This window comes from Dryobates pubescens, chromosome 1, assembly GCF_014839835.1.
Source record: "Dryobates pubescens isolate bDryPub1 chromosome 1, bDryPub1.pri, whole genome shotgun sequence".
Lineage (NCBI taxonomy): Eukaryota > Metazoa > Chordata > Aves > Piciformes > Picidae > Dryobates > Dryobates pubescens.
In genome coordinates this window covers 27,772,830-27,844,460 of record NC_071612.1, presented here as the reverse complement: position 1 = coordinate 27,844,460, position 71,631 = coordinate 27,772,830, and the positions used below count along the sequence as shown (strand labels likewise).

Below are 71,631 nucleotides of genomic sequence, written 5' to 3'. Positions count from 1 at the left end.
CTCTTCCAGAGATGCTAACAGGGAACCTGGCAGGTTACTAAGGGAAGGTGCTGATAACTGGGATTTCCACCTTACCACTCTGCCTAGAGTGCAGAAGTAGATGGGACAAAGCTGAAAATCTTCTAGCTGTTTCAAGTGGCTTGAGGTTTTTGTTTGGAATATTTTGTTTTGTAAATCAGTAACAGAGTGTCCTGAGGACAGGGACTGAAACTCTGGCAGTGGTGAGAATATTATTCATCTTCCTCAGCTGGTTGTTGAGCCCACTGGCATGCATGGAAAGTGATAGCCATGCCTAGCAGGAATGGATGAGAACTCACCTAGAGGCTCTGTCTGTTGGGTCTGTCTTGTTATGTTGCAGGTAAAAGGAGTTTGCAATTGACCTCAATAAAATGAAGAGCTGTCTTGAAGTGAGATTACTCATGAGTGGGATAAAGTAAGTTTAGGTTTCAAAGCTACATCAGAGTACATCAGAGACATAGTAAATACATCTTTCATTATTAGAGGCTGAGACTGATCCATGTGCACCAAGACAGCGTGAAGGTTTTATACCACTGTCTGCACTTTAAAGATTCCACTGCTGGGAAATATTACCCTGGGATCACTTTAAAAGATAGATAGGTTATAACCTTCATACCTTCACTTCAGAGAGGGAGTCAGCTCCCCCCACTCCCAAGAAGTCTTGTTCTCTGTAAAGCAGAAGGCAGTGAGGAGCTGGCACACCTCCCTGTCACTAGGTGAGTGAAAGGTGACTTGTTTTCTGCCTGTGCACACCCCCAACACGTTTGCATATCTACTTCAGTCACTGTGCATTGCATTGCATTTGTTTTTATTAACTTGACTTAATCTGTTGCACATAGAAAGATGGCTTAGGATTAGGAAGGAGAAAAGACCTTCTGAAGCACTGGACACTATTAACCATGATACAAATATCCATCATGCACAGCTGTTCTGTGAATGTTGGTGATCTTCTGACTGACCTGAGAAATTCTCCCAGCTCCCTGCACTGCTACTTTGAGTCTCTGTAGCTCACCTCTATTCCTTTGTAGCTGGCAAAGCTAAATGTGCTCTGCTCCTTTCATCTTTCCTTTAGCATGATCTTGAAGCTCTCTTCCAACCTGGTCTATTCTATTCTATTCTATTCTATTCTATTCTATTCTATTCTATTCTATTCTATTCTATTCTATTCTATTCTATTCTATTCTATTCTTCTTGTAATCTTTTATGGTCCTCTCTGTGCTCTCTTGGATTTGTCAACATTAGTGATTATGGAAATAGGGGAGACCTCACTAAGAGATAGCTCTGAAGTAGGAACTGGTTTGACAGAGTAGCAGGAGCTGACCTGCTCAGCCTGGGACACAGTGCCCAGTGAGGCAAGCGGCAGAAATCATCCTGTGACAGGTGGACATTTGTATGGTGAGAGAAGATTGAAGGAGACAGTGACACATCAGGGAGCAGGGGGCGGATAAGCTCAAGAGACACTCTAGGAGAGCTTTGCTTTCCTCCTGTAAGAAATTCCAGTGCTTCTCTGAGGCCTCTTGCTTCAGCAGCTGGTCCTGCTCTGCTTTACACTGAGCTAACAGTGTGCTAATAAAATAAAATATGATTTGTTTGTGAAAGCAGCTCGGAGTAGCTTCAGGAGTTCAGGGGAGGTTAAATGTGGACACATCTGAGATTTCAGGTTTGAAAAACTAGCTTTTCTAGCCAGAAATACTGCAGATTTAATGTGCTTGATAAATCACTGTCATGGCTGCAACAGGAACTGACAGGAGCAGATGTAGTAATAGCAGCCCAAAGGAAACACAGCATGGTGAAGATGAATGGTATCAAATAATGCCTTTAATGGAAAATGGCTTGGACAGGAATGCCCTCAGCTGCTATGGTTCTTTAGCACAACATCTCTTAAAATGTTGCATGGCTTCAGCAGTAACTTTGAAATTGATGTGGGGGGTGAAGGAATCTACTGTGAGAATTCAAAATGTGGGTATCTGAGAGAACATGGATGGCACAGGGTGCTCAGTGTACCTTGGCACATACATGGTTGAGTTCTCAGCCCTGTGCACATTGGGGATGTTTCTGCTACATCCTTCAAGAGTCAGAGACAATCATGGGAAGTACAATGACAAAGGATATTCAGGAATTTCCCTGCAGTAGTTTCTGAGTCAAGCAATGTGACTGCATTGGTACACAGAGAAGGGTTAGCTCCCAAAGGAAGGCACAGAACTTGGGGGAGGTATCAGAACCACTTCGAACAACTAGAATTTGGGATGTGAACCTTAGATTCTAGAATTAACATCTTACAAACTCTCCCAGACATTGCCATGATGTCTGCAGTGCAGCATGAGGAGCCAGCTTGAACCTGCAGGGTGTGAGTACCGGCCAGCTCTCCTCAGCTGGCACTGGCCACTTGAAAGCACTGAAACAGTCACTGCCAGAGGAGTGTTCCCGTACAGGTTCACCTTGAGGAGCATGGCTTGCAGGGTTTGGGTTCTTTCCTAATAGTCTCATTGCATTTGCTTGCCCTGGGGTGCTGCTGGAAGCATCAGGGATGCTTATGCGGGACTATTTGCTTATCTTTAGGAGCTTTTCTTTAGGAGAAATGTTTGCTGTTTGGAGAGTATCTCACTGCTCTTTCAGCCCCTGGGCCACACTGACCTTATGCCAAATACAAATATTAGCAATAAATTGAATGGCAACAGTGCAGGATTCCAGTAGCATTCATTATATTGGTCTACATTTACTAAAATACTTTGAAGGTTAAATACAATGCAGCTTGGGCAAAGCAGGGCTCTGAGTGAGTCTGGTGGGCTGGCTGTTCAGCAACTAAGCACCCACCCAGATTTTACCACTGTCCCCCTGCCCCTCATTTGCCCAGTAACAGATCCTTTCACAGCCTTAACACCAGTTCTAAACTTACGACAGTGCTGAACAAAAAGAATACACATTCTATTGAAAATGTCAAATGCTCTGGAGAAGCAGTGCCAGTGCTATGGAGCAGCTTGCAAAACCGATCAGATCGTTTTGCTAGGAAACAGCTTTCTGAGTATGTCAGAGACCACTGGAAACCACATGAGCAATATATCCTGCATGGGCTGCATTACTGCAGCAAGCTGTGCAGCAAGGAGGGAAACAACTTCACCAAATGAAAATGGAAACCAAACAAAATAATTGACCCGAGGGGATGCCTTGTGTCATTAAATATGCAGCAGACTTTGTGGGCATCAAACTTCCTCCCTGAAGCAGCAGAGCTGCCTGCATCAGTGCTGGGTACAGATAGAATCAATCTGTTTGCCTTGTCACAATGGATGCATTGCATTACTGACTTTCAATATTCATCACCAAAAACAAACCAGGCTTGGCCACAGTCCATAGCTGGCCGTGTTGACACTCGGGTATTGCCACAGTCCGTAGCTGGCTGTGTTGACACTCAGGTATTGCCACAGTCACCAAGCTGCTGCATGCAGGCACACAGAAGTGACTATTTTTGAACAGTCATCTGCCATATTTTTCTGTGATTGAAATTTATAACAGAGTTTGAACCCCACACTCTGCAAGACATTATTATACCTTTGGTGTGCAGCTAGAATCACTGGCACTGGTCAGAGGGGCCACGGGCTTACAACAGCAGCCTTCTTTTGTGGGAAACGTTCTGGGTTTGTTATGATTTGTGTTTGTGATGGGGTTTTTGTGTGTGTGGTTTTTTGTGTTTTATTTTTTTTCTTGTTCAAGAGATAGTTGTAGAACAGACAGTTAAAAGATCCTGAGCCATCAGTACAGCATAGCTCGTATCATTCATTGTATTATCAGACTTTCCTTTTCTGGGAGAAATAGCAATATGCAGGAACAGTTATTCCCTGTGAAATTCACTGATTGCCTTCACTGATGTTCCTCTCCTCGTTTCAAGACTAGGGTTTGTGTTTGTGAGCAGAAGTGCTGATGGAATTCCTTCTCACACAGTTAGAAGGGAAGTCAGACCTAACTTGAAACACATCAGAGCATACTGGTTCTTGTAGTTTAAATGCCAACTGCATGTTGGCAGTCACTGTAAATACTGTTCCGATCTAGAGAAACAGAAAATGAGTCACCCAGCACTGCACACAGCTGCAGCTTTGCCCCAGGTCTCATCACAGAAGTGTTCTCACTAGTGTCTGCTTGTGTCTGTCTGATGTACTTGTGATCAGGGTAAGTTTCTCAAAAGGAAGTGCAAATAAAGGCAGAGCTGGAAAGATGTGGATTACCAGAAAATGAAGTGAGAAAAGTTGGTGATACAGAGTGGCAAATGGTATTTCTGATGATGCATTCTGCTTGGGAGAGAGGCTCTTTCTGGTGTTCTTGCAGGAGCAGTACTAACCCTGATCCCTGCTGTGATTCAAGGTGGAGCAAACTGGCTCCAGAGCTGCCCCTCCCCGACTTGCAAAGTCCTAATGATCTGCAGTGTCTTGGACCCATCCTGGGTCTGAAGCTGGGTTTGTCCCAGGCTGACATCTCTGTACCAAGTAAGGACTGTACCCAGGGGAAGCAGGGAGACAGGAGCACTAATTTCTGCCCAGATGTAGGACATTGCTCTGGGGGCAGCAACAAGCGCTGTGATTGCTTCATGGCATTGGAAGTCACAGACGTTTGCAAAGGCAGGACACAGCCTTTATGAAAGGAGGCTTCTCCCTGGCTCCTGCCAGCCCTCCAGCTGGCAAGGTGGCAAGTTCTCATCTCTCTAAAAGATGCTTTATGCCCAGGTCCTTCTGACCTTGGACTTAACCACTTTAGGAGCTGGAGCTATGTCTCAGAGACCAAATATTTCTTCATGGGAGCAGATCACAAAAGGAAGCAGGAAACAAGCACTCGGCAGAGATTTTGGGGGGCTTGGTCTGTTTGTTTGTTAGGTTTTTGATGTCTGTACAGATGCCAGAGTTATATCCCAAGCAGCCCACAGTATATGGTGGCCAGGATAGGCTGTGAACTGCAGCGTTCCAGCAATGCTGGAAGCTTCGTTCAGTCAGATGAGAATTCAGCGCTTGTCCCTGCTCCGGCCACACGCTGGCTCAGCCGTTAGTGCAGAGTGTTTTGAGAAGTGATGAACTGCTAATAGCACAGCTCCTCTGTACTTCTCTTTCCTCCTTTTTCAGGAGGCAAATTACTCTCTGGTCTTGTCCAGTCTGCTCATTGTTGTCTCAGAGCAAGTGTAGAGGATGCTGATGAAGGTTTCCACCTGCAGGCACTGGTGTGAGGGTCTCTGCTGGCCTGTAGCCCCTCAGCTGTGCCCCTGATGCCACTTGCACAGAGCCTGGTGAGCCACTCACTTCAAAGGCAGTTTCCTCACTCTCCCTTTTGCCTATGGCAGAAAGCTCAGCTTTCCAGATTAGCTGTCCCCTGAAGGCATTGGGTAGGATAAGAAGGAACCTTAAGGCAATACTGTGACTTTTGCAACTCTTGCTGATTTTGAGCTGAAGGGGAACAAAGTCTGTTCCTTCAGGGTCAGCTGCCAAAGGCATTCTGCCCGCAGAGGACACAGCTTATGGCTCACCTTTCTTGCCTTTTGTGGATAACGCTACAGCCAAGAAATCTTTGACATATTAAAGGAAATTTCACACAACCCCCTGTAGCCCCACAGTTTTAAACGTTTTATATCAGGAAACAAACATTAATTTAGCCATTGCCTGTTGAGACACAAGGTTATTTTCAAACTTGTTCCAGGAAAGAGGAAGCACCATCCTGAGATTCCACCATGCAGGCTGAGCAAAGGGGAAGATGAGGTAGTCCCAGTAGCACCATAAACCCTGCAGATGTAAAACTGCCATTACAAAAGAGGAAGCCTGATCAAGTAGCTAATCTTCAAGAAAAATATTAACAGTTACTAGCTTCCTAGAGAAGAATTTCAAGGTTAGATCCCACAGCACTTTCAAAGACAGCCCCAGCTGAAGGGAATTACAAGCCTGGAACACCACCACATCTAGGACTGAATAGAATGCACATGGAAATTAAAATAGCTGAGATAGAAATAAAGGTTATTCCTATTGCATTTCTCTCAAAGACAGAGTTGAACAAACTATAATATTTAAGAAAATGTGTATTGAAATAGAAATCTGTGACTGCATGAAGCACAGAAATTGTTCATGTTCTGCTTGCAGACGTCGTCATAGTTCAGCATTTTCAGCTGAGCCCAAGGTCATGGAGGAATTCCTAGGAGGTTATTCCCAAGGCTAAGAGCATGGAATAAAGCCATGCCTAGAGCACAATATTAGCTATTGCAAGCTCCCTGGATACACTGCCTATGGATCCCTGAGGCTGTCCCATGTGTTGGTAGAAGTGAGGAGGCTCTGCAGCACCATGGGCTCAGTGCTTATCAGCTACTTGCCCCTGCTTTCCTGCTTGGGCATCACAACACGGTGCAGTTCAGATGTAGCCTGCTAACTACAGCTCTCTATAACTCATTCTTTCCAGACTTAATCCCGAATGAGTGAAGTGGGTAAATGCATTCCCAAATTTTCACTGAAGCAGGAAGTGTAATCTCATGGCATCCTGACTCTCTGCTCAAGAGGCTCCTGTATAGAAGTGGATGCTGTGCATACTTGTTTAGGCTCAGACACACCAAGACAACTGCAATTTGCTTGCATCACACTCATCAGGATTTGATCTTTGCTTTTATTGCTGGGGTGTAGCTGCAACAATAATAGGACTGGTTTCTGCAGACACAGAGCTGATGTTCCAATCATGTTGGATTCACAAAGCTTTACAGCCCAGGGAGAAAGTTCTAATATCAATTACAGCCTGATGAAGTCACAGCACAGCAAGCATCTCATCAGGGAACTCTAACAGATTAAATGACTTCAAAGAATCCTGGTTAGCTGGTTTGTTTAGGTGAGAACACCACTAGGCTGCACTCTAATTACTAGGAGCATTTGGTTAGGCAAGAATGGCTTCAAATACTAAGTGTAAATACCTGCCAGATGTCCTGGGTTTGGCTAGGACAGAGTTCATTTCCTCACAAGAGTAGGAGGGGCCACACCTAGGTTAGCCCTCCTGAGTCAGCCAGTGGGGATCCTGTGCCATGTTCCATAAGGGCTATAGAAGGGGAGGGCCACTGTGGGCATTCACAGCAGGTTTTGGTGCGTAGGACCACTGGGCAAGTGGTTTGGGGTTTGTACTCCTCCCCCACCAGTGCCACTGGTATTGCTGTTGTCTGCTTCATTCTTGTATTGTTCTGTCCAGCTCTCAGCCCCTGGGGGTTTGCATTTCTCCAGTGTCTGGACCCATCTGCAGTGAGAGGGGGATCCCAACAACTCCGTGTAAGGAAGCCAAAGGGAGTCCAGCCAGGGATGAGGGGCACGAACATCCCCTTGTGACTGCAAAAGAATGTCAGGGTCATGAGTGAGAAGAGGTTTGTCTGGTTGGTATTCCATGAGAGACACAGACAGGAACTAGGAGCTCTCTACTCTTGCCAGCAGCACCTGAATTGCATAGTAGCTGTGCATTATAGCATTGCATGGCACAGCTGCTCGTGTGCTGCATCACCAAACTGGAGCCAATTGACTCTCACAATCTAAAGATAGTCATTGCTCAGCCTGGAAACACCAGCAAGGCTTAAAGAGAAGTCCAAAACATCTGAACACCTTCAGTGCAGAGAGACTGCTCAGCTACAGCAAGTCCCCCTTGATTCAAGGAATCTCTTGTCCACCTGTATAAAGGTTCCCCTGGATTTAAACAGAGATCCCTGGCTGAGCATCCCTCAGACAAGAGCCAGCAGAACTGTTTCTGATCATATTCTGGTGTTGTTACTTCATCTATATTTCAGTTGCTTTCCATCTGGAATTGTTGCTATGAATATCTGAAGAGTCCCTTCTCACCCCCCACTGTCCCCACTGACAGCTGAATTTTGCACAGCACTGAACACCGTTCAGTCTCCAAAGGACACACCCCAAAACTCATGCCATGTGTTTTGGTGATTCCAGGACACATCATAATCCTGCCTTAGGTCCTGCTGTCCAAAGGAAAATCAAACCCATAACTGGATAAAGACTCTGACAGTGTCAAAATGCTGACAGCTGGGGCAGTTTGTGCTCTGGTGATGTGAGGTGCTGCGTTCCCTGTACAGTGGCAAATGGAACATGATCTCATTTGCTGCAGTCTCTCTGAACTGTCTCACCTTTCCAGTCAGTCAGACAACGCAGAAAGGGAAATAACTTCTTGGTGATTGGACATGGAGGTTTAATCATCTGTTAGCTGCTGTAAATCAGCAAAGAATGGCCAAAGACATAGCTCAAAAAACTGTGACCAATGTGTCTAAAAGCAGTCAGGTTTCTCTGATTGCCGGATTAAATAAGAAGAGAAATTAACGTCCAGTGGGCATCCAAAGATGTTAAATGCCTAAGGGAGACATTCCAAGGAGCCTGCCCTTAAAAGAACACCTATAACCTCCTGGCCAGTCAGGCCCTGGAGATCATAACATGCAGAAGAATTGGGTTAAAAGAAGGCTATCATAAATTGATTTCTCTGCCTAGTGCTTTTCAGTGTAGATACGAGTCCTATCAGTAGGATTCTGGCACTAGGTATCATCTCTGGGGTCACCACCCAAGGCTGGCCATCTCCTTCCTACCATCAGTGGAGCACCAGAATTAAGGAAACAAACTTCCACAGAGCTTACACTGACTAAAAGGTTGGGCCAGGCTTGCTGCACACACTGCTGCTAACTCCAGCAACCCCTCTCTAAATTCAGCGGTAAGGAGTCAGGCGGTCCAGGTATGGGGTGGTCGTGTCCTGGATCTTGCCTGTTCTGTCCGTGCTGCCGTGCTCAGCCCGTGCTGAGGAGAGCAGGGCCAGGCGGGGGGCAGGCTTTCTCTGTGGGTGAGCTATTGTCAATGGTAATGGGGGCAGTTCTTCTCTCACTTACCCAACACCCACTCCCTTACCACTCTCTACAAGTGTTTGTATTGTTTGCAGCGAGTTTTGTCCTAAGTGTTTACAAAGTCAGATCGTTGCCTCTTTTCAGCCTGCGATGCTTCGCTTCTCACGGCTGAAGCAATTGAAATAGTTTTCCTAAAGGAACGGTAATTCTTTAAGGCTTTCCTAAAGGAGCTGTCATTCTTTAAAGCTTTCTATTCAGGAGAGAAAATGAATTTGAAGTCAAGATGCAGTCTAATGAATACTGACAATACAATTAAAACTTTTCCTATGACGGGTGGATCCCAAGGAAGTTGATGACAAACAAATAAAGGTAGTTATGGATCACAGCTCCTTTTTCTTTGCAGAATGAAAAGAATGCAAATGAAGAGGCAGAGGTAGTCCTGAGCATCATCTTCAGAGAAACTTCATTCTTCAAGTGCGTTCATATCTTTCCCCGCATTGCTTTAATGGTCCTCCATGGATCAGTGGCAGTAGTAGAACCGAGTTCTCCTCTGAAGGCACTGAAAGAAGTACTAATAAATGATTGCGATAATACCAGTGATGGATAAACCTCCAAGAAATACGGAAGCATGGTTAAGATAAGGCTCAGTGCTCTCCTGTGCCAAGGATCCCAAGGTCCCTTACAACTCATGCACACAGGCATTGCTGTGAGTGCCAAAGAAGCACAAAGATCTTTGGGGCACAGCAGCAGTTTAGCAAGACAATAAAACAGACAGACTGGTGGAAATATTAATGTGATTGGAAAATACACATCTGCAAAGCTGCTGTTTGCTTCTAGAAGTCCAAAGCAATTAACTCCATCATGCCCTTTCCACAAACACTGATCTGCAGTCTAGATGATCTGTTAGTTTTAATGTCTAGACAATGGGAAGGGTGAGATGTGTGGCACAAGGTAGGGGAGAGTCATTGCATTTGTGCTGTGGTTTTGGCTGTGCTCACCTTGAACAGAGCTGATGGGGCATTTAGTGAGCTGAGCAAACACAGTATCCATGACAACTGTGTGCAGATGGAGGGCAGGACTATCTAGAACCATAGAATGGTTTGTGTTGAAGAGACCTTCAAAGATCATCTAGCTCAGCTCCCCTGCAGTGAGCAGCCACAGCTTTAAGAGTATATGTGCACTGTGAGTTTTTTGTTTTGGCCAGTTGATTTGTCCACATTCCAGTTACCATCTCCTTGAGCTCACATCTGCCTGGAAATAAGGGATTCCAGTATTCATAGCTGGAAACATTCTGTTCTCTGTGTGGTGCTGCCTGTTCTCTTTTGCTTTTGCAGCCCTGGATTACTGTGTTGAATAACTGAAGTAAGAGACAAAGAAGCCATAACTTGTAAATGTAGTTTGGAGACTTCTAAGCTTGGCTCAATCTCTTAATCAAAAATACAGTGTGCTCTTGCTCTTACCATGCCATCTCTGGTAAGGACTTCGAAGGTACTGAGAATTAGTGGAAATGTGTGCCTGCTGGAAGTACCAGTGAAGAGCTCAGCCCAGCAGTCTCCTGAACTGAGCAAATTGGTAGCAAATCAATTATTCCTAAGTAGGAAGACAACTATTTTGCATAAGAAAAGACTAATACAAAAAGTAGATGTTGTTTTATAAGCCAGGATTAGTCATCATTATGGATCTTGTAAAGCTGTAATCCTAATTACATGGGAGGCTACATGTCAGACCCCCAAGCCAAGTGACTCCTGTATCCTTTATGCCTGCAATATTTGCTGTAAGGCCATGATTAAGTGTGCAGGATTGGCTTTTTTTGGTGAATGATAATCTGATTTGCTTTTAAATGAATGTTTTCTGAGGTTAAATGGGATGAGCGTAATACATGGTTTAGATAACATACAGCAATGAGCTGCTAAAGGAATGAGCCATAACAGCATCCAAGCAACGTTCTCTGGTTAACTCCTGATCAGTCCTCGTACCTTGGATGTTGTCCTGCGGTGGGCTAGGGGGAAGGTGATCTTTTAGGCAGTCTCTCGCAGTCCACAGGAGCCACAACAATGATTTGGGAGGGACATTAACATTCCAGTGCCACTCATTCTGCTCCGTGGAGCTGGGTCAGGAATCAAAGGCTTAGCACAGGTGTGGCTAGTGTTGGTGTAGAGATACTCCAAACAAAAAGTTTAACCTCTAAAACCGAAGTCAATAAAAGCTTAACATGTAAGAGTAAAGTAAGGAAGAGTAGAAATGGAGAAGAAAAAGCAAGGAGCAAAGAGACTTGGCTGAAGCTGTTGGGATGCTTCCTTAGTCCTGGTCTCACCTCTTTTATAGCCTTGGCTCCACACATGCCTTGTAGGGTTTTCTGGGAGGTTCATGGGGCAGGGGTGTCACTGCTGCTCCTCTGTCCCATAACATGGTCTGGACCATGTTAGCCCCCATGGGCCTTGTTTACAACCTTAGGAAGCTTGGCAGAAACAGATCCCTGCCCCTCCTCTGCAGAGCATGTCCTCTTCTGGCTGCTATCTGGACGCTTGGGACAAGACTGTCAAGGGTTTTATCAGCCTCCCACAGATAGGATCAAGAAAAGCTGGCTGTGTGCTGAGACACGGGAAGTGATTCAAGGGAAAAGACACTGAGAGACTCATTCTAATGATTGACTGTAGTTGAAACAATAAAGCGTCACAGAGTCTGCAGTGCTCTGGGCCATATTTCATGTGGGAATGCTATGGATTGGGCACAAATTATGGATATGAGCTGAAGAGGTTTATCTTGAAGATTAACTTGCCTTCAGAACCCCCAAACCTGGTCAGGAATCGGTCATACTGGAGGTGTGAACAGCACTCTTCATTTCCAGGTGCTCAAGAAGCATTATCTAGCAGGAGCTAGCAAATTACTCTCCAATTCCCAGAGTTACTGTGCACTGGTAAGTGATTAGTGTTTGCTGATTTGTGCCTTATGTACACATCTAAATGCCTTCCTTAACGACTCAGCTCACAGCACAGTGTTGCTTCCTGGTGCTTGGCAGGATCCTGGCTGAGGACATCGCTACCTCTGCACAGCTCTATAGTGGGTGTGGGGTTTGGTTCCACACAGAAAGGCTGCGGCCACTGACATGCTACTGCCTGATGGAAAATGCTGTCTGTGCAAGGGGGGAAGCAGGTACATTACTGGGATTTGAGGTAATTGCAAATAATTTCCTATCAAAGCTGAAAATAAGACTTCATTGCTTTTCCTGAGGTGTTTTCTAGGCTTTCACTGTTTTTCACCTGAGCTGGTTTGTGTGTGAGGCGTGACCCAGCAGCTTGTATCAGCTTTCATGACCTATGTGATAAAACCTAGCCTGCAATATTTGCCTTTAAGCCAGCTGAGAGGTGGTGGTGGCAGTTCAGAAAGGCAACTGAAATGTCTGCTTTAGGGAGCTGAATTAAGTCAGAAATGTGGTTCTCTTCTCTGTGAGAGGCCACTGGATACTCTTTGGTTTAGGGCTGTTTGGGAACAGAGAAACTTTCCCTCGGGGCGGAACAACACTGAAGATCGGTTTGTGACTCTCCAATCACCTGCAGCACCCTCTCTGCACAGAGCAGGGACTGCGTGAACTCTTCCCAGCCATTTCCTAGAACCAGTTTCATGCAAAACCTTTATTTTGGGTTCTGCCTTCTAAAAATCCTGCAGGTGGGCTCTTCATGCAGGCTGCAAAGATAAGCACGGAGTGCCAGCTGCTCCATACAGCAAACAGCTCCTTCTGCTTTATGTTCCTTAGGAGTCGGTTTCTCCCTTGGTGAGTACCAGATCGTGTTTGAGTGCAGATGGTTTGAATAAAGCACCACCAGCAATTACCTATCTGAATGCAAATTATATTTATGGGGAGAAGGAGGCCCAATTCCATTGTTCCATCACACCACCAGCATTGGTTTGGGAGGTGTGCGCACCAGGAAGGCTAGCAAGAATGAACTTGTCAGTAAACTGCAGCTAGCATATGACAACTGGAAGCCTGGTGTCTATCAAGAGGACAGTTTGCAGCTGTAATTTATCTATAAACCCACTGAGATAATAATATTATAAACCAACATATTGAGCAGGTCTCTGGCCTCGTGCTGCTGCTTGCTTCACCCCACATGCAGCTTGTGCTGAAGGCTGCTCTGTTCATCTCTATTCCCTTGCTCAGTGTTTTGCCCTTGTTAGTGCACAGCACACTGGAGCACCCTTCAGGGCTGATCTATATTAGTGTCACAAAGAAAGGATATTCCCTCCCTCGAGGGGATGATAAATGTCTGCTAAGGTCTGTAATGCCTGTCAGTGCTAGTGTTTTCCTGAAATGAACCAGACAGAAGAGCTTGAAGGAAGAGTAGCCCAGAAAGCACCACCAATGGGAACCAAACTTTCTTAATGCACTTCTTCAGGTGTGCCTCCCTGTGAGAGTACCTTGAAAGTATTAAGCCACTTCAGCAAGGAGAGCGATGATACTCATGTGCTAAGCAGAGTGGAGAGCCTCTTGAAGGAGCAGGGCATTCAGAGGGGGTTGAATTTTCCCTGTGGTTAGGCGAGAAAGAAGCTGAAAGACCATGAAATGAGAGTGGCAAGAGACGGCAGGCTTGAGATGGGCTCCCAGGCAAGGTGGTTTATTGTGCACTGGTTATATTGTGCCCTTCACACGTGCTGCAGTGCTGCTGAGGAGCTCCTCATGAGCAAGATGTTACTGCATTTCTTCATGCAACTTAATTCCTTAATAAACAGAGACCCCAGGGGTGTTCAGATATCCCTGCATGCAGAGCAAAGGAGGTTATTGGGGATTGCTTTGCAGAAGGTATTTCTGGTGAGGGAGTTGCAAGAAAAATAAACCAGAATATGAGTATCTCCAGAGTTCCTGGGCCGTACCAGCTGCTTGGCCTGGTGCTGAATGTATACTGAAGAGCCTGAGCAGTGGCATCTGTGGTGGTTATTTAATGGATGTGAACACCAGGGTGTAAGTAACCACCACTTGTCTGGCAGAGGACTCTGATCCCTTCTGCAGCCTGAGAAACCACAGAGATCACAGATTCCTCCTAGCAAGGTGTGTCAGAGATGCAAGAGGAGAGCCTGGAGCAAACAGGGCATCTGAGCAGCAATTAGCTGATGAGGATTTTAAGTGCCAGAGTAGCAGGGATGTCAGCCTGCCCTCCCCCTCTCTGAGAAGGAAGTGGGGAATGACTTGGTTAAACACAGCTGAGGATAGCAGGGACAAAAAATGAAGGGCTGAAGGCTGTTCTGCACCAGGTGCAATTACTGCTTGCTCCAAGTATTTTTACCTGGGAAGACCTTTTGTAGAGTTGGCTACAGCCTTCCTCTGAAACTAACAACTTCCACCAGCTTTGGCCAGCGGAAATGTTTTCAGCTAAGAAGCAGTTTATATTTGCATTCACCCAGTGCCAGTGCAAACAAACTGGTACCAGCCCTCTGAGACGATGCTTATCCTCCTGAACTCTGCCAATACCTGGGTCTACCTCCTCCTGCTTTGGTGCCTTCTAGGCCTGCTTATTTGTGCAAGAGGACAAAAGTTGCAGTGGATCCGTGGATCTTAAGGTGACCTCCTTCACTGCTCTTAATGAGCTCAGCCTGAGCCAATTATTTCTATTCACTCTTGAATTTCATGTAACCATTTAACTTCTTAAGTCAACACACAGAAGACCTTATTGTCAAAATAAGGTAGCTTCAAATCCAAGATCCATCAGTTCATCACGGCTCTCGGAGCATGTTTTGATTTCTAGGTGCAGGAAAAAAAAAAATCAAGATAAAACGATGCCCTTAAAGATGCTGACTTGGTCTAGTGGAAGGTGCCCCTGCCCGTGGCAAATGGCTTGGAACTAGATCATAGAGTCATCAAATCACTAGAGTTAGAAGTGGTCTCTAAAGGTCATATAGTTTAACCCCCCGCCTACCCCCTAAACCCTCTTCATCTTGCCAAAGCAGCTCCTGCTCCCCCACCAGCATTCCTGCAGCCATCCCAGAGCCACGGGCAAGACCCTCACCAGCCAAGATACCACTCAGAGGAGCTCAGCCCCAGCCAGCACCCGTGGATGGTATTGCAGGAGTCATCAATCCTGGCCCTAACAGCCGGGGGGCCACCAGGCCCCCCGGCCTTTGTTGTCACCACCACCATCACCCAGTGTGCACCATGGGCACTCACCGGTGATGAGAGGAGGATCCTCAGCCCAGATGGGCTCAGCTTAGGGCTTCTGCCCTTCCTGGGGGGGATTAAAAAGGGGAGTGGGTGGGGAGGGCAAAGTGGTGACAGATGGGGTGGGAGGAGACTCCAACTGAGCCCAGATGCTCTGGGATTGGAGGGGGGGGGGAGGGGAAAGGGGGAAAAATGGGGTGGGTGGGGTGGAAAAGGGGCAGAGTGTGAAACCAGTGTTACTGAGAAGGAATGGAGATGAGAATAACATTCCAATATGAATTACTGACTTTTAGTGATTGCTAGATGCTTAATATGGCTACTTTCAGGATGTTCTACTGCTCTTGGATATTAGATAAGTTATTGACAAACCCTAAACATGATTTTGATAGGCCAGTATTAAGTTCAATTACAAAAAAACCCCAAACAAACCAAACCCCCAATAAACCCAAACCCACAGCTTCTGCTAAGGTCCCTGCCAACCCCCATCACACTGAGATTCTGGGATCAAGCCCTGCCAATCTGGAATGGTTTGCCACACTTCCATTATCAGCTCCTGCACTTTTTAGAACAAAATGGAGAAGCAGGTTGTGAACATTTATGCTCTGAAGTCTGGAGCATCTTGTGGTGAGGCATCAACTTTGCTGACAGCATCGATGCTCAGCTGGAGATCCTGCTACAGGCTTCTTGAAAACTAAAGAAAGCCTCAAAAGCACCTGCCTGGTGCCTTCGGTAAGCTTCTCTGATGAGGGCCTCAGGGGAGCTGAGGCACAGAAATAGTTTACTCCATCCAAGTAGAATAAGTAGACTTCAAATCAGTTTATATTTACAGCTAATTACTAGAGGAATCCACCAGGAAGGGAGCAGAGGATGGTTCCATCAGCTCTTGACTGGCATGTTGGATAGATATGCGATTTCTCACTTCATAAGGTAAAAAGCAAAGTGAAAATGTAAGAAAAAAACCAACACCTGAAATAAACCAAACCTCCAGGTTCCTGAAGTTACCCTGAGGCCATCCCTGAGCATTTATTAGGTAGCAAAATCGAGGGTCAGGGCTGAGGTCGCCAGAGGAGCGCCAGAGGCACTCCATAAACCATGAATGAAGCAAACCAGGTGCCAAGGATCATCTCTTCCCACCTCATTAGGTTAAGGTGTTTCCACCCTGGGCTGGAGGAGAGCCCTGACAAAAAGGCAGTGGGGGTGTTGCTTATATATGAGAGCTCTGAGCTAGGCTCAAGTCTGCTGGTTGACCTAGGAGGGGCTGGAGAAGAGGTCTTGTTCCTGAAAGGACAAGGGGAACTGAAAAGTAAGATGGATTAATTTTCATTCATTAATTGTTTTGAGTGAGAGCAGAAGGGCAGGGAAAGTTCTTTGTGCTTTCAGGTGTTTTCTCTGGCTTCAGACCAAACAGGCACCAGTACAGGTTGGGGCTGCCCTGCTGGAAAGCAGCTCCATGTAGCAAGACCTTGGGAGTCCTGGTGGGCAGCCAGTTCTCCATAGGACAGCAATCTGCCCTTGTGGCCAAGAAGGCCAATGGGATCCTGGGGGTGCATCAAGAAAAGTGTGTACAGCAAGCCTAGGGAGATTCTTCTCCCTCTCTACTCTGCCCTGCTGAGACCACACCTGGAGTACTGTGTCTAGTTTTGGGCTCTCCAATTCAAGAGAGACAGGCACCTGCTAAAGAGAGTCCAACAGAGAGCGCTGACTCTCTCCAGCATCCAGAACTACTGCATTAGGGAGGGTGTAGTCACGTGGGTGCTGCTCTCCTCTCCCAGCTAATAAGTCCTAAGTGCTTGGGGAGGCTTAGATTGGACATTGGGGGATATCTGTTGACAGAAAGGGGTGTAGAGCCCTGGGACAGGATACCTGGAGAAGAGGATGACACCCCACCCCTGGAGGCAGCTGAAAGGTGTGTAGCTGTGGGGGTTAGTGTCATGGTGTACTGGTGGACTTGGCCATGCTAAGTTAAGGGCAGGACCTGAGTTTCTTAAAGGTCTTTCCCAAGTGAAGTGACTCCATGACAACCTCCATGCAGGTTAATGAGAAAGCTTTCAAACAGAAGCCCATTGCAATGAAGTTTATTTACAGTCCTGACCACACCACCTATTCACAGCTCTTTAGGACTTCCCAAGGAGAGGTTTATGTTTCTATAAATTACAAAGTCACTGCATAAAACCACATCCAGTTCTCTATCAGCATACTACAGAAGTTATCACAAGACCAGAGGAACCAAGGAAGGACTCCTGAACACAAGGAACATTGGTGGGCAGGCAGCATCGGTCGCAGCTGATGTTCACAGCGAGCAGCTCTACAGGAGTGCCTCTTGAATTCATTTAATTAAGAAGCTGAAAGGAAAGAAAACACAATTAAATGCTGGGGAATGCACATAAAACATAGCAACACAGCTCTCTGACAAGAATAAACAGACTTCAACACACTCCTTTGACATCTCTGTCATAATCTCTTGAGGGTTTATGTTCCAGTTAGTAATTACTATGGAAGCACCAAAGTTATCAGAACTGGAGGGACTGAAACTCCAACCTGCCTATTAAGAAAATCAAAAAGCAAAATCAACTAGAAACATCTGCTCTCTCTCATCAGGTTCTGCATCTGCTCTTACTGCTTGCAGCAGGAAGGACCTCTCCCAGCATGGCTCAGAGCAATTGCAAACACTCTGCTTTTGCTGCTGAAGTAGCCTCAGAGTGGGGCAGGGATGGAGGACTTGGCAAGGCTCTGGAGGGCTGCGGACTTCAGCTCTTAGCATTCCAATAAATGAAGAAGTTTCAGATGCTGCTGCTGTTTCTCTGCTGCTGGAGGAAACCTCTGTCGACTTCACAAGCAGATCTGTGTTGTGTGCCAGAGCTTTCTAATCACCCAGGAACAGCTCCCTGATAAACTGGGGGCTGGGAACACAGCAGGGCTTGTGTGTGGCTGCTGAGTTAACCACACAGGCACAAAAGCAGGCAGCTGCTGAATGGAGGGGCTGCTTCCCTGCCTCCAGCCTTGCATGGGACATCTCTGTGCAGTATACTCTGGCATGCACATGTGGTAGTAGTTTCATCAGTTCTCCACCTTGGTATAATTAATTAATCATTATAAAACATAAATACAAGTGTCAGAGGCTTAAAAGGCTGTGTCTGTATAAAGATGTTCCCTGCTGGCAGAAGCTGACAGGCTCGTTAGGCAAGACACACAAAGCAAGGCAAGCAGATGGCAACGGGCTGGCTGATGTGGGGTGGAAAGTGATCAGCGAGAGGGAAGAGCCAGCAACAACTGCATGGAAAGGTGGAGTGCAGGAGTGAGAGAATGCTGAGCACATGAGCCTGAAAGGAGAACCCAGCTCTAGAGAAGATGTGCAAGACCATATGTAGGAAAGGAGCTGAGAGAAGAGAGAGGAATGCTCATGATGAAAACGATTGGGGAGAAGAGTGGGAATGGCTGAAGATCACACCAAGCAGGCAGGCTCAGGAGGGGTAAAAGACTGCACAATAAAACCACAAGGAGATACAAACAGGGCAGCAGCCTCTTGGATAAATCCTCTACCACCAGAGCTACTGTCTCCTACTTTGTCCACCAGTGAATGCACCTTTAGCTGTGAAGAGAGTATGGCCAAGGGGAACAGCCCACGTGGTATGGGAGGCTTCGAACAAGCTGAAGAGGCCAGGGACACAAAGAAGGAACAAGCCTACCATGGGAAACCACTAAAAGCCAAGACACCATAAAGCAGAGCAGAAGAGGTGGAGCGGTAGGGCTGCAAAGGGCAAGAAGAACCCTGGGGCCCTTATGCAAAGCAGGGGAAGGCATAACCGGAGTAACTGCCCAGACTAGCTGGCACGGGCAGGAGTAAGGGATGGCATGGGTTACAGGAAGGCCACCAAAGCAAAAGAGGCCTCTGTGGTGGTGGCAATCCCTGCAGGAAGGTCCTGCTCAGAGGAGAGCCAAGTGTTTGCCACAGCAAAAGCACCCTTCTAAGAGATCTGCTGTGCAGCCAGACACCTGGAATTCAAACCTCCTGTGCTTTAAAGGGCTAAAAACCAGGACTACAGGTGGACACTTCACACAGAGGGGAATGTGGAGGTCTGTGGGCTCGATGGTTTAGATAACCAGAGGAGACTCAGCTCTCCCACCTTCCACTTGGCTGGGCGGCTTTCCTGCTGCAGAAGAGGGTGTTTGGCCACGTTCAGAGAGGCAGTGTTGGAAAGGCTAAATGTCAGGTGCTTTGTTCTGACTCCTGTGGGTTGTTCTTTTCTATCTTTGAGAAGCATTCTGATTCATGCTGCTTTCAAGTAACCCATTTGTTGTAGACTTGACTGTGAACCTTGGGTGTTTACAAGTGGTAGGTTTGCCAGTTCATAAAGTTGAGGTGAAGCCATTTAATGATGCATGAAATCGAGGTGGCACAGCTGAGCAGTTGCTAGCAGTGCTCATGTTTATTAAGAGTGGGAATATTTCTGCAAATCCTGCTTGTTCTTACTGAGAATTCACCAGGGTATTTCCAAGACATAACTACTCCATTTAACTCACTGGCATCAGTTTGCTGATTGCTTTTCATGCTTTAACTGAAAACTCTTCACGTCGCTCTTTCCAACCATATTCAAATGCAAAGGCCACAGAAGTTAATCTGACAATGAAAAACTCAATTGCAGGTATCAAAAAGTCCTTAAAAGCTACTCACTGCAGGCCAGTTAAGGAAAACTTGTATGGAAACTGCATTCAGAGGTACTCAGGTCATTTAAATTCAGATTAAAAAACCAGCAAACAGTACAAGGCAGCCTTGAAAGGACAGCTGGAAGAGACAACAGTGAAACTGCTAGGAGCTTGCTCCAAAGCAAACCAGAAAGCAGAGCAGGGCAGTCAGCAAGCTGCAGCCAAAGCCAAAAGTAAACCTGAGAGACTTCTTGCAACGTCAGTACACAGTGGATACCATTTTTGCCTCCCTGTGCTCTCAAAGGAACCAGTGCCACAAGTGCTTGCCTCCCAGTGTTCCCGTTAACACAGCACTGTGCTAGGGCACTGCTGCCTTCTGCTTGCTTCCCACCACCCTGCCTCACTCTTTACAATTCTGTCCACTTTTGTTGGACTGAAAATGCTTGAAGTAAGGTTTCCAGAGAGCCCTCCAAGTTCTTTCTTGACTAGCAAAGCTCCCTTAGAGTTCATGCTGTGGGCTTATACTTCATAGTCTATCTGTCATCCCCTGTGTATGAGCTGACAGATAAAATCCTGTGTTGATAGAATGCAATTCTATTGGTGTCACTGAATGTACCTAATGTATCACTTATTCACTTTAAAAATTGGGGTGAGAAGGCTTCCAGGGAAGATTCTCCCAGATACCAACAATCTTGTCTTAGCCAGGAAGCATTATAAAGGGGAAGAGCTTCAACAGTGTAGAATAAAATTGCTTTATCATCTGTCACCAATTAATGGCAGCAATTAAGATGAAAGCAAAATGAGAAATGTCATCTAGTTCCTGTAAAAAAGGTGGATTAACACAGGCATGACAAACCCTGCCCTGGCACAGCTGGCTCCAGCAGAAACCTGTTCCATGCTGACTTATCCACCTCCACTGTGCTTGCTCCCTGGCTGCCCTTCGTGCTGACCTTCATTCTGCACCACCTCTCCTGCTCCAGTGCTTCACTGCATTTTACCAGCATCTTAATTAAAACATCTTTTCCCCCTCAACCCTAAGCTTCAAGAAGAAAGTTCTGTAGGAGGAAGAATCAAACACTGAATTACAAAATGTCTGGGGTGGATGTAAAAAATGCAACCCAAATGTTAGTGTCCTTTCATGTGCCCTCTGAAGAGCACCCTGAGAGCCCTGCACTCCTCTGGCCACTGTTCTCTTTGGAACAGAAATTAACAATGACAAAGGCAGGACCAGAGTCAGAGAAGTAACAGCACTCCCTGAACCTTTATTTATGCACATTAGAAAAGGAAAGAAGTCTTTCTCCAGTTTTTGCCTCCTGCTTTATATTTATCCTCCTCTGTGCTGATTTATCTTCACCACGTAGAGGCCAGTGCACAGCAGGCTTTGTTTCACTTCTTATCCACGCATGCAGCTGCACAGAGGGCTGACTTGGCTCTTCAGCGCCAGAGAATAAAAAAAGTCTTTTTGTTTGGTTATTTTTTTAAAGTAGGCCTGTGAAGCAGATGCCTGAGGTTGTGTATGGAGCATTAAAACCAGGTCAGTTACCTCTAGCTGTTCAGGCACAGCGACAGAAACAGTTGTGCTGAGAGACCGTTACCATGCCTTGGTGGTGGTGTAACAGGCAAAGCTTTACCAGCCTGAGGACAATTCGGCATATAGAGACTCACAGTTTCAAGGTGCAATCTACAACCAGTGAAAGTAGGAGGACAGACTTCTGTCCCATCCTAAGCTCTGTCTCCACTGGGATTGATTGATGGGGCATGGTACTTGTTGGAAGCTCCTAAGGTGTTCAGAGATGTTCATCTAAGTTAAAATGCAAGATGGGAAACTAAAGGGGGAAGAGAAATGAACAGTTTTTATACTTGGTCCTCCTTACTGTTTTGCACAATCACTTCATTACAATTCAGAACTCTGCACAGAAACCAAAGAGGCTTCTCTCAACACACACTGTGAAGATGACATGGTGGCAGAGAATCAATACTATGTTTATTTAAAATAACACAACAAAAAACAGGGTCAGAGTTACCCAGGAAACAAAAACCCCAAACCCCTGAAAGATTCAGTACTTTGCAGGACCAGGTAGGTAAAGGACGCAGCTAGGAAACCAGCAAATTCCATTTGGTCGCAGCAGAGTCAGAGGATCAGTTCTGGTGCTGGTTCCCAGTAACTCTGCACTGAGTGAGAGAACCCTGGTGCAAGCACTCAGAAAAGCTGTGCAGGGTTTGCAGACTGCACAGGGATACGGGCACGCTGCTGACAGGCAACAAGGACACCCCTGAGATGAGAGAACTGAAAACACACCCAGCACACCTCTCAGGCTGTCCTCAGCTGCTGGTGTACTGGGGCTGACCTTCTTTGGCACTGCTTCTCCAGGGAGCTCACAAGCTGCAGAACAAGCTCATTAGGCCTTCTGGTAAATGGAAATCTCAAGCACCCTCCGAGTGCAGAAATATTTCCTGAGATCCAGCCTGAGCCTCCCCTGGTGCAGCTTGAAACCATCCCCTCTGGTCCTGTGCCTTGCCACCAAGGAGAAGAGGCTGCTCCCTCCTTGCTCCAACCTCCCTTCAGGGAGCTGTATAATTCAGAAAGACTCCAACCCTGTTTTCCCCTCTGGTGTGGCTGACAACAGCAGAGGCTACTTGGAGTGACAAATCGGAGCACTGATGGTAAGCCTGGTGCTTCAATGTACATCTTAGTTATAAAGTTATACAAGTAGGCATCTACTAAAGGTTGATAAAACTCAAGACCTTTCCTCCTGCATTGCTCAGAGGGCAGTGCCCCAGGTCTGTGCTCACACCCACACAGCTGGTCTGCACTCACTGCCCCATGAGCAACGGCAGCTTTCCAACCCTTTCTGGTCTGCTTGAACTAATAACCACTACTCCTGCTTCTTCCAGCTCCCACAGGCTTCACTGCTAGACATTAAAGACTTCGTTACCTGAAAGCTTAACTTTCTTAAACTGCTACAGAGTCCTGCACTCCATAAAATGAGACTTCTGAGAGCTTACCTGTATGGGTACCCGTGGTATTTGGAGCGGAATATGGACAGCAGGAAGCTGAAGAAGAAGACCACCAGACCCAGCCCCACCAGGCATATGACTGGAAGGAAAAGAACTTTGGTCATCAGCACATATAGGACTTACAACTGGAGCCTCTGCAAAGAGCATTATTTCTGTCAGCCATTCATGGAGAACTGTGCCACGGCCAGGCACAGAACTGCTCCTGCTCTGTCTGCTGTGCCTGACAGGACTCCACACACAGATGGGAACAATAGTTGTGGCTATTCAGAAACAACAGCTCCTCAGGGTGAATATGTTTTCAAGACAAGAGAGGAGAAACTGGCATCTCAAATAAATGTGGATGCAAACACCTCACTGCTGATACCGGATTCCACGTGAATCAGAGCTAACAGGCAGTGTGATCTGAGGTATGTGTGTGCTTCTGCAAACCCAACCATGTCTTGAGCAAGATCTCCTGCTCTGCCCAGCCACCCAGCTGAGGCTGCAGGCACAGCACAGGCAGGGCAGCAACTAAGTTACCTGCCTTTAGTGGCTACACCATTTCACTGCTGCAACTTTCAGCACTGGTAGCCAAACCACTTCTCACTCCTAATTTGATAGCAATATCAGTCTTCAGGTTTTGTAGATAGGCAGCAATGGATGCAGACTGGCACCTCCCTCCTGCTGGGCTTCCACCTTCCTCTGGACATGTAACACCAAGGAAAAGAATTTTCACACTTCAAGCTCTTGTTCTTCATGACTTTCAGTATCATTCAAGAGCCAAAAAGCATCTCAGCCTCTTCATCCTGGTTGGGTGGTCTATAACAGACTCCAACCAGGGTGTCTGCCTTGAGTGCCTGTGGGTGAGGATTAGAGGGAAGGCCAACAACCTGATCATCCTTGATCTCTAGTTCCATGGTGTCTAGAGCCTCCCTGATGTACAGGGCCACCCCTTCTCCCTGGCCTGTCTCTCCTGAAGAGCCTGTGGCCATCAATTACAGTGCTCCAGCCATGGGAGTCACCCCACCACATCTCTGTGATGGCAACTACATCACAACTCTCCTGCTGGAACAAGGCTTCCAGCTCCTCTTGTTTGTTACCCATGCTTCATGCATTAGTGTCCAGGCACTTCAGCTGGGCTGCTGGTTTCACCCCTCACTCCAGCTTATCACCCCCAGACTCCTGTCTGGGGGGACTAGTTTCAGCCCCTCCCCACTTCTAATCTAGTTTAAAGCCCTGTCAATGAGACCTGCTGACTCCCTTCCTAGAGCCCTTTTCCCTCTGGGGGATAGGCTGTTCTCCTGTGCTAGGATCTTTCTCCCGCTCTGGGATGGCTGTTCTCCATCAGTTGCCAGCTGACCTGGTGCCATAGAAAGTTCCCCAAGATCAAAACCCCAACATTATGTTGGTGGCACCAGCCTCTGAGCCACAGTGTCTTCTGCATCTCCTTAATTGCAGTACATAACTTACTTCTCCTTTTCCCAACATCCCCTTTGGAGGTCGCAGCTTCATTCAGGAGCACCATTCCCATGGTGATAGCAGCATCTGGGTTGCCATTGTCAAGGTAAACAGCAAAGATGTGGATACCTCAGAAGCCCCAAAGGGACAGCCATGAGCACAAAACAGCAGTATCTGTGTATCAAACTGCAAATCCCAACCTCTACCAAAGCAGTGCACTCACCCATGCCAAGAATGTGTACTGAGAGCTTCCTTTGGGCAGCCCAGGAGTAACAGGAAAGAAGGTTCAAAAAGCTGTAAAGGAGAAGCTGTTAAATAGGACACACAAGATTTGGAGAGTCACAGAATGTTCTCCACTACCTGACAATGTTCTGTCTACTGGGAGTAAAGGATTGTGGAAAAGGCAACCTGTGAGCCCCAGCAAGCACTCAGTGCTGCTGCCCACAGTCCACTGGCTGGCTGATGCAAACCGAAACAGCTGCACTGCTTTGTGGTCCTCTGCTTCCACAGAAGACATCTCCTCAGTGTCACAGTGCTTCAGAACTCAGCAGAGAAGCAGTTTTCAGTCACTGCCAGTGTTTTATGGCCTCATTAGAAGTGGTGCAAACATGAACAAGTATATAATGACCAAACAATTTGACTAATTTAGCACAATCTGAAACCATTCCCTTAACTGCTTGTTTGAAACTGTACACACAAGAAGGAATGGTTACTACTGTGCAGAACAGCTGCTCTGCAGAGCTGGCAGGTCCCAGTGCCAGGCTGCAGCAGGAGTCTGTCATGGGGGCTGTAGCTCAGAAGTTCAGGAAACAGAAACTGATCCTTGCTTGAGGTTGGATTTCTAGGGATTACTCACCCCAGGGCTGGGCAGCAGGATGCTTACAGCTGCTAAGAAGAATCAGATGTTTTTATTTATGCACACAGATCATTCACAGGAGGTACTGAAACCTGCTGCATTCATAAACAATACCTGCATCCTCTCACATTATGCTTGCACTAATCTTATCAAAGCTCAGATTAGCAATTTTTCATGTTAGAAAAAAAACTACAGCAAAAATGCTCCAAGACCTCTGCAATTTCAGTTCTGCAATTTCACTGAAGCCTGAGCAAAAGGGTTTAGAAATGTCAGCGCTAACATCATCACATTCCAGCAGAGATTAGCAGCCTGACACAGGTCTGAGACTTCCAAATTTCACATACACAGGAAAGTCAAATGAAGACTAATGGGATTCAAGAAAGCAAACTTTGATGGGGGAAGGAGGCAGATGTCAACAGGCAAGGTCAAGGAAATGCAAGCTCTAACCCAGCTCTTGGCTACCAGAAGCCTTAAATTGGACACTCTCACAAAGCCTCTAAGCCAAGCACGGTTTCATATATGCACCAACTGTAAGGTCACTTCTGTGAACAAATGGCTATAGACAAAATGCTTACAAAAATATCGTGAGAAAACCAACCCTGGAATCCAAGAGCCTAGGACAAAGGCAAAAATTGCTTTCTAGCTTGCCCACTAAGATTAAGATTCATGAGCAGAGACTGGCAACCTCCTGCGGTACTGCTATGCTTCAAGCAGGAAAAAGAGCTGGAAAGAACATCATGAGAACTGTTTAGTTCTCTGCTTTCAGGAGTTACAAATGCTGGAATATTCATGAAGCAAGCAAGCTGCAACAAGAAGGGCTGAGAAAGAAAGTGACTGAATCCAGCTGTGTCTTACCCTGTTAAGACAAGAGCCTACTGTAGCACCACCCAGTAACTTGGTTTTACCAGTCCTCACTTAGAATTGTATTGGTGGTTTCATTCTTAGCTTAACTGAGTCAGGGGAAAAAACTGTCCCAAGATGTGAGGGCAACCAGCATTTAGTTCCTTGGTTATCTCATGTAGTGTTGCACACAATCTGGTGCTTTGCTCATCGCCCTTAGCTGGTGGGTTCTGAGGAACAACCCCCAAGCTACCACACACTAAGACCCTTCTTGGCAAGCAATCATTCTGTTGGTTCCTATTTTGGTTCCTATTTTCTTAGCAGGCTGTGAGCTCAGTTGCTCAGGTAGAACAGTCTCACAACAATAAGGGATGATTTTAGATCTGTCACCAGCTGCACTGTGCTGGGTGCTTTTCCTCTTTCCTGGAGTCTCACATCATTACCCTAAAGCCTGCCTCACATTGTCACTCTATCCTTCAGTTGCTGCTTTCTAACTCTAGTCATCAATGCTGAGCTTTCAGCCTCATCCATCACCTTTTAGCTCTAGTGACATCAGCTTCAGAGCCTCATTCACAGGTTACCACCCAACACAGCCCTCCCTTCAGCTCTGTATTCAGCATTTCTGAGTTGTGATCTCCATGCCTCCAAATCCTCTCTTCTGCTGCTCAGTGGCTGCACGAGCCAACAGGCAGCCAGGCATCTACATCCCTTTTACATTCACTCTGTGGTCCAGTTGCCTTACACCAGAGAGGCACTTACTGTACCTCCCTGCGGGACAGGAAAGGTCTTTCAGAGCAGGTGGCATTTTAATGCTCCACAAAAATGTTTTTTCCTTTGTAATCAATCAAGTTCCTTTGCCTTCCCAATCACCATCTCATGCCTACCTAGGCAGGTGTCACCTTAAACTCTGCCTTGGGAATTCAGATGAACAAACTGAAAAGACATTTCCATTTTTATCTGTTTTATCAGTGTCTAAGTCACCTAAGTTTAAAAGTGATAATGAGAGAGAGACAATCAGGTTAGTAGTGACTAATCCTACAATAATGCCTTAGAATTATTGCCTTTACAACAAACAATTTGCTTAATAACGGAAGCTCTTCTGATAATGGAAGTATCTGCTGCAACCTCTGAGCCCACTGTGGAGGGCAAAGATTCACTGTTGCTGCAAAGGCACAAAAACATGGCACGTGACATACAAAGAGGTTTTACTTCTCCGTGGAGAAGGATCTGATGTTCATTAGAAGGACTGATTGGTGTCTACCAAAGGGAGAAATGAGAGTGGGAGAAATCTTCCAGCACAGCCTCTCCAACCTTCCTACTCCTTATCTTCCTTACCGTGTCTCCCCAGCCAGAGCCACACTCACAGCTCAGTGCTGCACACTCCAGGGGCTCTCTGGCTCCCATCAGTCAAGCACAGCTCATTACAACAGCAACGCTCACTGTGCAGCTCACCTCACACTACTCCCCTCAGCAAACAGCACCTCTTAATGCAGTCTCCAGCAGACTGGGTAGAATCACCTTCTACAAGCAAGTGGAGATGGGAATTCCTATTTTCTCTCTAAAAATGGACTTTACAGAGAAACATCACACTGCATGTCAACAGCTAGCCAGGAGTGACCTTCTTGTCCTTGTTCTTACTGCTAGAAAGGGAAAAGAAGCAACCAGATGAAATCTGTGCATTACCAGTGCAGACATGTCTTGGTTTAAACTCCAGTGCATCCTTTAAGCTTTACTGGATGAAGTCAGTGTGCTCCTGCTTATCAGCCTGACTACTTCCTTGTAATCCCTGCTTTTTCTATCAACATTTCCTGAATAAACAAATCACCACCACTACTGAATGGATAAAAAAATACCAGTTCTTTCATGCATAACTGTTAAAATGTCAAGATTTCATGTCACTTGTAACATTTTTGTGCAACCAAAACCCCAGCTCAATACTACTGAGCCACGACACGAAACTGTGGAGAATTCTTTTTCAAGTGGCAATGAATGACCTTACTGAAAGGATTCTTTCAGGCAGCTGCTTAAATGTGGTTAGCCAAGGTCTCATTTTAGAGAGAGCCTCTGCCAGCAAACAGCATCACTTTCATGCCAGAGTGAGACAGACAAAATATGTCATGAACAAAAGTTTTGTTTACTTTGAATCTCACCCTGCTTCTGGCTTTACCTTTCCTGCTCTCAAGCAGCTGCTAGGGTTCCACTAGGCACTCCAGATCAGCAGGGAATGTTCCCCTGCAAAATACCATCCTAGCTTTGCAGTTCTGTTTTCTATGGCTATCTGTGCATCAAATAAGCTTTCACAGGGAGCAGAAGTGTTGCCAGATGAATGCAACAAAGTAAGAAGACATAATAACTGTTCTCTCCAGACATCAAATGCAGCAGAAGGCGGCAGATTGGGAAGCTGGAGGAAGAGCAGGACCAAGCCACCTGAGGGAGAGCAGAAGGGAGCAGCTCTGAAATCCAGCCACTACTTCACACTGGGAAATGCTGTTTTCTCCCTCTTGTTCCCTCTAGAGAAAGGATCCTGTGATGCAATGATTGCAGTTTAACTGTGGCTAATGATGACTGCAGCTCCCTCTGACCCACTGAGAGCAGGCCTCACAGTCTTTAGGAGAGAATGGTGATGGAAGAACAAATGGCACTGGTTTCAGGCAGTGAACTGTTCAGATTGAGTGGGCAAAACCCCCACTCGGCAGCAAATATCAACAACACTGAATATTCATTTAAACATAAAAAGCAATCCAAAAGACAATACCTGCTCCAAAGTTCAGTGCATTCCCTGTTTGAGCAACTTCACCTGGCAGCAGCTTTCTCAGCCTTTGCTGTGTTCATCACCAGTTTGAAGGATACTCAGCAGAAGAATAATGTGGGATTCTGCAACAAACTGGGCCTGGCTGCTCCCGTGGATGTAACTCTGCAAAACAGAAGCGGGAACGACCCTCGTTAAAGCACAGAAATCCACTGGAAAGGGCACACCTGGCTGTGTGAAAATCAAAGCCAAAGCCGGTGTGCAGGAAAGGGCAGCCAGCAGCGGCTGCAGGTGAGCAGCACAGTGTCTGAGCAGGGACAGTGGAAAGCAGTGCTGCACCCTGAGGCAAAGCCCTTGCACACACAATGCACACCTACTAGCTGAAAGCCAGCTGGTTACAGTGTTAAATAAGGCAGGGGACTACTGTCTGCTGGGGCCTTTTTTGGGGAAAAACCAAACCAAACAAAAAACCCACCCCACAATAAAAATACAGCTGTTTTTCTGTTCCCTCTGATAGTAGGTAGATTATTTTTTATAGTTCCCTACTAATAAATCTCCCTCTGAGTGATCAGTCCAAGACATTGTTCCCCAAGTAGTCAAGAGCAGCACGGGTGCTTCACCTCTACACTTGTGGGTCAGTCAGAGCAACGGTAGCGAAGCAAGTGGAAGGTTTTCCTTTAGCAGTGTTTCAGTGGGGAGGGATAACCAAAATCACTTGCATTTGGCAATCTAACGTGAATCACCCGAGTTTATGACACTGCCTCAGCCCAGTTCTTAAGAGGAAATGGATCTTAATCACCTCACAAAAGCACCACACTGAACTTTTAGATCTAAATCCTAAACAACAGCCACAGTTCAGAGTAGAAGTTTTCAGAACACAGATCAGCAGTTGATGTAAGCATGATGGCAAATGCTTTATCCTGAGAGGAGAGTACTGAGCAGTGTGTGGCATTTGTCCTTGTGTGCTTCGCTCCAGGCACACGATGGCCCTGTGAGGCAGCTCCAGGTCTCCTTTGAGCTTGTATTCACAGACACCTCTGCAGAGGTGCCCCCACGCCAGCTCTGGGCTGCAATGGCCCTCAGCAAATGCTGACATTCATGGCCAGCTGTGGCTCACGCTTCCCTGACACAGAAGGACTTTTCAAGGGCTTTTGAGGAGGAGGGGTCTGTCTCCTTTTCTCCATGCTTTTTTGTGCTTCATCAGCAAAGTTCAACTGGGCAAAATTGGGCAAAGTTCTTGCCTTTTTAACCATATAATCAAAGTAAAGGATCTGCTCACAGCTGAGGTTCCTCTCCATCCACACTTGAAGGACCTGCACTCAAGGTGCATATACTCAAGAACTTTCATTTGAGGCTACAAACTATGTGGGGACCTAGCAGTAAGATTTCTTCTGTCTTCTCTGCTTTTTGACACTGAATCCATTTAACATTTGGAAGATCTGTGAAGCCTATCTGGTTGCAGGCAAATGGTTTAAATACATTAATGAATAACCTTGGTATTTCTCTTTCATTTGAGAGGCATCAAGAGGGACGGTTGATGCAAGATGTAAAGCTAAAGCCCATCAGAAGAGACACAGCCGTAAGTGTACAACACAGATGCAACAGAAGTGGCAGGCTGGTGGGACTCACAGGGGGATCAAAGCTCCAGTGACTGACACTGAAGCAGGCCCTGCCTCGAGGGTGCCATTGCTCAATTTGAATTGCTAACTGAGGTGACCCTGCCCCAGATCAGGCCATTTCCCTGGGCAGTGACAAGCCACTGTTGATTGCATGCATGCTTTCACAAAGCCCTGTTGAATGCTCACTAGTATTTGTACACTCATCAGCTACTGAGTGCTGCTGGACATGCCCCATGGGTGTAATCCCTCCCTTGGACAGCCAAGGATAACACCAATGTAATACACTTCTCACTTTCCCTGACTGCAGCCTGTGCTTGTGATGTCTCTCCAAGAGCTGGTCTGTGTGCCACATTTCTGGTAATGCATGAACAAGAATGAGGCCTCTCTCACTATATGGCCATTCTTAAGGTAACACCACAAACTTGCAGAGTACCCAAGAAGAAAACATGGTTTCAGGTGCTTCAGTGCTCTTTGCTAAAGCTCACTTTAGGAGGTGCCTGGCAGATGGTGGGCTGGAGGGGCTGGATTAAGCTGAGGGAGGTTTGGTGACAGCATGGTGTACAGAGCTGCTGCCCGAGCTGCTTTCATTAGTTTGGTTAGCTAGAAATAACTGAGTCTCCAAGACATGACACATATCCAGTGAAGTGTATTAGAAACCAGTCAAAAGCAGGCAGTTTTGATTGTCATTAAAGAGGATAATGACAAACTGGACATGGACTGCATGTAGAAGAAACCTCGAGATGGGGACTGCCCTCTGGAGAAGACAAAAGGCCAAGCTCAAGGTCATGTATGTGGAAAGGGAGGTAACAGCTCCATACCAAGGGGATAAGCACTACTAATTTTTCTTCCTTTACAACAGTATCATTCAGGGTGAAACTGATCAGAGAGAACATTATGGAAGGCCACGGCTCCTGTAATTATGATCAAGCCTTCAGAACAGCCTGTTTCAATCCAAGGCTCTCCCTTTGGCCAAGAACAGACAGGACAGAGAAATGGAGCAGAGTGGAGATTTTCCCAGGACAAAGTCAGAACAAAGCAATCACTCCATGTTCAGCACAGAATACCTGAAAGCAGACACACTTGACAAACAGGAATTTATTCCACAGTAACAAAGGCTTTGAGTCCATGATTTATGAGGGCAGCTACAGAAGCCGCTCATCTAAATCCCTTGCCTAACACACTGCCAGATGCTTCCTAATGATGAGGATGCAAGACTGAGGACATTTATGCCAATGGATGTGCTCTGCCATCTTCTACTTCAGCAACTATCAAACTGGTGATAATGTATTTTACAAAGTTGTTCAGGATGGCAGGCATTGGCTTCATACATCATAAAGGCCAGTAGTTAAAAATGTGATGTTATGACACAAAACCTCAGGCCTATTGTCTGTGTGACCCTCAGCAAGTATTCCAGCTTGCAATGAATACAAATCAAACACTGCCATCAGCAAGGTAAGCTGCATTTCAGATTCCTCCTGTCAGTTCTTTCTGACAATACCACCCAAACAGTCAGAACTGAGAAGTTCCAGCACTGTAAAAAGCAGCACAAATCTTACAGACACTCAAAAGGGTCTCTGCATGCAAGCTTCTAGAGAAACATTTCAAATGCTACTTTACAGGAAGTCATAAAAACTAATACCTAGGAGAGAAAAAAATCAACAGAACATCGAGTAGAACATTGAATGGCTCTAAAATGGGGCTGTTTAGTCTGGAGAAGAGATTGCTGAGAGGGGATCTGATCAATGTCTATCAATATCTGGGGAGTGGGTATCAGGATGGAGGTGCCAGGCTCTGTTTGGTGGTGCCCAGTGACAGGACAAGGGACAATGGGGACAGGCTGGAACCCAGGAGGTTCTACCCCAACACCAGGAGACTTCTGTATGGCGAGGGTCACAGAGGCCTGGATCAGGCTGCCCAGAGAGGTTGTGGAGTCTCCCTCTCTGGAGCCTTTCCAAACCCACATGGATGTGTCCCTGTATGACCTGCCCTGGCAGGGGTTGGACTGGATGATCTCTGGAGGACCCTACCAACTCCTAGCATTCCATGATTCTGTGTATATGGGAGAAAGAAATCTGGGAGTCCTTTGAGGTCAAAGGAAAAGTTACTCTGAAGCTGTAGTGAGAGTTTGTGAGAGAGCACTTGTGAGAACGTCAGATCCATACTGCAGCATGCAGGGGAGTTAAAGAATACTCCAAGTACTGAATTCTGAAATTGCAGAATGCTTTCAGCTCTACAAAGCAAGAAGGATCAGAAGTAAGAATGGTTCAAAATAACAAAGCTGTACTCTTATGACTCATTTAGTGTTTTAAAATAAACCCAAGGAAGAGGCCACTGTGGACAAATCAGCTTTGATACCAAAGCAAAGGCTGCATCAGGAATGAAGTACAAAGCAGGTACCTGAAAGAGCAGATACATGACCTCATGATAAATGATTCTCCTTTCCTTGTGGTGAGGAACAAAGAGGAAAGAACTTACCTTCAGGAGATTCTGACTTTGCAGAAATGAGAGCAGTCTGCAAATAAGCACTGCTAACCTGGCAAAGTCACTGGAAAAGCTGAGACCTCCGATGGCTCACATTTTAGGGCAGGGTATTAACAATTTCTGCAGACAAAGACACTGCTTTGATGTCAGAGACAAGTTTTATGCAATTCATTTTTCCAGTGTGAAAGCACAATGCCTGCAAGAGGGAAATGAGAACAGCAGGGGAAGCTCACATGAATTTCTGAAAAGCTGACAGACCAGGAAGGAGAAGGCAACAAGTGAGGAAAGTCAAGTAGATTGCTAAGGGTTTGAGGGCTCTCGAGTGAGTTAACTTGGAATTACAACTGGGGTGGGGGGAGGAAGAATCACACTAGGTCAAACCAATTAAACCAGTGAAAGGGTATCACAGTGACAAAAACACAAAGGAAAGAACACAGCATACACAGAACTACTCCCAACTGAAGCAAGAACAGGAAAGTTGCACATCTAAAGATGGTTCTGTGGATGTCCTCAGGCTGAATGGCACTGAAAAGATGCTTGCAGCCTGGGTACCTGCTGAGTCCTCCCAATAGGATGAAACAACAACAACACTCAAGTAGGCCAAAGGACCAAAAAATAATATTCCATCAACCCAGACACATTATACAAGAACTAAAATGTTTCCTGCAGCTCACTAGGGGTGCCTGTGCTCAACCCCAGACACGGCTCTCTAGCAAAGTGGCAGCGAGGAGCAGGGATGTCTGGGCTTGCAACGTCAGCACAAGGCAAGTGTGCCAACAGCCTTCCCATAGGTGATGGCAGAGTGCTGTGCTTACTCCCTGAGCTCCTCCAGTGGAGTTTTGCTCACATCCTTCTCACTGACACTTCTCTCAGGAGAGAATGTGGAGCCAGCATCTTACTGGAGTTTAAGGCTTCAGAACACATCCTTTTCTCGATACTTTCAGAGTCCTGGCAGCACTGCCACTGAGCAAAATCTCCCCTGTTTCCATTTCAGATGTGTGCTGTAAGGCAGCCTCCTCTCTGGTTGAGCCTGAATCTGGGTCTGACAGTCTGACACTCCTCAGCCTGCTGCATTCCTCGGAATTGAATTCATTCCCTTGCTCCCTACTGACCAGGACAAGCAAGCCTAGGGTGTTCTTCCCTGTCTTCTCTACATGAGCTACAAGAAATCCCAGCCCATTGTTCCAGGGAGCTTCAGTGGCTTTGCCAGTACTCCTCCACACCAGCAAGTCTTTGGCAACATGAACCTCTGAGGGCTGTTTCTCCACACATCCACCCGCTCAGCACAAGGGGCTGCTGCTGGTGTTGGAGGAGCAGTTGTTGGCTTGCTAATGAGTTTTGTTCCCTTTCACCTCTCTGAACTGCAAAGGCTCCTTTCAGCTCCAACAGATAACCAGGCAATTCTCTTACCACAACAGGTGCACTCCCCAAGTGTCTTGTAGTGAACAGAGAGAGACAAGAAGCAGGTTTGTGCCACACATCTCTCTTCAGTTCCATACAGTATGAAGCTCTAGTTCCAGACCCAGCAGTGGCTTTGATCCATGTAGCTTGCAGCCCCTTGCTGCTCACAGAGGATTCTTCTCTGTATGTAAAACATTTTGGCTGAAATGCTGATTCAAAACAAGCCAATAAGCATTTTGCTATTGATTTCAGCAGAGCCAATATTTCATGTTGATGGTTTATTGGTGACAGAACTCCAGAACATCAATAGTTAGGAAGATCTGTAGCATACAATAAGCTGAATAACTGCTCAGAGCAAACTACAAAGGAAAGCCATTTCCTCCATGTGAAAGGATTTCAATCCACTGCATTGCTTTCTACATAACACTTAGCTGTAGAACATTAAAGTGGCTGCCACAACAAAAAAGCTTTCAATATGAAAGGAAGGGTTCTGCAAGTGACCTTAGGCAAGGGATTCATCAGGAAAACTGTCCCCCATGTGGTTTTGGGGTTAGAAATGTCCCTCAGGTTCTGTCAAACTGGCCTGGACAGCAAACTATCCAGTGAATAAAGGTATGGCTAACACCAAGAGCCTGAACCAGAACAAAGACCTGTGAGAGACTTCATGACATTCCTCTGGGCTGAGCTCTTTTCTCTGCCCCTCATCAGAAGACATTTATTACTTTTTGTTTCCCATCATGATGCAGCTCCTCCCTGCTCATCCCAGAAGGCAAGTGATAGATGAAGCACTGACTTTGACTGCAACATGTCTCCAGAAGGACTTGTGAGGGTTAGAAGCTGCCATGTGTAATGTGTTGTGCATGGGCACTCAAGAGGTGGTGGAAGCAAGAGGATTCCATCACCTATCACAGAATCATAGAATTGGGTTGGAAGGGACCTCAAGGATCATCCAGTCCCAACCCCCCTGCCCTGAGCAGGGACACCTCACACTAGATCACGTTGCCCAGAGCCACCTCCATTGCCTAACAAGGAGGTCAGAAATCTGTTGGGAAGTTATTTTTTTCCCCAAAAAAGTGCTCATAAAAATGTATGAAAGATGAAAATGGGACTTGATACTGTATCAGGCCTGAGAGGAACAGTCAGAACCCAGCTGAAGAGTCTGACATATTTATCATTATACTAACATCTACAGTGCATTTCAGCCTGTGCAGCAGGAATTGGCTCTACTGTCAGAACACTGATAATGGTGTTATCTGCTCTGCTCTAGCCAAAGACATGCCTCCTCTATTGACAATTCAAAGCCTTCTGGAGCATTCCTGTTGTGACTGACACTTGCATGACTGATAAGAAACAAAGTCAGAGGAAGTTTGAAGGTTACTCTTTTGTCTCCCTTGAAACTGGTCTCTGAAATACCATTTACCAACCCTCCTCTGGCAAACTGTTGAGAACTGTGCTGGGCTTAGGTATGTATTAAAATGCAACTTCTGCATGTCTGGAAGTGTTCCATTTCCTTTGTTTCAGCTTGCCAAATTAAGATAGAATTATCAGGCACACTAGCAGTGGCCTTTCCAGTGCAGAGAGGGTACATTACAGTCAGCAAATACAGAGACACACACACAGGGTGACGGTCAGCTCTGCTAGAAGACTGTCAGTCACTGGCTGTGTTTAGCACCTCAACAGCAGCTGCAGGAGGTGTTTTTACTAACATCTCAAGAGCTGCAGAAAATTACAAAACATAAAAGGACTGAATGTGGTGCTTGAAAATCATAGAGAGGACGAAGTATTTCTATGGGATGATCTGTTAAATACAGGAACATTACCTTCATAGCACACTGAGGAATTATCTTCGCAGGGTATTCCCTCATTGCAGCACTTGAAAACGTGATAGAAAATCCCCACTGAACTGTTTCTAATGTTCCACAGCTGCTCAGCTGAGAAAATTTTGATTTAGCAATTAAACAAAAATTCTATCAGCCTTATCTCTACTCAAGCTGAAGTAGGGCAGGACGTAAAGCTGAAGGTTGCAGCGCGGTGTCTGTGGATTTCCATCAGCTGCCAATTACACACAGGCCCCTCCCATCACACATCATTTAGAATCTCTGCTCAGCACCATTTGGGACGCAACAAGCAGTTTACCCTTTGCTAGTTGTGTTTTCTGAACATTCCTTCAGAGGCATTTCCCTGACAACAGAAAGTGACAAGACTGAAGAGCAAAGATCTTCAGCTCAAGTAGACTCTTCAGCAAGTTATTTTCTCATCTGAATTTGTGTAGCAAACCCTTGAAGGTGTGAAAGAAAAGTCAGCAGCAAAATAGTAAAGTCCAGACTCAGAGTTGACTCCTGAGGTTCAGTCTTCTCAACAGACAAAGAGCAGTGTTCCCAGTCCAAAAGCAGCCATGACCCAAAGCTCTAGCTAGCTCTCCTCCATGCACACATTAGCAGGAAAGAGAGATCCATGATCTGACCATTCATTACCAGAATGGATTTGACCAAATCTAAGAGAACATTACAGGAAGAAGGATATCAGCTACAGACCTGCAACTGAAATGTCTTCATGGGAGAGCCTCCTGCTCAACATCACCCTCCAGAGCAGAACAATGTTCAGAACAGGAAACATCTGAAAGATGAATGGGTGTTCTTCTGGCACCAGCACTGATGTAGAGTTGCTTCAGTCCTCCTGCTGAGGACTCAAAGGCTATGTGTCTGTATTATCCAGCAGGGCACATGAACTCTCCAAATCCAATAGCCACACTATAAAGATCTCAAGTGGCTCTACTTCACCCCAGTCCCTCTTTGTTCTAATGGACTGAACAAGCCAGCATCAACTGGGAGTGTACTGGGTGAACTCCTGGAGTCCCTTTAACTTCATTCAAAAGGATTACAGGCCATTGCCCTGTGTAATGTGAACTAAAGCAGAGAAGGTGGAAATCAAAGATGGCATGGGCTTCAAATTCCAAAGAGTAACCCTTACCTGAACTAAGCACTGACATGGGCAAGCTTGTGGGAAAATGGAAATGAGAAGCTGAGCTTCAGGCTTTGGATGAGGAGAACAAGGTCAAGAGAGAGCTCAAACTTCACTCAAGAGGAAAGGTATCACAAAGCTGAAGAACTGAAAAGTGTGCAGAAAAAGAACCCCTTGTGGTTGACCTGACATGAATGGAAGCAGATCACTGCCAGCAGAGCTTTGTGGCTGGGATGTGACACCTGGCATCCTCTGTCCTCAGCTGCCCAGCAGTGCCACGAGAAGCAGTTAACATTTCCAGTGCATTTGCCATGGAAAAAAAGGGCCCTGAAAAAGTATAAAGTACACTGGTAGAAAGATACAGTGACCTGAGCTGGTTCAGTAAATAGCAGATTAATAGTGGTGCATTCAAAACTTCACTTGAAGATTCCTACATTCCAAAGAGTTCAACTGAAATGAAGTCCTGAGAGAAGTCATGCACACTAGAAACACCTGGTGAGCAGAACAGTGTCAGTTTCTTGTGCTGTCTTGAACATGTACTCCACACACCTTAAAAATAAGTAAAGAAAGAAATGAAACTGTGACCTTTCAGGGAAGGGTTCCAGGCCTGATTAATAATCCCTAATGGAATACAATGAACAAAGAGAGCTTAGAAAGAATGGAAAGAGACTGACTAGCAAAAACATTTCCCTCCTAAAAGGTCAAGAGGCTTAGTGATATAAAATGGAAGCTGTCAGCAGGTCAGCTCTGGTGACCCTGCAGACAATTCTGCTTCAGCCACTGAACCAGAGACCAAGCAAAGAAATCAGTGTGCAGGACAGAATGATAAACACAAGGGTCTCAGGGGCCCACAGCTGGCAGGATGCATCTATAGCTCACAAAATCTTAAAGGAAAATTCCAACAGCAGAATTCCAACCCCAGCACTTCAGTCTTGGAGCCTGGCAGCAGTTGTATGCGTTGAGGTCTGCAGGGCAGCTGAGACTGAGCACATCAGTGTGAACCTGCACAGCAGCAAACAGACACTGAGCACACTGGGAGGAAGGAAGGGAGATGTGACTGAATGCACCTTGAAACACAGAAAATGACAGATACCAGATCCAGCAGGCACCACCTCTCCCTCAAGGCAATTAACCCTCTTGGCAAAGCCAATGTGCTACTGTTCATCTGCACTTTGGCAAGTCATTGTTCCACCTAAACCTGGAGGAAAGCGAGTTTGAGCAGGCTGAATAACTGGCTGTTTAAAAGCACATGAAGGAACTCTGGATCCTGGGATTTATTAAGTTTTAAGATGATGACTTGAGTGTAAAAAGAATCATAGAACCACTCAGGGTTGGAAGGGACCACAAGGATCACCTAGTTCCAACCCCCCTGCCATGGGCAGGGACACCCCACACTAGATCAGCCTGGCCAGAGCCTCATCCAGCCTGGCCTTAAACACCTCCAGGAACAGGGCCCCAACCACCTCCCTGGACAACCCATTCCAGGGCTTCACCACTCTCATGGTCAAGAACTTCCTCCTCATCTCCAGCCTGAATCTCCCTACCTCCAGCTTCATTCCATTCCTCCTAGTCCTATCACTACCTAATATCCTGAGAAGTCCCTCCCCAGCCTTCTTGTAGCCCCCTTCAGATACTGGAAGGCCACAATGAGGTCACCTCAGAGCCTTCTCTTCTCCAGACTGAACAGCCCCAACTCCTTCAGTCTGTCCTCACAGGAGAGGTGCTCCAGTCCTCTGCTCATCCTCGTGGCCCTTCTCTGGACACCTTCCAGCACCTCCAGATCCCTCTTGTAATAGAGGCTCCAGAGCTGGATGCAGTACTCCAGGTGGGGTCTCACCAGAACTGAGCAGAGGGGGAGAATCACCTCCCTTGCCCTGCTGGCCACACTTCTCTTGCTGCAGCCCAGGATCTGATTGGCCTTTCTGGGCTGCAAGTGCACACTGAGAGCTCATGTTGAGCTTCTCCTCCACCAGCACCCCCAAGTCCCTCTCCTCAGGGCTGCTTTCCAGCCAGTCACTGCCCAGCCTGGATTTGTGCCTGGGATTGTCAGAACCCAGCTGCAGGACCCTGCACTTGGTCTTGTTGAACCTCATGAGGTTGGCTTGTGCCCACCTCTCCAGCCTGTCCAGGTCCCTCTGGATGGCATCCCTTCCCTCCAGCTGTCTGCTGCACCACACAGCTTGGTGTCATCAGCAAACTTGCTGAGGGTGCACTCAATGCCACTGCCCATGGCACCCACAAAGATGTTGAACAAGCCTGGTCCCAGGACTGATCCCTGAGGGACTCTGCTTGTCCCTGGCCTCCACTGGGACATGGACCCATGGACAGCCACTCTTTGGGTGAAGCCATCAAGCCAGTTCTGTATCCACCTAGTGGTCACCCATCCAACCCATGTGTCACCAGTGTGGAGACCAGGCTGTGGTGCGGGACAGTGTCGAAGGCTTTGCTCAGGCCCAGGCAAACAACATCAGTTGCTGCCCCTCATCTATTAATGTTGTCACCTGTTCATAGAAGGCCACCAGGTTGGTCAGGCAGGATTTGCCCTTGGTGAAGCCATGCTGACTGTAGCCAAAGAAGAACTAATGAATTCAGCTGATGCCAGAAAGGAAGAGAGATCAACCACACCACTACAGGGGAAGAAATGAAGGTTATACACAAATCAACACCTGAAAAATCCCCAAAGAATCCACTATGTAAGAGCAGGCTGAATACAAGTCACTAGTGTGGCCTGCCTGTTAAGAAAGGTACAGAGCACTGCATCTGTAACACACCCAACAACTGAAACACCTCTCAGAGCAAAATCTTAAGTCAAAGTGTTTGGTAGGATGCACTGGTGCACGAGTGGACACTTTACAAGGGTCCTCCTGCACTAGGAGCTAAACACTGAATATTTTGCTGTATCAGAACCATACAAAATGCTGTGCAGATGGTCAAAACACAAAAGGAGCAAAAAGAAGAACAAGACCTCAAAGGCCTCAGATCAGTACTGTGCATTTGGTCTGAACTTGGTACCATGATAGTAACGATGTGAACAACCCAACCTTACAGCAGTCCTCAGTTCTCCAAGGCAGAAAGCTCCCCTGAAGAGAGGCTAATTTTAAAGACACCAAATGTATCAGCAGTGGTGCACTGATCACCTGCCCCAGCCTTCTGCTGGACCTTCTTCCTGGTCTGTTTCTAATTGCTGCTGTGTGTCTCCCATTTCAGCCGTGTCTGTTCTCACTCCAGCCCCTGCTGTAGCTGCCAGCTTTTCTGCAGGGGCTGTCCTCCAGCCACACACAGCAAGCATCCTCTGAGTAACAGTGCTTTGAATCTCTCCAATCTGCTGCTTCTGGAACTTCCTCCTCAGCTGTACAGAGGCTTCTTTGGAGAGACTGCACTGTTTGCTCTTCAGTAAAGTAAACTTTGCAGTATCTTAGTGGGGTTAGGGAACCAGAAATCAAACAAATAGTCTGTGTACTGCTTCATTTTTACACTTTGCAAAATATTGGTAGGCTTGACTCTTAAGTACTTTTAGGGGCTGAAAGGGACACAGTGGGAAAAACACAGCAGTAAACAAAGCACTGCCCCTCTGGGAGCACTGCCTGCAGTGGCACAGACATCCACATCATGCCCTCCTGGCTCTGTGTTGCCCAGAGATGATTAATAAAAATGAAAGTGATCAATTACTGGCATATTGAATGACCAACAGCATGAATTTAATTCAATTTGGCTCTTAAATGGAGCCTTAACTCCCATTCCTAAGCTGTGCAGCTGCCCCAGTGCTGGCATTGCTTGCCCTCCCTGCCCAGGAGCAGCAGCGCAGGCTGGCACAGCTCTCTCCAGTTCCTTACAGTGGCACACAGGGGCTGCAGATGCTGCTATGCTCAAACACTGCTGCACATTCCTGAGCTCAGTTTTAAAGCCTTGCTTTGACATACAGAACATTTCAATGGCACTACAGGTGGCTGTGTTCTGAAGACAATCCAGGTCTTTTCTCCCTGTTTCCAGCATCAATACTATCTGAAATGGCAGCACTGGGTGAGCTCAGATGGTGCTGCTTCATTCCTGATCCCATTCACTGAAGGGTTCTGTGTCTGGAAAAAATAATAGCCACTTCAATCTCTGTCCCTGGTCCTTAGCCACAGAGACAACTAGGTAACCATTTTATCTGCAGGGATTCCCAGTCCGATTAGTAAGTCCTGCAGAATATTGTTCTGTTTGGAACGTGTTTTAGAGCAGTGATTATAAAGAATACATAAAAAAAATCATAGTCAAACTTCTTTCATTCCATTGACCCATATTAGAAGTGCATAGGGCTACTAAATGCATGCAACTTCCCTCTTTGAAATGGTAATTCTGTTTTCTCTCCATGCAGAGCATTCTGCTCTGCTAAGTGACCTCAGGACCTCTGGATATCCAGGAGGTTATTTCATGTTTTTGTTTACTGCTCAAAACCCAGATTTCCAAGACCTTCAGTAAAGGGCTCTCCAATTTGCACTGTACCTAAAGCACTCCAGCCTTCACCATTTTTCACATAAATATTAATGACTGACTTAATGGAACAGTGAAAAATGCTTCCTCTTCTGAGTGCAAGCATCTACAAATGAGCTAGCCTGTTCCTAAGAAAGGTGGAAGTCTAACTCGGCAAGTATTAAACACTGAGAAAATGTGCTGTGCCTTACACCTGCTCACTCTGCAACCCACTGCTGTGCATCCTATCAGCTGCTCCTTTAAGAAGCTCCTTATGCGCCATACAAAATAACCACACAAAAGGGCATTTCTCTGCACTGGAGATCATGGGTGAATGAAGGACTGTCTGGAGAATGCTGCTTAATTTATGCTCAAATGCATGTTCCCTCTCTTGACACTGCTCACAGGCAGAGAAGAAATCTCACCCCTCATGTTGAAATGACAGCCTCAAAGCTTGCCAGCAAAGCTCCATGGAAAAGTGCTCCATGGAAAAGTGCTCCATGGAAAAGTGCTCCATGGAAAAGTGCTCCATGGAAAAGTGCTCCATGGAAAAGTGCTCCATGGAAAAGTGCTCCATGGAAAAGGCTCTGCAGGCTTCCTTGCTTAGTAATTCCCAAGGCAATTCCCAGATGCTGCCACTTTCCTTCAGCAAAAGGAACGCCTGCACCCTTCGAGTGCTGATTACCTTTCTGCAGGGCAGAAAGAGTCACAGAAAAGTTCATCTGCAGCAGTGGAACACTGCCTTCTGCAAGGGGGAAAAGATGGGACAATCCTCTCCTCTCTGCTCCCTTCTCCACTCTCAAAAGCCTTGAAAGCCTACAAGACCTTAGAAGGAGAGCGCCACACTGGCCACATGGAGACTGGCTACACAGCTCTGCTCCAAGAGCAAAATCTATGCAGGGAAAAGCCTCCCTGAGTAGTCCAGGCTGAATGTCTCCCCATTTCCAGTGCAGACGTTGTTGAGGTACCACAGCCAGGGCAAAGGTGTGCTGCAGGAGCCCTGAGGTGCTGTGCTGCTGGGTGCATCTAATGCTAGCAAAGTCAGAGCTCAATTCCAAGAGCTCAGCTAAATCAGCTTTTACTGAAGATGGGGGCACCTATGAACGATTCCAAGCCAGCCTCTGTTTGCCCTGGCATGTTCAGAGCCTGCCAGCTGTCACCCAGTGCCCAGCAGCCACTTCCAGTGCAGGCTCAGTGTGGGAAGTGCCTGTGCAGCACCTCCCCTCCAAAGCAAAGCACCAACTCACCACTTGTCCATTCTGAGGATTTTTATGTGCATATGGGGGTCCACGGATGTGATTCCACATCTGGCCAGATGTCATAGCAAACACAACACACTGGAAGAAGAGAAAAGCAATATATTATTATCTATATTATTTGTTTACCCAGGGGAACAACACCCCCCACTGGTGATGCTTCCTCCAGACACACAGTTGCTCACCCACCCAGAGCCAGCACCTGCCTTGTTTTTCAGACATGCTGCTCTCATGAAATTCTTCATGACTTCTGTTGGAAAGTGAGTTAGCTCAAGACAGAGCTTTGCAAAATCTCACCTGGACCAGGACATAACCCTGGTCTTCATGTGCACTTGGAACTGCCACATCTAGAGGGCAGGAAGGAGGCAAACATTCTGCAAACTGTTGTTGAAGCATCATCCAACCCTCCATGAAACGATTCTATGCTACTCTGTGCTCTTCCTGCCTCGAGCCCAGCACAAACGTTTGCCTTGCCTGTTTGCCTTCAGGACTATCAAATGCTACAGGAACCCATAATTAAAAGCTGCAGTCATTGACAGCAGGTACGTGCTGCCCTGTGGAGCTCTTCTGTAGTGCTGTGTGCCTTTGCTTCAGTTCAGCTACAAAAAGCAGCAGCAGCCAAGGTGGCAGCAAAGTGAAATTGTGTGAGGTTAGGGTAGGGACGCTGGACAGCCTGGGAAGCAGACCTTAGCTCTTGTGCAGGGTCTGCATGACAAACACCAGAGGCACAGTGAGTCATGAAGACTGCCTTAAGAAAGGCAAACAGTGGCTTTTGATTTCCAAGTTAGAAAGACAGCAGTGGGAAGCTGTGCTCATCTAAGCATGCCTCTGGCTTCCCAGCACTGATACTGTCACAACCCTGGGACCACTCCAGTACAGTGCTGGCACCTGTGCTCATGCTCACTGCACCTCCACACTCCCAGCAGCACAGGCTGGTCACGGTGATTTAAGCAGTCCTAGGAGACAGGGCTGCTCAAAGACCAATTTAGCAGATTGCAAGAGGTGCCCTCTTGATGGCTCCAGCTTGAGCTTCACAGAGGCAAAGTGCTTTGGCAGTGTTTGCGCAACAGCCCACTACCAGGCAGCTGCCTTCTGACCTGAGCACAGATTTTGCCTTTCCAGACTGCAGAGGTATGCAGGCAAACCTGAACTACACACAGAAAACTGAGAATCACACTGGCAGGCTGCTACAGAAAACCCTGCCAAAAGCCCCCTTGCAGCCCACACTGTAGCCAGCTGAATGAAAGAGCTCTCAGCACCAGTACTGAGTGCTGCAATTCCTTATCTAAAGTGTTAGAAATGTGCCCCTTCATACCACATGATCTTTTATTCTCTCTGCTTACAGAATGAAGACTCTTGAGAGGAATCTGATTTGCTTCTTGCTGTATCAGTATAAAAGGACAGGACTCTGCAAATAGCTAAAGGCTGAGGTCCTTCTTCACCTCTGTGCCAGCACATCAGGGGGAAAAGTATCCCCAGGTGAAGGGCAGGATCTGAGCCAAACTCACAGATAACCCAGGGATACCTTTTGGGTAGCACGTGGGGTATCAAGTACTGTGCCTCGGTCATCCTGTTTGCCATTCCAAGTCTGCTGGGCAGTGCTGCAAGGCCCGCAAGGGACCAGCAGAGCCTGCAGGCCTTCCACATGGGGCTGAGACTGCTGCAGCCCTGCTGCCATGCAGTCCGACACTGAGCACAACACCAGCACAGCTCTGCTGTGAACTGGCAACAAATCCATGCCTGAGATGAGAGCTCTGCTCCTGGGTATCCAAGCCCATGAAAACTGTTTTCTGCATAACACACAACTGCAGCTCTCAATCCTCTCCTCAGAGAGTCCTGGAAACATCACCTACAAGACCCAACTTCTTGGTGTCAATGAAGTCCTCAAAGGAAAACTCAGCCAGAGCCTCTGGGATCTTTTCTTCTCCTGCTAGCAAAACCTGAGAATTTGTTCCTAATTTGGAAACAGACCATTCTGTCAGGCAAAGAGGCACTGTGGGGTGGTTCTTCCGATTAAATAAGAACCCTCCAACATTTGGGAGCACAAAAGCTCTTCAAATCGAGCTAAGAAGCTCTGGAGAACAAGGAAAAGACACGAGAGCCTTGTCTGTTTGCAGGGATACAGGGGTCAGCTGCTGCATTCCAGGACACCTATGAAAGGGATTCAGCTGAGACTGAGAAGGTTGTTTCCCCTGTGGTTACTGACTGCTGGCTGCCCAGCAGCACCCACACCCCACGAAACCCAAGCTCCTCTGCTTTCCCAGCTGCACGCTGCCTCAGCAGGACTGCCAGACAGGGGCATGGACGCTGCCAACAGCATGGGCTGCCTCTGGCCTTTATGCATCCTGGCCCTTTAATCTGGTCTTTAAAGCTCAAAAAGGAGAAAATATTCATGAAGAAAATATTTTTGTGTGTATTTATTACATATTTATGCCCTTCATAGAAGCATTTTATGAAGCATGACTTACTCCCTGTAGCTCGACACCCTCTCCATGTCTCCTTTAATGAGCTTAGATGAAAAAAGGAGCTCTGCATTCTCCTGGTAGGGTAAAAAGCACCAGCCAAGAGAATCATAACCACACTACATCTTAGAACTGAAGCAGTAATGATTGTCCAAGTCCTTCTGTGGGTCTACACACATAGTTGTGCCCTTACAGCAGGGAGGTCACCTCTGCACAAGCCTGCAGGGTGCAGTCCCCTCCAGCAGGAGAGCTGACAGCAGTAACCTGATGTCTGTGTGGGTAGGAAGCAAGAGATCTTTGCTAAACATCACTTTAGAGCACAAGGCTTTTTGAAGGCTAAAGAACAATAATGACTTTTAAGGGGAGGCACCAGCTCCACACCATGATCAACCATTTCATACTTCCAGCATAAAACCTTTTCCAAAGCCTCCTCCAAGTGCTCTCCATTTTTAATAACCAGTCTTCCACAGGCAATAAGCCACAACATAGCACTGATGCCATCTGAACTGCTTTTCACTCTGGTCCTGCTTGCCAATTCAACCAGCAGGGTGACAATTACTGAAGGGCACTAATACCATTGTGTTAGAGGTCTGGTAACATGGGAACTGACCCTGTTCACAGGGCGCAGCTGATGGGGTAAGTTTTCTGCACTACAATGAAGAGTTGCCTTCAGATGTAAAATGTCCAGCTGCTGCTGAGTGCAGGAAATAGTTCAGGAAAGAACTGATGTGCTCATTTGCTTAATTTAACCAGGAAGTTAATTATGTCTTCAACTATGTACTGAATGCAGAATGACTCTTGCTTTGAAGAATAGAGTTTTAATCCCTATTATCATAGTATCAGTCAGGGTTGGAAGGGACCACAAGGATCATCTAGTTCCAATCCCCCTACCATGGGCAGGGACACCCCACAGTAGATCAGGCTGGTCAGAGCCTCATCCAGCCTGGTCTTAAACCCCTGCAAGACTAAAAACCAATTCTCCAAACCATTCCAGCATTGCATTTCTGACCTGTAACCCTTAGGTACAGAATGGGAATCCCATTGCTGTCCCCAGAGCACGGTTAAACAAAAGCAAACACCCCTGCTTACAGATCTTTGCTTGGACACAAACATACACCTTGCTCATGCTCAGTGACTCACTCATGCTCATTGCTCAGGAGAACCTGCCCCAAAACCTAGACTCAGATACTGCATCTGCTAGCAGCATTCTGAGCAGTGTATCAGTGCAAAGGCTTTCATGAGGACATGCATGCTAAGGAACTAGTCCCAAGTGCAGGAGTCATGCAAGCCTGCCTACCAGAGCAGCCATGGCCCAACCAGTTTTGTTGTAGATGAACTCCAGGTTATTCCTCCGCAGATACAACAAGCCCCCGACCAGGGAAACCAGCAGAGCCAGGGCAATGGTACCAGAGTAGTTGGGAGGCCTGAACACTCTAATCTGGAAAGAGAAATGACAATACATATCACAAACAAAGGTAAACACACAGAGCCTCTGCCAGATAAACAAACAGGGAGCAGCTGAAATCTGCTCTCAGAGTCAGAAAGACTAATCCCTAAAGGCACATGTAAATAAGAAGTTGTAGTAATGCCTTTAATAAGCAGATAAGAGGAAAAAAGGGGTTTTTAAGCATCACTTTGAATTTTTCAACTCAAACCCATAATTTCTACAACATGTATGCAGGTTGAGTTTGAATTAGGAGTAGCTCCCTTTGGATCTGTTGTGTAAGGCACATTTTACTTGCTAACAACTAACAACCACACCACCACTGCTTTCGTCCACCCAGAGGAAGGCCGTGCGACATTTAAAGGCAGGAACAGAACATCACCTGCAGACACAAGAGGCAACCACAAGTACCACGACTATTGGGTGGTGGTGTTTTGTTTTTTTCTATTTAATGTGTTCTAGAACCTACAGGAGAGAGAAATGTCTTAAGGAAGGAGGACTCTGTCCCCAGCCTGCCTCTGGCTTCAGCTGTGAAAGCAGTGAGACTCACATGAACGTCTGTCCTGTCGGCTATCCATTTCGCCAGCTGCTCAGCTGCAAACCCAATCCTCTGCAGGTCAAACGTATCAGCTCTCTTGGGTTTACCTTTAGGAGGAAAATGCATGAAAGTCGGAGCAGAGTTCATATTCAGCTACAAAACCAGGAAAAACAGCAGAGAACAATTAGTGACTGTGCTCAGAATGGTTCCCTTCTATCTACAAGACAGCACCAACCACATCAGCATGACAAGCACCATTTTCCTCCACACATTACTCTCTTGCTATACATCTTCACGTGTTGTCCTGTAGGAAGTGTGCTGAGAATGCTCCCTGCAGTAGATTCTTTAGGGTGTTCAATTATTCAGAGTACTTCCCCCACAGCCCTCTGAGTATCCTGAGCTTTCCAGTCCTCACACTCAAAGAGCTGACCTCCAATTAATGAAACAGAAAATCCCCAGTCAAGCTGGTAAAGTTATAGGGGAGGAAATAAAGCATGCAAGTAGCTTGTTATGGTTTCTCTTGGCCAGCTCTCACTCATCTGAAGGTAACCAGCCTAAAGCATTCAGCCCTCAAGGCACACTTCCTACACCACTAGCCCCTGGAATGCAGGCAGGCCCAAGGAGCCAGCTGAGGCTGCAGGGCTTGCCCTAGGAGCTACACATCTGTTAGCCGATGGTGATGCCACTGCACTTACTGACAGCACAGCAAAAACTCACTCAGTTTTGTGCTTTGACTTTGCAAGATGGTATAGAATGATTTCACTACAGAAAACTCCTCCATCTTCAGAAGTGGTGCAATAAAACCACTTGAAAACATAATGTAAAATTATTATAAGCAAAATCAGGGGAAGTACTTAAAAATAAACTCATTTGGAGATCTTTCAAACACAGGGACAGAGTTTGTTTTACTCCTGCAAAATGAGTTTCATCACATTACTGAAACATAATATTACATCAGGGCCAGAACTGAATGTATCAATAGAAATGAGCAGCAACTACAGCATTTTCCATCTAAGCAAATTACAGTCCTCTGTGACCTGACCTGGAAATGAAAACTGGCCTGAGAAAGGCTAAACCAAACGATGGTGACTGAAAGAGTTCATGAGGTACAGAACATTGAGCTACAGAGGCCTTCTGGCATGGCAGTGTTTGGGGGCAGCAGCTGACGAATCAGCACCATTACTTTCTGGGGCGCTCTGCTGTGCTGTCTGTACTGGATGACTTCTCTGCACACAAACAGGAGCTCAGCAGAACACTTCCCCCAAAACACCCTAAAATAGCCATCAGTATCACACTTAGCCCTGGAGTTCTCAAAGACAGTCACAGACTTCTGTATTTATCTAGTTTCATCCAAACCTTATATGACTTGAAATACAAACCACCTGAAAATAACCCCATCGGGGGCCTTTCACACAAGCAGTGAGATGGACTGGACTATGCCAGTTTCTACTCCTCAGCTTAAGGCAAGGTCTAACAATATTTTTTTATTACTGTTATTATAACCACAGCAGCATAATGCAAGGTGCTTTCAAAGACTATTTGAACTGCAATTCTAAAAGCAAAATCTGAAGCCACTGAGACCCCCTCTTTCCACTGGCAGCCCCAGACCCCCTCTCTCTGTTAGTTAAGAGCTTTTTCGCCCTAAAGGAAATCTTTAAATGCAAAGGTTGGTTGCATTGCACTTAATTCTAAAAAAAAAAAAAAAAAAAAAAAGCCATTAACAATGGCTTGAAAAAAACAATCTGCATAATGTAATCTATAAACCAGCATCATAAACCCACTTGGAAAATGCTGGAAGTGGCTACCGGCATCATCTGTCTTCACTCATCTCAGGGGAACTGCAGTGCCTGGGGGTTTGAACCAGGCAGAGGCTCCTACACCTACAAAGGAAGTGATCTGGCTTTTGTCCCTTGGCAAATCAACACCCAGCTCTAGAAATTCGGAATGTTCCAGAGTATCAGATGCTTACCTGCTGAAACACATCTGCCCCTTCGTCATAATCCACGATGGTGAAGAACAGCTTGTTGGAAAAGGCAGAGGAGTAGCGCCAGGAGTTAGCCAGCACCTGGTACTCTTCATTGGCCTGCCTGGGGAGGAAGGAACGGACACCCCTGTGGCACCTGCTACAATCTGCAGCCAGGTGCAGTGGTCAGAGGAATTGCACTCGCAGGGGTTGGACGAACTACACTTTCATGGCCATTCTCAGCACCCACATGATCAAAGCTAAAAAGCTTCGGCTAGCTGTGCAGAACACTGCTTCCAACTTACCCTCTCCAGAACTGGAAATGTGCCAAGTCAGACTGCAGCAGAGACCCCCCCCAGGCTGATGCTAACAAACAGTAAAGCTTGAGAAGAGGAGTGGCTTAGTAGTATCACATGAACCCACCAACAGATCCATGCCAGGAGATGCCCACATGGGCCTTCAGCCACAGTATCTCCATTTCCTTTCTGGGGACAGCTGCAGGTAGGGAGTTCTGAAACCAGTCAAACCCCCACACAGCAGTGTGACAGCAGTGACCTTCCTCAAACAGCAGAGCCACAGAATGAGCCTCGAAACCACTAAGCACCGTAGAGACAACGCTCAGGCCATGAGCGGCAAGCTGGTGTGCAGCACAAGACAGCCAGGATTACTGCCACTGAACCTCCTTCATCAGCGCTCAGCTGCACATGGCCAGGAGGTTAGGTGTTGGGGAGGGAGTCACACTGGTACTGCTCACGTCTGGCAGACACCTTAAGAACTTCTCCACTTCCTCACAGCTCAGACCAGCCTGAGGCATGAAATAAACTACACACAGCCCCAGCAGAGCTGGGCTGCAGCATGTAATGTATCCTAGGTGAAAGAATCGACCAGAAAAAAAACCAGCAATTGCATTGTGTGCTCTCTCACCCTCTCCAAGAACAAAATCTCATGAAATCCAACAAAACTCATCTTCCACCCTTTAGCTGATGGTGTAAAACTTGCTGCCTTACACACTCAGTCCATGGGCAAAAGAAATGTGTTCTAGGCACTGGATTCCCTCTAGAAATGGACACTCACTAGCATCCTGAAGAGGGCAGTCAGACAACAGAGAAATGCTGTGCAACCCTTGGCCCTCTGCAGGGCACTGCCCTGGCACACCTGCTGTATGAAAGCTGGACAAGACACAAACCACTTCACCTGCATGCCAGCGTTATTCTCAGTCTGCTTTTCACTTGTGGTGAAACAAGATTCCTGGGAGACTCAGACAGTGCATGATTTGGGAGCAGACTCTTGCTACCCGTGGCCTTTGCATCTTTGAATGAACAGAACAGGTAGGAAGTGAACTTTAGGAAGCACCATTTGGCAGAAGGCTGTAGTAGATTTTCTACAAGGGGTTCAAAGCACAGCCTCCTCACACTGAAGGTAGCAAAGCACTGTGATACATCTTGATGGTAGCTCTTGAGGGGTGTGAAGAGGGCATGAAACAAGGAGGGCATGGAACAAGGAGGGCAGGAATACTAAGTCACAGGTTTACCCCAGACAGAACTGAAGCACACCCTACACTGCCCTGTATCATTTCCGACAGGTAGAATGCTGACCCCATCATACTAACTATCTGAAGCATTGGCTGCTCCTCTGTAGATCCAGGAAGAGCAAAAACCACAAGCATGGTCACTGAAAAACATTCTGCCTCCAATTAACGTGAGGCAACCTCAGCTCTGTCACTTCTTACCTACATCTCACTTTTGAGCAGCAGTTCCAGCAGCTGGTGTCTCTGAAATCCTACAAAGGCAGAGGGCAGAGCCACTCTTGGCATCAGCTCATCAGAACCATGGTAGCACTGCTATTGCTTTGGCAGGGATCTCAGGTGGAGACTGAAATGCTGCTGCTGCCACTTCTTAAGAACCTCCTCACAACAGCAACAACACTAATATGAACCAGCTGCCAGGAAAGAGTGGCCAGGTCAAAAGGGCCTCACCAAGAAAACTCCACAGACTCAAGAACAAGCTGCTGAGCAAATGCTCCACAGCAGTGCCTCCCACCATGCAGGAGGTGCTCATGCAACATTAAAAGTTTCATTTCAGAAGATTTATCGTGTGGGTGTCTGTGGCAGATAACAAGATTTATACAGCCTGAGCTGTATTACATTAGATTAATTTTGTTCTATTAGTCCAGCATTATAGTAAGGAAAACAAAACCACAATGTTAGGAAATTAATAAAAGAGCCTGGAATTCTTTGCCACAGAACGGCTCAGGCTGGAAGGAACCTCAGAGCTCATCTCCTCCAACCTCCCCACCATGGGCAGGGACACCTCTCAACCAGACTCAGCTCTCTCTAAAGTGAACTGTGACCAACACTGCAATTTACCTCCAAAACAGCTTTGTTATCTGGGATGTTTTTCCCAAATGGAGAGAAGAAGGGATTAAGTTTGTCTTTTGGCTTCTTCTCAATACCCCACAGCTAACAGATTGAGATGCTCATTTGCATGTCTTTTTGTTTAGGGTGACTCCATGTCCTGATGAAAAGCACTGAAACATCTGCAGATGTGTCCAGAAAATTCAGCAGCATGGCAAGCCTGAGGAGTACGGACACCAGCTGGAAACTACACTGCTCATGCAGCCTAGGAACTTCTAACAGCAGAAGGCAAGCTAAAATCCATGCTCTTCTGCTCACTGCATCCCAGAAGACTGCCAGTGTTCTGCAGGTAAAAGCAGCTCTCAAAGCACACTTTGTACAAGCTGCAAAGGGGGGAAAAAAAAACCAAAACCAAACCCTGTGACCACAGGAAGAAGGAGGAGTCTCTCAGGATGCAAGTATTCAATTAGTGCCTTTTTAAACAGGACTTCTCAATGCTTCTCTCAAGGTCCTGATGTACACTGGAAATGAAAATGCAGAGCTTTCAGCAGCTCCTTCTATGTTTCCTGTTCCTTCTGTGAACCCAAGCTCAAAAATCCCCTCCCAGTAGAGCTAAGAGACCGATCAAGGATGTTCTCACTACCTGCTCTCTAAGTGTTGATCCCTGTGATAAATGATCCCAAGTTAAAGGTTTTGGTCTAGGTGATTTTTGTTTTGAAGGGACATTGATTACTTTTTTCGTATGCAACGGCTCTGAAAACATTTTGATAAGGAACAGTTACATCTTGGATGAAAGCATCCTCACAGAACATTACAGATTAAGTTCAAAATCCATTTTAGCCTCAGGCAAAGGGGCCAGCGAGTAGCTAACCAATGCATGCATTCCAGCCTGGACATCCTTTCAGTGCTCCTGCCCATTAATCAGCCATTGATTTGAAAATGTCCATTTGCCTGCTCACAGTTTTATGTGCAGTATGATCAACCTCATTAAGTTCCTTTGATTTCACATGGAAAAGTGGAGGGTAACTTCACCTCTATTCAAACAAACCCAGCTGAAAGCAGGAGGTTGAGTTTTTTCCTTCATTTTATGCTCCAGCATTTTCAGTTGCTTCCGTACATCAGCAGCCAGGCTGGCACACTCCAGGGTGAAGCTTACAATCTCCTGCTCACAACAGGAAAAGACACAGAGCTGTCCTCAGCCATGGCACCGCTGACACTGTTCTCATGTGCCCTACAAATAACCCCTGGAGAGAATTAGCTGTGGCTGTAATAATGACAAACACAGTGACCTTCATCAAGCTGAACCTGGTGCCTCTCCTGCAGCCTTATCCATCACCTAGGAAAACAAGGAACCATGCAAAGTCACATGGAAAACCTTCAACTGCTATTTCATTCCCTGAAGTTGAATTCTGGCAACACAAAGAAGAGATAACAGGAACCAAGTGCTGGAAGCTGTGAAGAAAAACTTCCCTTGGCTTAATGACGTCGGAAAGCCTCCTGACCTCCTCCATCTCCACAGCTCCACCTGTGCAGGGTGAGCTCCTGGAAATGTAGTTCCTGCACTCTCCCTCTCAACTCACCAACTGACTGCAGCGACCACAATGGAGCCATTCAAAAGTATACTGCAAGCTGTGACTACAGGTATGAAGCCCCATCTCCAGCCACACAAGTACATGGTTATAGGTACACAAGACAAAGCTTGCACTGCAAATGCTGCATTCACAGAATGGTAGGGGTTGGATGGGGCCTCTGGAGATCACTGAGCCAAACTCCCCTGCTCAAGCTGGGTCACCTAAATTACATTGCACAGGAACACATCCAGGAGGGTTTTGAAAGTCTCTAGGGAAGGAGAGTCCACAACAGCTCTGAGCACCTTCAAATGAAGAAGTTTTTCTTTATGTTAAGGTGGAACTTCCTGTGTTCCAGTTTGTGCCTACTGCTATCTACCAAGCCAGTCGCACCATTAGAAGGCTATCAGATTGGTCAAGCATGATTCTCCTTTGTGAATCCATGCTGACTACTGCTTTTCCTCCACATGCTTAGAGATGGCCCCTGGCACAAGCTGCTCCATCACCTTTCAGGGCTGGAGGTGAGGCTGAGCGGCCTGCAGGAGCCTGTCACACAGCAAGCATCTGCCCCATGCAAAGACCAGCCCTGCTGAGCGTCCTGCATGCTGGCTGAAAGGTTCACCCCAGCAGAGCGGTGAGGAGTGAGCCCAGGGGAGCAGCAGTTACCTGCAGACAGAGCACTGCCGCTGTGGCTGCAGAGCAGTGAACATCACCAGCACAGAGTAGTTCCTGGGGGGAGCCTTCACGAACCTCCGGAACTTGTCCCCATTCATGCGGATCACCGAGCGCCTGGAGCTCCACTCCATCAGCTGCTCCACCTTCTCAGCCAGCATGTTCTGCAATTGAGCACAGGTATGGAGAGAGATGAAGCTTGAATACCTGGCACTTCATACTCACATCCTGCCTGCTCAGTCTATGGACCCCAGCAGCAGGCTGGGGGCACCCCTGCTGAGCCTACAGTCCCAAGCAGGCAGCGGATTTGCACTAGTAAAAGAAATACCTCAGTGTGGAGACAGCAAATGCAATCAGGCAGGGTTCTGCTGGAGGCAGAGGAGCAGAGTAAGGCTTTCTACACACAAGGTACCAGCACAGCAACACTGAACTCATTAAATCCTTCAAGCTTTAGAAAAGGCAGCACTGATTCACTGCGCTGGGTAAGAGATGCAGCAGGGCACTGTCAGTCACCAAAACATTCAGATGAAAGAAAAACACAGCTACAGAGGAAGAGAAGCACTTGTTACACTCAGGATTCCATTACCAGTGCCACATTTATAGCAATATAAGGTTTGTATGTTGCCACAGACAGGAGAGCACCTTCCTACAAACCCACCTAGGCACCTTCCGTTATGGGAGCAACGTCTGCAGATTCTTTCAAGACTGAGATCCCCAAAATATTTTGGGTGAACTCTCAGTTCAAACAAATGCTCAAGCTAGCAGCCTGGCCTTGCAGATTGCAGAGCTCAGTCTCACCTTGATATTTGTATAATACAACTAAGAGTTTGCAGAGACAAAAGGAAAAGACTGTTGAGTGAAAGGCAAGGGTGAGCTCCACCTCGAGGGGAAGGTCTTCTCCTGCTTAAAAGAAGTGTTGAAAAGTAAGGAAAAACATTGAGAAACAAGAGGCAGGATTTCCCTGTTACCCTAACAGAATAGCAATGGTCTGCTATTAACAGCCAGGCAGGACAATGAACTACCCAAATTATTCTTGCCATGAAGGTACTCAAACCAAACTCGCTTCCTCCCAGCCCCTAGGTAAACGCCCCTTCCTTTGCTAGCAACATGCACACAGTGCTGCACCGGTGCAGTGTCACGGCTCCTTCCGCCCCACGCCTCACTCGCACCTTCCTCTGCATGCCTCCTGAGCACCAAGAGCTCCTGTTGGAACTCCAGCAGCAGCAACAGCAGCAGCAGACGTCAATCACTACAGGAACTGGAAGTTGCTCTGCCTTTCACAGAATGCTGGCAACACATCCCAGTTGGAAAGTGAGCAAAAAGCCAGAAGAGCCACAACAGCTCAGCTCCAAAACTTTGAGGCCCTTTAAATGGCATCTGGATCTTTTCCCTCTCGGTAAACAGGGCTTCTAGAGAGACATTTCACAAAGCCATGCATAGTTGAGCTCTCTTCAGCATGGAGTAACCACACAGAGACTAATCCCTCACAGCCCTGAAGCCCCGTGCTGCCACTGAAGAATTACCCAGTAGTCAAGCCGGACAGCTCTGCTATGGGTAAGAGAGAGCCGTCTTCCTCCTCTCCAGTTCTCCAAGTGCTTTCCAACACCAGGGTACAATACAGGTACTGTGTTTTCAATCACAGGAGATGACTGAACTGCTACGATGCAGCAAGCAGCTTGTGAACCACTGGCTATGGAGAAAGCATCGAGACTTTACAGTGCATTGGACTACAAAGGCAGGCTGGGAGGCAGCAAAAGCCTGCCCTGGTAAAAGAAAGAATGCAAACAAATTAATTCAGCAATCATTTAAAATCATACAGTAAATAAAATACACATCAGAGATGCTTTGCTTCCTCCAGTAAGTGCAAACACAGAAGACAAAAAAGAGGAATAAAAGGGTGGAAGTTAAACTGCTGTACAGGCACTTAGGCATTGCTTTGTAACCAGAACCTGAACAGGAAAGCAATGATACCTCAAACACACTGAAATCATTGACAGACTCCCTCTGAAAAGTCATAAATTATTTGTTTCATCAAGGAGTACCCAGCACTGTACTTCTGTTGTTCCACAAGAGACAGCTAACACGAGGGTGTGTCCCAGACAAGAATCACAGAAGCAGCCAAGTGACCTTTAGTTCAGCAAAAACCAAGCAGCTTTCTCCCACATCAGCGCAGCTGGTCCAGAGGTGACAAACAGCACTGAGCTGACAAGCACTCTGGGTATGAGCACCCAGGTGCTTCAGCTCACAAAACTGAAAAACCAAGAAAAGAAAGTGAAAGAAAAGAATTCTTTGCCAGGGTACTTTTGGTGGCTAGTTCTAAGGAGTTTGTTGTCAATAGAACAATGAAAAATACAACAGGAGAAAGGAAGCATGGGCAGGAAATGTGACCTTCCACAGCCACCCTAGGGGTTTGCTTTGAAAGCACTCAGCACTAATGCTGCCAAGCACTCTCCCCAATGATTACCCAGCTGCAGAAGACATCCCAGTTCTGATCACCTGAATGCACTCTGATGTATTCTCAAGCCCTCTGCAGATCCAAGCCCATCATCATAAAGAGATAAGAAAAGCTGTGCCAGCTGAGGCCAACAGTCAGCCTAGTCCACAGCCAGTGGTGGACTCCCACACAACAGTGTGGGCACTAAGCAAACATCTTCTGTATCGTAGGATATATCCTGCCAATCCTCCTCATCTGCATCTCAGCAACACCCTGAGCTGCAAAGAGCTACCTCTGCATGTAAAATAACTCCACAAATGATACATACTGAAAAATTGCTGAAGGCAAAGGCTGCATTTTCTGCACAAACACATCCATCTGTACATGATGACACTTCTGTAGCTCCACATCCTGCCCTGACTCCCAGCTAGATGTAGAGGTATGCTACAGATAATTCCATCTACCACCTGACGCTGAAATGAGTACTCCAGTTTGGAAGCCTGCATTCAGGTCTTCCTCTACGCCACTCTCACTAGACTACCTGGAATACCTGGGGTACCCAGTGCCACAAAAACACAGACCTGCTCAAGTGAGTCCAGAGGAGGATGACTAAGACGATCAAGGGGCTTGTCTCCCATGAGGACAGGCTGAGAGAGTTGAGGTTGTTCAGCCTGGAGAATTCTCCGTGGAGACATTACTATGCCCTTCCAGTAGTTACACAAGAAGGACAGGGAGGGACTCTTTTATCAAGGGGTACAGTGACAGGACAACCTGGTCCAGTGGGAGGTGTCCCTGCCACAGGGACACTGAAACTGGATGATCTTTAAGGTCTATTCCGACACAAACCTTTCTGTGATTCTTTAAGGTCAGTATTAGCACACTAGTTACCTGTGCCACCTTCCAACAGCCCTTTTCAACTTCCATTGCACTTCAGAAACTTTTTTTACAGCCTGAGCAATCTGCAGAAAGAGTTTCCCTACATGAAGTTGCCTTTATGAGCAAGGTCGTCTTCAAGTACTGCACTTTCTCCTGCGCCATCCTAAGACCACCACTTCCTTAGCTCCCCTGCCACATGCCACATTTGCTGTGACAACGAGTAGCAAACAGATCAGAAAGTGAAACCAAATCATGCCAGTGGAAAGGCAGGATCCACTGCAGTCACTGTTTCTTACAACAGCAAAATGACCTAAGCTACTGGAAGGAAAGTCCATGCATGCTGGCCACAAAGAACAGTTCTCACCTATTCATGTGTCACTTAACGTTAAACTCATTCACAAAGTGACCCCAGAGGCAACTTAACTAACTAGCCCAAGGTCAAGGGAGAAAAGCCCCTCTTCAATAAACTTGCTGTGAGAGGGGAGCAAGTGGTGATACTGGTGAGAGACCAGTACCTGCTCTTGAGAGGCAGCTTACAGAGGCCTGGGAACGATGACAAGATCCAATGAACAGCTGCAAAGCTCCAGGATGTGTTCAGCAACAGAGCTGGTTTCTGTTCTTCACCCGTGCAAGAACTAACAATGAAGCCCTGCACAGCCAGCAGGATGCCATCAGGAGCAGTCACACTGCCAGTGGCACTCACGGAGACTGGCAGCACCGAAACTTCCTACAGTCCTACAGAGATGCCAGAGACAAGCAGGTACCACTGACAGCTTGTTCTAATGCTAGGCTGGCACAAGTTACACTCCCTGCTGTCCAGAGGAGTCAGGTTTCACATTCCATTCACTGGACACTAACAAACCAATTCTTCCTACAGAACTGTGCCATGCACTGTGACAAAACTTCCTCCTCTTGGCCACAGGGATGTGCAGAGCCCTAAATCAGTCTCAAGTTAGTGCAAGTTTTTCTCCCCCTGTATTTAGAAACAAAAGAAATCAATGTCATTGTGCTAAGCCTAGAGATGAAGTGCAAAGTCACAGGAATCTCTTTCAGATTTCAGAAAGCCACCACAGACACTTCAACTCCTCCCCACACACCCCCAGGGCAGTAACACATCGGTGACCACAGGCAGGAGAAAGCATCACCAGAAATGAGATGCAATTACTATCCTAATCCCTGCAGACAGAGAACACACCTATCCCCACGTGGCAGAAACCTATCCTTTGAACAGAACATCCTGTGATTTGCTATCAGCTGTTAGGTCTGCATCACACTGAAGTACATGAAGCATTCCTTTGAAGCCTGATTTCCTGCTACATGAGTCCTTGCCTCCCTCTCCAAGGATGCAGTTCATCTGCATTGAGTTTACTCTGCAGAACAAGAGAATTCCACAAGGAACAGTTATAAAATGTATGCAGTTACGAAACCTGTGCTGGACAGAACACATCTCATGGGCTTAAATATTCTGCACCATACATACTTGTGGACTTACACAGACAGGACTGAACTGGAGGAATTGTCATCAATCCTGAGTGCTTCCCACACACACTCAAAGCACCACTCTGGCTTGAGTGCAATCACCCAGCTGCCTCCCTGGCACACTGCTTGGCCCACTGGGTTTGGGCAAATACCCAATGCTCTGCTAAAGAAAAGAAAGCACTGGTTTGCCAAAAGTCATGCAAGCATGGAAACAACAGCAGAGTAATGCAAGACTCCAAGATCCCAGCACATAGCACACAGGGCCTGTGGGCCAGGTGGCTTTGGACCAGCTCTTTGTGAAAGGAGAAAGGCAAAAGCAATCTGCAGTGTGACTGAGTCACTTTGCACAGACACAGCTCTGTCTTCAGGATGAGTTACCAGCATCTGCAGCACCAAACTAAAACCTCATGTTTATACAAAAACAAATGCCCTGTTTGAGGCATGCAACAGTTTTCATTTCAAAACCTACAGCTCACACAAGAAGAAAATTCACTCTCCTGCCAGTCCCAAATGGCATTTGAACAGGCTGGCAGAGAAAAGCAACAAGAAGCAAATAAAGCAGAGTTCTGTCAACTAAAAGTGCAAATTCCAATGAACACAAAGTTCAGGCAAAGGCTACCTTCCAAAAACAAAAGCTCTCTTTCAGAAACAAGCCAATGGCTTCAAAGGAAAGCTGTGCTGCATCCAGCTCCTGAATCAGCTGGGGAAACCACTCAGAGCAAGCTCCACTACACACCCCTCTTGCCACAGTCTGTCCTACCTGTAACTGCTCATTGTTCTCTTCTTCCCCTTTTCCCTCTCTCACCGAGATGAAAATCCCCACTTTTGCTGTGGAAATGAATCAGAAAGAAGAGAGGAGAGGACCCATCACAACTGTTATGTGGAGCACAGGGAACAAGAAGACTCAGAAAACCATGGAATTGCCTCCTCTAGGAAGAGGAGATGCAGAACGCTTTCAGAAATTAGTCTGAAAGTAACACAGGAGCAACAACAAGAGGAAGAAAGCAGGCCTGGAGAATGGTCCAGAGGGTACAAGCACAAGGGATGCAAGCTTCTGCCACACCCAGGCCATGCAGCTGGACCATGTATGTAGCACCTGCTATAAAGCTTAAGGACCCAGGAAGTGACACAAGGGCTCAGACAGGAGTCTGCAGCAGCATGTGGCAGCTCTGTTAACTAACAGCTGCACACACCCTGGATGCTGCAGAATCCTGCACTGCTGCTCCCATGCCACAGGCATAAACAATTTACAGGTGGAGTTAACACTGCCCAGGGTACGAGCAGAGGAGTTTTGGTTTCCTTTACGCTCTGAAGTAATTTTGTCCAGGGAATGATTCCAGTGTGGCTGCCAGTTGCATAATCAGAGTGCTAAGAAATCCTAGTGATGGAGCAGAGCCACACTCTACAAGGGACTGGAGGAGCACAGAAGAGAGACAGCTCTTGTCCCCTTGGGTCGGACAAAGCAGATCCCATTTAGTACTGGTGCTTGCACACAGAATACAAGAGAGCAGGAGTCAGCATGCCCCACAGCTGCTTCACCACACCATCCAACAGCAAAACAGGGTGATGCTGAAGAGCAGGAGGCTTCACAGTGCTCTCTGAGCTGTTGCTGCAGCAGGGAAATAGTAAAAAAAACCTCATCCAGAGAATTTTATTTTTAAAGATTAAAATGACTGAAGACCTAAGACACTGCAGGGCAGTGAGGAGCAGGAAGCTGGTAAGACATACAGCTACTGAAGTACAAGGAGGAGGAAGCACTCCTGTGTAACTTGGGTTTGCTGTCCAAAGCTGCAGAAGTAATGGGATGTCATTTGCCACGAACACTGAAGGAGCAGGGCTAGAACACAAGCACCAGACAGATGTGGCAAGTAAAGCATTGCCATTTCTGGAAGGCTCCAAAGCAGAGACTGGCTGAATATTTATCAGCTGTAGAGCCCCTTTGTTTCACCCCTGAAGCCCTAATTACTGTGAACCCACACTGTCAGCCACACTTTTGTGCAAGGGTACATCCTCTCCCAGTTTAGAAAACTTAATTAACTCTTTAATAAGCCACTATAAATGTAAAGGCTGTGCAACACTAAGATCACCTTATGCATGTTTATAGTATGCCTGCAGACCCTAAAGCATTTCTCCCCAAAGTAATGGCATGGAAGAACTGATTTCAGTTTACCTGGCAAGCTCCTTTCTTGTGATAATTCCATCTGTCACTCCTCACGACAGAGACCTCACGACTAAGAACTGCCTGGATCTCGTCTCCAGAGCTTGGTGCCATCCTACAGCCTGCACCACAGCCAATCACTTCTTCAGTGATCACATCAATGCTGTTCTAATCATGAGGGAAATTCAGCATGAAATCTGCCCACCCTCCCCGAGCGGGCAGCCCGGCCTTCCTGCGCCCCCCTTGCCCGAGCGGGCAGCCCGGCCTTCCTGCGCCCCCCTTGCCCGAGCGGGCAGCCCGGCCTTCCTGCGCCCCCCTTGCCCGAGCGGGCAGCCCGGCCTTCCTGCGCCCCCCTTGCCCGAGCGGGCAGCCCGGCCTTCCTGCGCCCCCCTTGCCCGAGCGGGCAGCCCGGCCTTCCTGCGCCCCCCTTGTCCGAGCGGGCAGCCCGGCCTTCCTGCGCCCGCCCTCCCCGAGCGGGCAGCCCGGCCTTCCTGCGCCCACCTTGCCCGAGCGGGCAGCCCGGCCTTCCTGCGCCCGCCTTGCCCGAGCGGGCAGCCCGGCCTTCCTGCGCCCGCCTTGCCCGAGCGGGCAGCCCGGCCTTCCTGCGCCCGCCCTCCCCGAGCGGGCAGCCCGGCCTTCCTGCGCCCCCCTTGCCCGAGCGGGCAGCCCGGCCTTCCTGCGCCCGCCTTGCCCGAGCGGGCAGCCCGGCCTTCCTGCGCCCACCCTCCCCGAGCGGGCAGCCCGGCCTTCCTGCGCCCCCCTTGCCCGAGCGGGCAGCCCGGCCTTCCTGCGCCCGCCCTGCCCGAGCGGGCAGCCCGGCCTTCCTGCGCCCCCCTTGCCCAAGCGGGCAGCCCGGCCTTCCTGCGCCCCCCTTGCCCGAGCGGGCAGCCCGGCCTTCCTGCGCCCCCCTTGCCCGAGCGGGCAGCCCGGCCTTCCTGCGCCCCCCTTGCCCGAGCGGGCAGCCCGGCCTTCCTGCGCCCCCCTTGCCCGAGCGGGCAGCCCGGCCTTCCTGCGCCCACCCTCCCCGAGCGAGCAGCCCGGCCTTCCTGCGCCCACCCTCCCCGAGCGGGCAGCCCGGCCTTCCTGCGCCCCCCTTGCCCGAGCGGGCAGCCCGGCCTTCCTGCGCCCGCCCTCCCCGAGCGGGCAGCCCAGCCCTTGTGTTCTTGCTCAAACACCACCACAGAAAGTAGCCTCAGATGATGGAGGAAGCTGCTGGTGCCACTGAAGTGGTGTTCCCACCAGACAGACAGGAGATCTGCTGCAGCTGGTGGCAGTGTAAGCACCAATTTTGAACCCACTTCATCAGAGCTGTGCTGACAAGCAAAGCAGCAGGACAGGTATGCCAGGTCGCCGTACTGCATGCCTGCAAGGAGTGTTGTCCGAAGGGCAGACGTTAGCTTCACGTAACACTAGTGCGTTCCAGCCATCCAGGGGACAAAGGAGGAGCAGAGAGCACAAACCAATGTTTAAATGTTCTGAAGGAGTGAAAAACTGCACCAGTTCTGGAAAAATTACATTAACTGTAAGAAAAAAAAAAAAAAAAAAATCTTAATTCCAGCTGCGAGGCCTGTGATGAAAACCCCACAAATGAGATGATTGAGCAGACACCTGCACACTGCTACCTCCTCAGGTTGTGGGAATCCAATAGCTAGCAAAACAGGGCTTGCATTATTCATCTGCTCTGACGTGGAGGTTTACAGATGGCATCTCGAATAGCAGCACTTAATTTCAGTGCTGAGCACTCCAATAAATACATGCAATTAATATTCTAACAAACTGCACCCAACCAGCTTCCCAGTGCCCCACAAGCCAGCAGTGTGGTTTGCCACCCTGCTCTGCTGATACGAGCAGGCAGCACACCACAGAAAGTGAGCTGCCAAGCACAAAGCACTTACAGAAGCTGTGTGGGTCATGGGGAGTTGTAGCTGGAGCCACGAATGGTTGTAATCACTACATCTAAACAACAACAAATGCAAAGTAAATGAAACCAAGTAAATAAACTAGAAGTTAATGAAGAATCTTAGGACACCAAATCTGCACCTGGCTGACTTCAGCTTTCAGCTGTCAAACTGAAAAGAAACTCTGCTGGATGACAGACACAGACCTTTCCTCCATGGTCAGACTGTGGTCCAGGCCTCCCTTAATCACAGACTCAGAGTGGTTTGGGTTGGAAGGGAATATCTCCAAGGATGGAACTCACCCACCTCCCTGGGCAACCTGTTCCAGTCTTCCACCACCCTCATGGTAAAGAAGCTGTTCCTAACATCCAATCTAAATCTGCTCTCCTCTATTCCAGCCCTTTTGTGGAATTCATCAGGACCAAGCATTCATCACAGAGAGAGCCACTAGTGGAAAACATTAGAGTCAAGAAAACCAGAGGTGAAACCAGCTGAGAGGTTATGGGTTGGTGGGGGGCATTGCTTCTCCTCCCCAGGCATCCACTTGCAGGTACTGTTAGATAAAAAACCACACACCTGACTAGGTGAACTCAGGCTGAAGAAGCTAAGCCATCCTTGCCTACCTTACATGGAGATCCCAGCTGAGTTGATGTTATAACATATTCAAAGCATAGGGTAGTTTTGTACCACTGCTCAAGAAATGAAAAAAGATTTCTCCTGATGATTACAACATGGCATAGAGTTTGCTGCTCTGAAAAGAGCTGGGCTGAACCATTTTCACTCAACAGAGCACAGCAAGGGGACAAAAATCAGTTCTGTGAGGCTCCTGTCAATAGATGGATAACACAAGAGGCAACAATTAAAGCCTAATGAATGAGAATCATCCCTTTTATAGACCAGTGCAGAGAGTGATCATGAGCAGATGAGAATCCATTACCAGCCTTGTGCATACAGGGAATTGCAAGAAGGGCTAGAGAGGGGAAAATGAAAGCACCTACCAGAGATCACCTTCGTTTTGATCACGCCTCATACCACGGTGTCCCAGCTACTTTTCCTTCCCCAGGCATAGCAAAGGAAAAAGACTTCACAGAGCTGATTCATGCAGCCTTTTCTGCATTTTCAGGGAAGAAATACAAACTCCAGACTTGTGAGTCAGAGTGAAGACTTTCAAGCCAAAAACTGGGAAACTAACAAATCTGCAAGACAACAGGAGGTCAGAGAAACACAACCATGACGAAGCTCTGAGAACATCTTCCCTTTGTTCTGATTAGAAAGCAGGTCCAACAGAATTAATGCAACACGGGCTGCCAGATTAAAACAATGTGAAAGGTGAAAATAAAGGCTATCTGTGTGATCACAGAAGTGTGGCACCAGGCAGAAACTATGGCAATAAAAAACGTAGGAAGGGAAAACATCCCATGAAGGAAAATGCAGCATTGTTACAGCAGGAGCAAAGAGAGGCAAGGGAAACCCTGCACTCCAGCACTGGAGGGGAGAGAAATACAACATGAAAGAGGAAGTGAATGGAAGGGGTCTGAAGTTTGACTTTGAACAAGACCTAGAGGACAGAAAAGAGATGAGTAAAACCCAGCAGAAGCACCAAACTTGGCATCCTTCTCTGTGACTGGCATCTCGACATTTCCAAACAACAAAGCCTTTTACAAAGCCTTCCTCTGACAGCCAGCCAGATCAAGCTCTTGCCCATTTGCAATTCCTTGTACATTAGGGGACAGGAAGGAGGATCACACAGCTCCTTGAGCAGGGATTCCTTTCACCAACAGCACCTTCCTTGGTAGGTTCTTCAGCAGAAAACAAACAACATGTCATGGCCTAAATGAATGAATGGACTCTGGTTCAAAGGAGGCAGACAGCCTCTAGTGAGAGATGAGGCCCTTAATCCTTTTAACACAAATTAATTACTTTGTAGGTTCAGATCTATTTCTGAGTAGCTTAAGGGAAAACTACTCCTAGACGCCAGCAGGTAAGAAAAAGGTGCAATTAATAAGACTGATGCAGCATTTCATTATTGAATGATAAACCAAAACCCTACAAATGGTCAGGAAGCTTTAGTGCAAACCCTAAAGGTTCAAATGTGTTAAAACAGTGGCTTAAACACCCTGCTCAGCATGGATTTCTGTGTTGGATATTAAAAATTCAGGTACTTCACAGCATGTTGAGGGAACTGGGAGCGGCATTAAGGCCTGCCTTATGAAAGTAAAAGCTTTGTGTTTACCACAATAGCACTGCTGCCATAAGAACATGGAGGCAGTGTGAAGTTTGGACTTCTACCTTCTGAAACTGATTTCCCAACTTGACCCGAGAGCAAATTTCTGAAGGTCTATCCATTTTTCCTTTTTGGAAAAGGTGTCTACAGGTCTAATAACAAAACTCAGTTGAAAGCATGTCTCAAGCCATTTTTAAAAGCACATCTTTGACTCCTCATAGGCTCAAGATTCATTGAAAGGACTGCAGTAAAACATCTGTGTCCTCCAGAAAAAAAAAATTACTATCAAATCATTAAATTCAGAAAGAGTTCCATTTTTACTTCTTGAGAGATGAACAGCCTTCAAATTACCCTGGAAAACAAAGCTGCTGTATCAGCTAATGAACTTCTAACTTCCTCCCTGATAGCCAAGCAAGGCTGAGTTCTGCATGGAGAGCACAACGCCTTCACTGCTCACAAAATTGATGTGGCTGTAACTGAACAGCTTCAGCTTAATTTCTTCATCACATCCATGCCAACAGACTAATGCACTAACACAGCCATAATTACATCACTTGACATAATGGGCAAGAAAAAATACAACTAAAGGTGCAAATGTTACTTCCTGTGAAACTACCTGGATATGCTGTATGGACCTGGCCTTGCAGTCCCTCCAGCACGGCCCCCAGAACATCCTGGCGGCACCACCACACTTGTCCCAAGCTGCTGAAGGGGCTGAGGATGGAAATGCTGTTCAGTTCTTATGAAAGGAGAGCCATCTCCATCAGGACACTAGCCTTGACACTTCAGGCTGTTAAACCTCTGTAAGAGTATCTCAACTGACAGCTGACTTTAGGCTCCTCCTGACTTTAGGCTGACTTTAGCCCTCCTTGATTTCTGGTGCGGCTCACTTCCAAATCTTTGCTGTATTACAAATATTTGGCACTCCAATAAACTTGCCAGCTTGGGTGCCTCTCCTCCACCTAGCATCCCATTAAAACCAAGTCAAGTACTAAATCAAACACCACTCTCATCTTGTGCTATCCTCTTTTGCTTGGTATCTGCAGATGTACCACAGCTAGACTAAGCCAGGCAGAAGCAGGTTAACTGAAGAATGCGAGTCAATGACAAACAGGAACTGAGACCAGAGCCAGCAATGACAGATCTGAATGAGCTTCTCCCACCTGCCACCAGGTATTTACAACCTAGATTTTGTGGCACCTCCCCTTTCTCCACATTCTTGCAATACACAAACAGCCCAGAACAGCAAAAGAAAAATGCTGGTTTGAGTATCTTATGTCCTCTGTGAGGTTCCCAAAACTTCCAAGTATTGAAGGGCTGGCACTTGGAGCACTGGGCACAGGGCACTCTGAGCTTCCTTCCTCTAGCCACCTACATGGACAAAGGCAGTTACCACTGAGAAGGTCACAGGAGCTGAAATGGCAAAAGTGAGCATCCTGAAGAACTCTCCTTACTTAGGCATGCCCTTGGCTTCCCTCTCTGCCCTCCGTGTGCTCCTCAACTTGGAGGCTTGGCAAGCAGCACCCCTGTCCAGATGGCAGCAAGTGAAGCTCCTTGAGCAGATTGCATTACAACGTTTTACACTGAGCACTGATTGGATTAACTGCAGAGATAGCTGTGGGAAGCTGGGACTTCCCTCTTTGGAATGACCAGCATTCAGCTAGAAAATGATCTTCCCTCTTGTGGCTCCTCCATGGTACAGTGAATCAACCTCCTCTGGAGCCCTGTGCAGCAGGACAGCCTGCATAGATCAGGATCAGCCAGCAGTGGAGGGCAGGGGGGCTGGAGAACAGAGCTGCTGCTGGAGCCTCAATAGCCACACCCTGCAGCCTTCTGCTTCCAACTAAACTCTAAACTGGTACCAAGAGGAGCCAAGCACCCAGATGAGCAGACAAACCTTTAGGGTACTTTATGTGAAGCAGGACATCACTTCCCAGAAATCAAATTAATATCAACTGATCACAGGAGTTCAGGCTGAGATGTCACATTGCATTCAGAAACTCAATCTGATTGTCCCTGCTCAAGGTTCACAGCACACAAGGGCTTCAGAATACCTCATTTCTGTGCATGGAATGGGCTAAAACACAAAGGTCAAATCAGATGAGGACTGCCCTTCCACATGTACAAAAGCAGAACTTTGGATGCTTATTGCTTTTAAAGAAATTGGCTTGAGCCAGCAGCCGCCACAAGCAGTTACAGAGGAGCACTGCAGATGGAAATCCTGCACCAAAAGCTACACACTCCATGAGGTCTCATTAAAGTAGAATCATAGGTTGGAAAAGAGCTCAGAGACCATCAAGTCCAACCTACTACCCAACACCTCCTGATTAACTAAACCATGGCTCCAAGTGCCACATCCAACCCTTTTTTGAACACCTCCAGGGATGGCGACTCCACCATCTCCCTGGGCAGCCCATTCCAATGGCCAATCTCTGTGAAGAACTTTCTCCTCTCTTCCAGCCTAAACTTCCCCTGGCACAGCTTGAGACTGTGTCCTCTTGTTCTGGTGCTGGTTGCCTGGGAGAAGAGACCAACCCCTACCTCGCTACAACCTCCCTTCAGGGAGTTGGAGAGAGCAAGAAGGTCTCCCCTGAGCCTCCTCTTCTCCAGGCTAAGCAACCCCAGCTCCCTCAGCCTCTCCTCATAAGGCTTGTGCTCGAGACTGCTCACCAGCCTCACTGCCCTTCTCTGGACACATTCTTTGATCATCTAAAGGATCTACAGTTTTAGAGATTCAGGAAGATTAAAAACTCCCTGGGAAATGCTCTTTCCTACAGACCAGGGCAGAAAGGTGCCTGTAGGTGTGTGTGTGCATGTGAAATGCACAGGGATCTGTACTCATCAACTATCCAGCTCACATGAAACAAAGAGAAATGAGACAGACTTGAATGCATTTTAAGTGGAAAATGATTAGAAGCGCCCCAAACCAAAGAGAGCACAAAGGAAATGAAACCCCTGATAATATCTGGAAACTGTCCAGCAGATATTAATGATGTTTTATCTTGGTTTCAAAGCAAATTGCGCCCTGAAGAAGTTAATGCCCTGTTATCGGTAAACAAAGCTTGGAAGAACACTTACAGACAAGAGCTTTTAGTCACACCTAGCTTACAAACCAAAGTGTTTCCCAACAGCAAGAAAATATTTACACAGTAACTTCAATATTAATGCACCCTTCTGCCCGCCGCCCAACAAGTTCTTCTGCACCCACTCCAAGCACTGTCACATTGTCAACCACAGAACCCATCTGCTAAGTTAGAGGCATAACTGTCCTACATCTTGAATTTGGATTAAGCTTACTAGGACTGACATCCTCCCTGAAATTCCAGAGAAATCCCTGCCATTCACTTCACATTTCAGTTGAAAGTGTTGGGAGAAATAAGACACAGCTGCAAGATGAAAAAGCTTCCACTGCAGCACATTAAAGCTGAGCCAGCCTTGGTTAAAGGCACAAACCAAGACTAAACTACTCAGGAACGTGATGCAGACAACTTAGCACTGTCAGCTCCTATCCTCTAACACACTGAAGGACCTGCACTTCAAAATACAATTGATCAGTGAACTTGGCTTCTCTTAACTTGCAGTAGTCACACCTGATACACACTTCCACTGTTTTTTCAAGCAGGGTCCTGCCGTGTTCCCTCAAACAAAGCTCAGTATGACTGAAGCATTCCTGCTGCTCAAACAGCATTCTGAGAAGTGTCTTTGTCTTCTTGTGTGCTCTTTAATAGATTTGTATGCAATTTGTGTGGCAAATTTCACAGGCATTTTGCCACAGATTCAGATCAGCTGCTCCTGGAACAGAAGAAGTTGCTCACCACCTATACTCCTATCTGATCAGGTCACTAACTAGGCAAGTCACACTTCAGCGTAAGTCCCACAAGAACCGAGGACTTGCTTAGACAACATGCAAGAGGCATCTGGCTACTAATTCAGTTTGATGTGCCATTAACAGTAATGCCATTTAAGGCATGTGGCTTACCAACCTCAGTCATCCATCACCATAAAGACTGACTGACTGCAAACTGATTTTTGCAGTGCTCAACTAGCAGTCCTAGGTGCACTGTGATGGCAACAGAACTGGCTGATACAAATCTGCAGCATTTTTGGACAGGAAGTCAGAAAGGCACAAATGGAAGAGAAATAAAGTTTCAGTTCCTCATAGTTTTTGCAGCAGAGTGCAGCATTTAGTGTCACGTTGTCACATAGTGGCGTAGTGTCACACCTGTGTATCACAGGAAATCTGCCAGTTATCATACTAACAATTCTTCCAGGCCTATTTCAAAAAGGCAAGGGAGCATCTCCAAGAGGTTGCTGCACACAAGCAAGCTAAACCAAACAAATCTCTTGCAATTCATGCCAGCTTTCAAGGGGGTTTAGTTTCCCTCATGCACACCTCTACATTTTAAAGTGTTCCACCAAGTATGAAGAAATGGTTCAAGATGATCTTTCTCACCATGTTAATATTAGAGGCCCAGGTCTCAGGAGAAAAGCCCACACCCATATCCTGCAAACCAGGATCAACAGCCATGCTTGCAGCACCTTCCAGACCTGCAGACAAGCCAGAAGATGTGACAGCCTAGCCAGAACACAGTGCCCTGAGATGAGAGGAAACAGAGCAGGCAATACTCAGGAGATGACATCCCTGTTTTGCTTCTTGGTCTCATTTCTAAGAGCCATGTAGACAATCCTGACTGAACAATGAGCACAGAGTTAACACCATCACTTCCTCTTGGAGTTGAAGTCAGCACAGCAATTCACCAGCACACCTACTCCATCAGGAAATTGTGGGCAGGAGGTGGACAGTGCAGCCTCACAGGTCTAACCTCAGCATCCCAACTCCACAGCAAGACGAGACCTCACAAACATCCTCCTGCATTTCTCATTCCCTAGTTAAAGCTCATGGACTGTGCAGGGTGCTGCTAGTGCTCCTGTGCTGTGCCCTACTCCTTCCACTACCCACTTGCTGTAGTTTTTGTAAATTATACCTACTTTCAGGGGGTTATTGGAACAAGAGGCCTATACCAAACACCAAAGTTCACCTTTCAGTACTGACCAATACCTTAGCCAATAAAATGTAACCTTCAAACCCTTTTTTAGAATGAAAAGAGCAAGTCTGAAGATCCAAAACAGTAACAACAACCCCAGAGCTTCCCCACTCCAGCTGTACTGCCTGACTCCTGCAGACCACTCAAAGCTGAAGCAGATGCAATCCGTACTGGCCGTGTGCTGCACAGGATGTGCTGTACAAACAGGGAGAGAACAGAACAGGGGAGGAGATCAATTACACTACTGATCTGTCTTGTGGCAGTGAGGATGCCAAGCAGGAACAGCTGGGACAGGAAAGTTTCAGTAATCCAATTATGAAATGCCACCAGGCTGCTGCAAGCATCCTTCAGTTCACCTACTGCATGCAGGCACTGCAAACATCAAGGTCTTCTGTACAGATTAACTGCTGGTTAATTTTGGCAAGTTCCTTGGGGACTTTACTCAATTAGCAATAGACTAGCAAGGGATAGAGAGGTTTTGGCTGCTTGTAGAAATAAGCTGAACATAAGGAATTCTTGCAAACACTCCCCTCCCCCCCCCATCATTCTTTTTAGGACAGAGCTGAAAAAAAGCATTTTGGATTGCATTTAAAGAGTTGTACATTTTCAGGCACAACTTCTCACTGCTATTTCACTTCAGATCCAGTACAGTCATTTTAAAGCTTAAAGATTGACTGAAAGAAAATCCTCTCTCTCTGGCCAATTACACAAATAAACCCTCCACCTAAAAGACATCTTTAAAATGGCTTGCAGCTGAAATCTATAGTCAGGGCTGAGCTGCTCTTCCCAGATTCAACCTTTGCCACCTCTCAATTTTTAATGAAGTTTTCAAGAGGAGTCTGTACTTAGGATAACTGCCAGACATTTTCCTGCATGCTGTTTCAAAAGCAAAACTGCACTGCTCCAGCCTGGAGACCAAGTCCAACGTTCCAGCGATCAGAAGATGAGAAAGGTTTTACCTCCAGATTAATGTTAAACACAATTTCAAGAGGTAAAGAGAAGAAAATCTTTTAAAGCTTTAATATCACAGTACTGTTGAAATAGTCTGAAAGACCCTGAGAGACAAAAGGTGGTCTGGTCTGCTGCAGGTGCCACTGAGCCTCTGCTGAACACTCCTCAGCCAGGACACATCTCGGCTTTCCCTCCACTCGCTGCGCCGCATTTCACACAACCTCCTCCTTTCCGTTAACTATGCAGGCAGAACACGGTGAGGAGGAGAGAATGCTGCATACCACTGAGAACAGCCCCTTGCACTATGGAGCAAGAGACCAGGGGCAGCAGGCTTTACTGCACACCTGGCAGGCCCTGGCTCAGAAAGGATGAGGATTGCTACCTGTATAGAGAAACACCAGAACCCAGTACAGTAGGAAGGGATTTTGGAGCAGAATGTACTATCCTGGCAGCAAGGGAAGGCACACAGGAATGATCAGCAATAACTTCAAATAAACAAGGTGGGCTCAATACCTGAAAGAAAGGGAAAGGAGCACAGGGTACAGAGGCAAGAGGATCCTGTTAACTTATCACAGTTAGTTTTACGTGAAACTTCAGGACTGAAGGCTCCCTCAGGAAAATAACCACACCATACTCCAGGCCTTAAAAACTCTCCCCAGCCTTGTTGCCCTTCTCTGGACACGTTCAAGTGTCTCAATGCCCTTCCTAAACTGAGGAGCCCAGAACTGGACACAGGACTCAAGGTGTGGCCTAACCAATGCAGAGTACAGGGGCACAATGACCTCCCTGCTCCTGCTGGCCACACTGTTCCTGATGCAGGCCAGGATGCCATTGGCCTTCTTGGCCACCTGGGCACACTGCTGGCTCA

At 47.1% G+C, this 71,631-nt stretch overlaps 1 protein-coding gene across 2 annotated transcripts; it reads right to left on the bottom strand.

The window, feature by feature from the left end:
* Nucleotides 1-17,270: 17,270 nt before the first annotated feature.
* Nucleotides 17,271-53,871, bottom strand: TUSC3 (tumor suppressor candidate 3). 2 transcript variants are annotated; one of them, XM_054163228.1, is made up of 9 exons: nt 53,693-53,871; nt 49,112-49,229; nt 47,155-47,295; nt 46,458-46,598; nt 42,690-42,779; nt 28,630-28,693; nt 24,096-24,170; nt 22,635-22,725; nt 17,271-17,326 (listed from the first exon to the last, which is right to left on the bottom strand). In XM_054163228.1, exons 1-9 carry the CDS (start codon nt 53,857-53,859, stop codon nt 17,311-17,313), a joined length of 903 nt encoding a protein of 300 aa, XP_054019203.1. In that variant the 5' UTR covers nt 53,860-53,871; the 3' UTR covers nt 17,271-17,310. The 2 variants fall into 2 exon arrangements, with proteins under 2 accessions (XP_054019203.1, XP_054019196.1); XM_054163221.1 differs by having other exon boundaries at nt 53,777-53,858.
* Nucleotides 53,872-71,631: the final 17,760 nt, after the last annotated feature.

Coding starts and splice junctions, on each gene's coding strand:
- TUSC3 (XM_054163228.1), bottom strand. CDS start 53,859: ATGCTGGCTGAGAAGGTGGAGCAGCTGATGGAGTGGAGCTCCAGGCGC. Junction 24,171..28,629: donor CCACATTATTCTTCTGCTGA/GTATCCTTCAAA, acceptor ATGGCAACCCAG/ATGCTGCTATCACCATGGGA. Junction 22,726..24,095: donor GGATGTTGGGAAAAGGAGAA/GTAAGTTATGTA, acceptor TTTTCCTTCCAG/TCATATGCCTGGTGGGGCTG.